The sequence below is a fragment of the Lycium barbarum genome, chromosome 3, assembly GCF_019175385.1.
Source record: "Lycium barbarum isolate Lr01 chromosome 3, ASM1917538v2, whole genome shotgun sequence".
Lineage (NCBI taxonomy): Eukaryota > Viridiplantae > Streptophyta > Magnoliopsida > Solanales > Solanaceae > Lycium > Lycium barbarum.
In genome coordinates this window covers 56,078,663-56,150,751 of record NC_083339.1, presented here as the reverse complement: position 1 = coordinate 56,150,751, position 72,089 = coordinate 56,078,663, and the positions used below count along the sequence as shown (strand labels likewise).

General features: G+C 37.9%; 3 protein-coding genes and 1 pseudogene across 3 annotated transcripts; 3 read left to right on the top strand and 1 right to left on the bottom strand.

Annotated features, from left to right (window-relative positions):
* The first annotated feature begins 14,547 nt into the window (after window positions 1–14,547).
* On the top strand, window positions 14,548–17,931 carry LOC132631238 (uncharacterized). Its single transcript, XM_060346838.1, has 9 exons — window positions 14,548–14,727; window positions 14,810–14,852; window positions 15,078–15,138; window positions 15,271–15,316; window positions 15,400–15,498; window positions 15,836–15,904; window positions 16,009–16,300; window positions 16,445–16,575; window positions 16,735–17,931. The coding sequence occupies exons 1-9, from the start codon at window positions 14,563–14,565 to the stop codon at window positions 17,902–17,904; spliced, it is 2,076 nt and encodes a 691-aa protein (XP_060202821.1). The 5' UTR covers window positions 14,548–14,562; the 3' UTR covers window positions 17,905–17,931.
* A 1,632-nt stretch (window positions 17,932–19,563) lies between these two features.
* On the top strand, window positions 19,564–24,453 carry LOC132631240 (uncharacterized). Its single transcript, XM_060346841.1, has 5 exons — window positions 19,564–19,951; window positions 22,457–22,615; window positions 22,796–22,921; window positions 23,426–23,605; window positions 24,043–24,453. Exons 1-5 carry the CDS (start codon window positions 19,739–19,741, stop codon window positions 24,082–24,084), a joined length of 720 nt encoding a protein of 239 aa, XP_060202824.1. The 5' UTR covers window positions 19,564–19,738; the 3' UTR covers window positions 24,085–24,453.
* A 2,405-nt stretch (window positions 24,454–26,858) lies between these two features.
* Window positions 26,859–32,692, bottom strand: LOC132631239 (uncharacterized). The gene is made up of 8 exons (XM_060346840.1): window positions 31,689–32,692; window positions 30,657–30,733; window positions 30,326–30,494; window positions 30,122–30,210; window positions 29,836–30,000; window positions 29,632–29,709; window positions 28,040–28,143; window positions 26,859–27,308 (listed from the first exon to the last, which is right to left on the bottom strand). The coding sequence occupies exons 1-8, from the start codon at window positions 32,185–32,187 to the stop codon at window positions 27,203–27,205; spliced, it is 1,287 nt and encodes a 428-aa protein (XP_060202823.1). The 5' UTR covers window positions 32,188–32,692; the 3' UTR covers window positions 26,859–27,202.
* Window positions 32,693–35,374: 2,682 nt separating this feature from the next.
* LOC132630847 (probable E3 ubiquitin-protein ligase ATL45) lies at window positions 35,375–36,312 on the top strand (annotated as a pseudogene).
* Window positions 36,313–72,089: the final 35,777 nt, after the last annotated feature.

Genomic DNA, 72,089 nt, shown 5'->3' with positions numbered 1-72,089 from the left:
CTCATTTACTATGATTCCTTCCGACTTCATCGGATCGGTTTGTCTTTGATATGCCTCATTGAGTCTCTGGAAACATTTATGATATTTTACTTGCATTAGTTTCTCACGACTCTATTCGTGGATGCCCCAATGTTTCCCACACTGAGCCCGGGCCAGGATATGTTGTCAAGTGTAATCCCCTGCATTGTTCGCCGTGCCTCGATGTGAGGGGGCAGGTATATGCGTACATGGGTTTGTGGAGTATGTTGTGCCATGTACGTTTGTTCTGATAGGATTTACTATGGCCATCTGATATGACATATTATGTTACGGGGTTATGCCCCTATTCTGATTCTTCTGTGTTGTGGCACCAGCGTCGGGAGGGTGGCCACGTTCTGTCTGCCGAGTCCCTTGGCAGGGGCCGGATTTGATATGACATATGTTCTGTACACACTCTGCATGTTTTGGAAATATGTATCTGATACTTTGGATTTTCCGTTTACTTTCTGTATGTTCTGCACCAGTTATGATTTTGTTTCTGCAGCTCAGGCTTTACATATTCAGTACATATTTCGTACTGACCCCCTTTCTTCGGGGGCTGCGTTTTCATGCCGCGCAGGTACCGACGACAGGTTTGCTGATCCGTCTGCTTAGGATCTCATTCTGCTATTCTTGGGGCGCTCTTTTATTCAGAGCCATCTTTTGGTATAGTCTGTCACTTCGATATATGTATATTCTCGTTCATGGGTACGGCGGGGCCCTGTCCCGTCATATGATTCTGTCGGTTTGTTAGAGGTCTGTGGACATGTTGTGGGTCGGGATCTTTCTGTACAGTTGGGTGCTTATGTTGTGTTTGGGCGATCCCATTCGCCGCGACGGCCGGTCCGCATATATTTAAATGTTGCTTTGTTGGCCCTGTGTGGCCTTTGTTGGTATTTTCTGCGTGCAGGATATATGGGATAGTCCGTAAAACAAAGGAAACTCTGCCGAAAGTTTTCTAAAAATTAGCCAAATTTGAAATACAGCCTTGTCGGCTTCTGCCATATACTAGAATGCGTTTGAGTGCCCAGATCGGGCACTAGTCGTGGCCTACGGGGTTGGGTCGTGACAAAAGTGGTATCAAAGCGGTTCGTCCTCGGAATGTCTACAGAACGTGTCTAGTAGAGTCTTGTTTATCGGTGTGTTGTGCACCACACCTATAAACAGGAGGCTACAGGGCATTTAGGATACTACCCTTCTTTCTGTCTTAGATCGTGCGATAGAGCTGTGTTATCAGGATGATTCCTCCCTAACGAATTGTTACATTTGCAGTTATGCCTCCAAAGAAGGCGATAGCGGCCCAAAAGGCCAAGGCAGCAGCTGTGGGAGAGACTAGTCGGGCCCAGAGGGTTACCAGGGCCCATGCTCATATTGCTCCTGATATTTTGCCCCCGGATGAGGGCTCTTCCACACCGCCACATGTAGAGAATATTGGAGCAGCAGCAGCTGCAGGTCGAGGGGCGGCTCCACCGCCAGCTCCCGAGATTCCAGTACCTGAGCCTCCAGCTCCACGGCCAGGGACTGAGGATCAGACTATGAGAGAGGCAGTCCAGCTATTGACTAGACTTGTGGCAGGACAGGTTCAGGGGCACGGACTGGGAGGTGACCGGGCTTACAGGCGTGACAGTTCGAGAGCCCGTGAGTTCTTGACTTGTGGCCCTCCAGAGTTCTTCGGGACAAAGCCCGAAGAGGATCCCGAGGAGTTCATCAGGAAGATGCGGCGCACCTTACAGTTTATTAATGCTTCTGAGACAGAGTCAGTTGCATTGGCTTCGTACCGGTTATATGATGTAGCGGCAAATTGGTACGAGTCATGGGAGTTATCCAGAGGCGACGGCGCTCCCCCAGCAGTTTAGGATGATTTTTCTCAGGCTTTTCTTAGCCACTTTCTGCCTCCGGAGCTACGGCGAGCCAAGGCTGACAGATTCTTATTGCTGAGACAGAAGGGTCGCAGTGTTCGAGAGTACCGTATGGAGTTCGACTCATTGGCCCGATACGCACCTGCTGTGGTAGCTACTATGGCTGACAGGATGCACAGGTATATTAAGGGGCTGGACCGTTATTTTGTCGACAGCTGTTTGGTATTGGCTGCTCAGCCCGGCATGGATATTGCCCGGATTCAGGCCCACGCCCAGGGCATGGAGGACCGGCATAGGGAGCGTCCGCCTGATAGGGGCCAGGATCGGAGACAGCCCAAGAGGGCCAGATCATCTGGGTATTCTGGAGATTTTCGGGGCAGGCAGCCTCAGCAGCCGCAGCAGCCTAGCAGACATCTATCCCAGCCGGCACAGAGCGCACCTCCACAGCCTACAGGTCGCAGATTTGATAGCCCAGGTTATTCAGGAGCAGGTTAGAGCTCCAGGGCTTCAGGTTCGCGGACAGACAGGGGTTCTGGTCAGACGAGGCCACCTAGGCCTCAATGTTCTTATTGTGGCAGATACCATCCTGGGGAGTGCTACAGAGCCACCGGTGCATGTTTTTCTTGTGGCCGTCAGGGCCATTCTGTGAGATATTGCCCGTATAAGGGTAGTTCGGGTGGTGCAGCGCAGCCTACCGGATCAGCCGCCGGGTCTTCATCTTCATCAGTGGCTATGCGCCCTACGGGGCCAGGTACTTCAGCACCAGCGGGTCGTGGCAGAGGCCGTGGTGGAGCTTCTAGTACTAGCGGTCCTTCGAACCGCATTTATGCTCTGTCCAGCCGCCAGGATCAGGAGGCATCGCCTAATGTCGTTACAGGTACATTATTGGTTTTCTCTCGGTCTGTGTATGCATTGATTGATCCAGGGTCGACTTTGTCATACATTTCGCCTCTGGTTGCTTGTAAAATTGGTATAACATCTGAACCTATAGATCCGTTTGAGGTAGCCACACCGATTGGGGACTTTATTGTAGCAAAACAGGTATATAAGAACTGTTCTGTAATTGTATGTGGCCGTGACACTAAGGCAGATCTGATGGAGTTAGATATGGTCGAGTTCGATGTTATTATGGGAATGGACTGGCTAGCCTCCTGTTATGCTAATGTTGATTGCCAAAATAAGGTAGTTCGTTTCCAGTTTCCTGGGGAGCCAGTTATAGAATGGGCCGGTAATACAGCATCGCCGAAAGGTAAGTTTATTTCATACCTTAAGGCAAAGAAAATGATCAGAAAGGGTTATTTTTATCATCTGGTTCGGGTACAAGACTTGACAGCAGAAATGCCGACTCTTCAGTCAGTTCCCGTGGTTAATGAATTTCCCGATGTGTTCCCAGAAGAGCTTCCAGGCCTTCCTCCAGAGCGGGAGATAGATTTTACTATTGATTTGCTTCCAGATACTCAGCCGATATCTATTCCCCCGTACAGAATGGCACCGGCAGAATTGAAAGAACTGAAAGAGCAGTTGAAGGATCTGTTAGAAAAAGGCTTCATTAGACCCAGTACTTCGCCTTGGGGAGCCCCGGTATTATTTGTGCGTAAGAAATACGGGTCGTTGCGTATGTGTATTGATTATCGACAGCTGAATAAGGTAACCATAAAGAATAAATACCCCCTCCCCAGAATTGACGATTTGTTTGATCAGTTGCAGGGCGCCAAGTATTTTTCGAAGATAGATCTTCGGTCTGGCTATCATCAGGTACGGGTACGGGAGGCCGATATTCCTAAGACAGCATTCCGGACCAGATATGGGCATTATGAATTCAGAGTTATGTCTTTTGGGCTGACTAATGCTCCTGCGGTATTCATGGATCTAATGAACCGGGTATTCAGGCCATTCTTGGATATGTTCGTAATTGTATTTATCGATGACATTCTGGTCTATTCTCGGTCCGAGGCAGAGCACGCAGATCATCTGAGAGCGGTATTAGGGGTACTTCGGCATCAGAAATTATAAGCAAAATTTTCTAAATGTGAATTTTGGCTGGCTTCAGTGGCATTTCTGGGCCATATTATTGCAGCTGATGGTGTCCGGGTGGATACACAAAAGATTGATGCCGTGAAAAATTGGCCCAGACCTACGACGCCCACAGAGGTACGTAGTTTCCTGGGGTTAGCAGGCTATTACAGAAGGTTTGTGGAAAAATTTGCTTCGATTTCAGCGCCTTTGACAAGGCTAACTCAGAAGGGAGCCAAGTTCCAGTGGACTGATGCTTGTGAACGAAGCTTCCAGTTGCTGAAAGAGAAGCTGACCACAGCCCCAGTTCTGACTCTTCCAGAGGGACCCGACGGATATGTTATTTATTGTGACGCTTCTGGCGTGGGATTGGGCTGTGTATTGATGCAGCACGGCAGAGTTATAGCTTATGCTTCTCGGCAATTGAAAAAGCATGAAAAGAATTACCCTACTCACGATCTGGAGCTTGCAGCAGTGATCCATGCCCTGAGGATATGGAGACATTATTTATATGGCGTTCATGTTGATATCTATACAGATCATAAGAGTCTCCAGTATATTTTCAGGCAGAAAGAGCTTAATTTGCGGCAGCGGAGGTGGCTGGAGCTCCTGAAAGACTATGATGTGGATATTCTGTATCATCCGGGCAAGGCTAATGTTGTTGCAGATGCGCTTAGCCGGAAATCTATGGGCAGCTTGGTAGATTTACAGCCAAACAGGAGAGAGATAGTACGTGACATTTATCAGTTCGCTAATCTTGGGGTTCGTCTGGCCGATTCTGGAGGTACACGGATTTCTGTCCGAGGGGTTTCTGAATCATCTATTAAGGAAGATATCAAGCGGCATCAATATGAAGATCCTGTTTTGGCACGATACAGAGACACAGCCTATGATAAGGAGAAGACTCCGTTCGAGTTCACTCCGGACGGGACTTTATTATTTAAAGGCAGGTTGTGTGTACCTGATATTGCAGGCCTTCGGCAGCAGGTTATGAGCGAGGCACATTATGCTCGCTATTCGGTCCATCCTGGGTCTACGAAGATGTACCATGATCTCCGATGCTTATACTGGTGGGATGGCATGAAACGGGACATCGCAGAGTTCGTCGCCCAGTGTCCCAATTGTCAGCAGGTCAAGATTGAACACCAGAAACTGGGTGGACTGTTGCAGGAAATGGAAATTCCGACGTGGAAGTGGGAGATCATTAATATGGACTTCATTACAGGGTTGCCTCGCACTCCACGGAAGTATGATTCCATCTGGGTTATTGTTGATAGGCTGACAAAATCAGCCCATTTTCTCCCCGTCAGGACTACTTATTCCGCCGAGGATTATGCCAGGCTTTATATTAAAGAAATAGTGAACCTTCATGGAGTTCCTATATCTATTATCACTGACAGAGGTGCTCAGTTCACGGCGAACTTCTGGAGATCTTTTCAGGAAGGATTAGGGACTCAGCTGAGCCTGAGCACAGCTTTCCATCCTCAGAGTGACGGACAGGCCGAGCGCACTATCCAGACGCTTGAAGATATGTTGCGAGCCTGTGTTATTGATTTCAGAGGTAGCTGGGAGGATCACTTGCCATTGATTGAATTTTCTTATAATAACAGCTACCATTCCAGCATCCAGATGGCTCCGTACGAGGCTTTATATGGTAGGAAATGCAGGTCACCTATTGGCTGGTTTGATATTGGCGAGACAGAATTAATCGGCCCAGATATGGTCCAGCAGGCAGTTGATAAGGTGAAACTTATCCGGGAGCGACTATTGGCAGCCCAGAGTCGACAGAAATCATACGCTGATAAACGGCGTCGTCCTTTGGAATTCCAGGTTGGTGATTGGGTATTTCTGAAGGTATCGCCTATGAAAGGCGTAATGCGGTCCGCGATATATTGGGCCTTATCTGATCGTGCGGAAAATTGGAAATGTCGCCTATGAGTTAGATTTGCCATCTGATTTGGAAGCGGTACATCCGGTGTTTCGCGTCTCTATGCTTCGTAAGTGCATCGGTGACCCTTCCAGAATATTCCCTGCAGATGATATTCAAGTGACGGAGCAACTATCGTACAAGGAGCAGCCTGTATCTATTTTGGATCGTCAGGTACGGAGGCTCCGTAATAAGGATGTAGCCTCTGTTAAGGTACTGTGGCGGAACGAGAATAGGGAGGAAATGACCTGGGAGGCCAAAGAGGAAATGAAGAAGAAATACCCTCATCTGTTCCCTGTGCCCACAGGTAACCTTGAATCCCTACTTAATTTCATTTCAATACCAATCGTATGTCATATGTGTTGTTTGTAACCATGAACTCCCCTAAAGTGTTTTCAAACCCTATAAGATTAGTTTTACATTCGGGGACGAATGTTCTAAAGGGGGGGAGGATGTTATATCCTGTGTTTTCACACCTTTGGAAAATTGGAAATAATTTGGACTTGTATGAAATAAGGTCATAATTGAATTTATGTAACCCTTGAGTTGTTATGAAAGAATATTAATATGGAAGTGTCGAGGAACGCTAAGGGCAAATTTGGGATTTCGAAAATTAGTTTCGGGAATTACAAAACGGGAATTATAATCAATTGGGCCCAAATAATTGAAGGAAAAATTTGGGCCCAACTCAAATGGGGTGGCCGGCCAACATACTTGGCCCAAACCCAAGTCACATGGTAACCATGTGACAAATTAATTAAGGGACCATTATATGCATTAGAAAGTCAAGAAAAATTAGAAGAGAAAGAACAAGCAAAGAGAGAGCAAGAAAAAAAAAAGGGGTTTCGGGTTTGGTATTGGAAAATCACCATCAAAAATCTCCCTCTAAAAATTAATCTCTTGTTGAATTCCTACTAATTCAAGGTCCCTTTTCAACTTGGTGTGGTTGGTTTGGAAGAAAGAGCCCTTGGTTCATCATCTTGATCATATAGCCAAGTGAAGAAGATTGAGTGAGAAGGTAAGAATTCATCCCTTATTATTGTGTTTTGGAGTCTTATTTGTGTTGTAGTATGTAGAAATGTGTTGAGTGTATGGAGAATTGGAAGTTTGCAAAGTGGGTATGTGTTATTAGTGTATGGCCGTGTGAATGTATATGTTGTATAGCCATAATGTGTTGAATTTGTGTTATATTCTAGTTGTGATTGTGGTGAAATGCATATTGGAAATGAAAGTGGAATGAATTGAGTTGGAGTGATAAAAAGAGCACATGGTCGTGTGGTGTGTTGGAGTTGGAATGGAAATGAATTAAGTTTGCTTAGTGTGTTAGTGTGTTATTGTGATGTTTGCAATGTAAATGAAAGTAAAACAATATGAGTTTGCTTTGAAATGGGATGTAGAAACTTATGTCGTTTTAGTATGATTTTCCGACATTAGGAAAATGAAGTTATTTGGTTGTTAGTTGTGTTAATCATTAATGAATTTGGGAGTTGGAAACATGTTATTAAAATGTATGGCAAAGATTTGATGTTTTGAACAAGTTATGACTTTGGCGGAAAGTTGTATATTGTGTATATCGTGTGTATAACTTGAGGAAAGGATATGAAATGTTTCTAAATCTATATTGTGATAACCTTGATTGATAATGAGTGTGAAATCATTGATATTAGTTTGAAAGTTAAGGTTAAAGTAAAGGTTATGACATTATGTCGGCAAGTAGAACTAGTGTTGCCATATTGTGTTTCTAATATTTGTTGTTGATGTTGATGTTGTTGCTTGGGTTGTTGTTGATGATTGTAAGCCGAGTTAAGTTCTCGGGGGTGCTATATGTATAGGGGAAGTGCTGCCGAAATTTCGGTAGACAAATAAGAGTTGAATTGAATTTGTAGCATCTATAACTTACAATTGGCAAACTTGACCACTTGCAGATTTTTGACGAAACGGGAAGTGAGTTTGGAAAGGCGTAAGGAGCTTGAAAGGTATGTAAAGCTACCCCGATCCTTCTTTTGGCATGTCTAAGTGTTTTAGGATCGGATTCGGGCCTCAAAAGACCTTCTTGGCCATCGGAATCCGTAAGAGAAAATCTCAGTTTTTCCTTCAGTAGAATTGAACCATTTTGATATGCTTTTCCTGAAATTATGCAAACTTTCTCTAAACTCCTTGAAAAGCTATAGAATGTCCGTAGAACCTTTATAGGTGACCCCATAAGCTTAAAGGGCATAATTTGAGCCCACCGCCTTGCTTGTTCCGAGGTGGGCCCGCTATTCCCGGTTTTGCCCTTAATGTACTAAAGTCCCCTTTTTGAACGATTTTTGAAAGGAATGTTTCGACTACCCTTTTAATTACCTAACTAATATGGTTTTAAATATTTCATTAAGTCTGATAAATTGTTTTGATACTCGCAACTCATTTACTATGATTCCTTCCGACTTCATCGGATCGGTTTGTCTTTGATATGCCTCATTGAGTCTCTGGAAACATTTATGATATTTTACTTGCATTAGTTTCTCACGACTCTATTCGTGGATGCCCCAATGTTTCCCACACTGAGCCCGGGCCAGGATATGTTGTCAAGCGTAATCCCCTGCATTGTTCGCCGTGCCTCGATGTGAGGGGGCAGGTATATGCGTACATGGGTTTGTGGAGTATGCTGTGCCATGTACGTTTGTTCTGATAGGATTTACTATGGCCATCTGATATGACATATTATGTTACGGGGTTATGCCCCTATTCTGATTTTTCTGTGTTGTGGCACCAGCGTCAGAAGGGTGGCCACGTTCTGTCTGCCGAGTCCCTTGGCAAGGGCCGGATTTGATATGACATATGTTCTGTACACACTCTGCATGTTTTGGAAATATGTATCTGATACTTTGGATTTTCCGTTTACTTTCTGTATGTTCTGCACCAGTTATGATTTTGTTTCTGCAGCTCAGGCTTTACATATTCAGTACATATTTCGTACTGACCCCCTTTCTTCGGGGGCTGCGTTTTCATGCCGCGCAGGTACCGACGACAGGTTTGCTGATCCGTCTGCTTAGGATCTCATTCTGCTATTCTTGGGGCGCTCTTTTATTCAGAGCCATCTTTTGGTATAGTCTGTCACTTCGATATATGTATATTCTCGTTCATGGGTACGGCGGGGCCCTGTCCCGTCATATGATTCTGTCGGTTTGTTAGAGGTCTGTGGACATGTTGTGGGTCGGGATCTTTCTGTACAGTTAGGTGCTTATGTTGTGTTTGGGCGATCCCATTCGCCGCGGCGGCCGGTCCGCATATATTTAAATGTTGCTTTGTTGGCCCTGTGTGGCCTTTGTTGGTATTTTCTGCGTGCAGGATATATGGGATAGTCCGTAAAACAAAGGAAACTCTGCCGAAATTTTTCTAAAAATTAGCCAAATTTGAAATACAGCCTTGTCGGCTTCTGCCATATACTAGAATGCGTTTGAGTGCCCAGATCGGGCACTAGTCGTGGCCTACGGGGTTGGGTCGTGACAGGAACCCCTACTGCATGAGCTGGTTCACCTAGAGGTCGCGGATGACTCTACACAGGAGTTACCTGCTACTACTGCCCTTATTACTGAGACTGCCCAAGCTGCAGATTCTGAGATTCCAGCTACTGATATTGGTGATGATTCCGTTGAGACTCAGACTGCTATTACTGAGCTGCAGACTTCGGCTCCACAGCCAGCGGGCCCAGCTGCACAGCCCCAGGGTACAGCCAGAGTTAATCCCTATGCCTTCTCAATGGACAACTTTAGAACATTTGCAAAACAGGCAGCTACAGCGGACCAGCAGTCAAAGATCATAGTGAACCAGCTCAATGATTATGTGAGAATGAGAGTGGATGAGGCATTCGATCCTGTGAGGATGACACTGTCTTCTCGGCTGGATGGATTTGAGATGAGATTGACCACATTGGAGATGGCTCGCCCGACCACTTCCACTGATACTTTGAGGGAAGAGTTGGAGCAGCTTAAGGCTAATATTTTATTGTTCAAGGCTCGTGATCCGAGCCTAGTAGTAGCACCACCGTCTGTTGCCGAGGAGATTGAGGAGGAGCTTCCAGTGGTACAGTTAGTTACGCCTACCGCAGCAGGTGGTCGGGGAAAGAAGAAGAGAGTGGCCCGTAATGAGGAGGGGTTGCGAGAGAGCGCTCGCCCTAGGGGTCCGAGTTTAGAGGAGCAGCAGATGGCAGAGGTCATTCAGAGATCGCTCATGGAGAAAGTCCAGTTTGGGACTAGAGGAGCCACCTCGAGCAGTGCTCCCATTGGCGAGACATTACCACCATCCCTTCCTACTCCAGTGCCAGTGCCTACGGGCACCACTACTGATGCTACTGTTGACGCTGCGACAGAGACTGTTGTTGGTGCGGTTGCACCACCTGATGCCTCGCAGACCGGTGAGTCGCGAGATGAGCAGCGCGCCTAGTGCGCCACAGGTATTCCTACTCCCTGATTTTACTTTTACCGCATTAGGGACATTGCAGAATTTTTTAGTTGGGGGTGGGAGTATTTGATTTGTATATATGTGTTTAGGACCCCCTCGGCTTTTCATTCCCATTGTTCTTTTCCTGAGGGGTTTATTTCTTGTTGAACCTGGAATGTTTAGGTCGTGTTTGAGTAATGTTGACTTATGTGGTGGTGGTTTGATTAACTAGGGCTGTCTTGTTTTGATTTGAGAAAAAAGTACTCCCCTCTGAAAATTTTAAAAAAAATGGACTTAGTTGATTAATGGGCATGCATGTTTCTTTGTGTGACATTTAGATTATTGGGTTACCTTGTGTGTGGAATTATAGCAGGGAGACTAGTATGTTGACAATTCTGATGTCATGTGTTGTGAGGTCTTGTAGATATATTCTCTAGTTGTGTATGTCATCTAGAACTTGTCTCGTTAGTCGTGCCTGCATTCTGAAGATAAGTGAAGCTGTGAAATGATCTTAGGCCTTGTTTGTGTTAGGAACCCCTATTTAGCCTAAATATAAGGCTACCCATAGATTAATATCCCTTGTTAGCCATTTTGAGCCTTAAAACCTATTCTTTGACTAGCCATGATAAGCCGATACCCGTTCTGAATATCCATCTCTTTTGCACCAGGTCCCTCCTTGGCACTAAAATAATAAGATTGAGGCTAAAAGCCTAAGTTAGGGGTGATGGTAGAATAAGGGGAACATGAGGCGTAAGCCTAAAGTGGGGTAGAAGTGAATTGCCTAGTAAAAGATATCGGTGTGGTAAGTGTAAAGGAGAAAAACAGAAAACAAAAAGGAAAAAAAATTATATAGAAGTAGAATAGCAATAAAACTGCACCGAGGCAATAAAAAAAAAGGGAAGAAAACAGAAGGCGAAAAGGGTAAAAGAAAAGAATAAGATATAGTGTTCAAGGAGGGTGAGTCACAGTTATCCAAATATATCTATCATACCCATCCCCTAGCCTACATTACAACTTTGAAAAGTCCTAGTGTGATCACAGCCGAACTGTCCAAAGTCGAGGGCACTGAAAATAAGGGCAAGCTTATGGTATTTGCATACTTAGCCAGAGAATTTCGTTGTGAGTGTGAGTGTTTCTCTTCTCCTTTGTCTTTTGTCCCATTCTGTGTGTACATATATGTTGGGACATTCTTTGGTCTTTGTGAGGGCATGAGAATTTGTTAAGTGACTGGTTTCCCGTGAGTCTTGATTCGTGTGCGCTATGATTTCTTTGATAACTAGATGTCATAAATTGAAACCTCATTGTTAGTTGCAACGAGTCCTTGATTGGTTTGTCTTTAGTGGGGGGAGAGTCATTGTAATACACATGATATGCCAGAAGTTAATTGTCACAACCACTGTAGACAGTTTTACTTTGTAATATCGAGACATTTGTAGATTGAGTCTGTTAGTTGACTTGCTTGAGGACAAGCAAAGACTTTAATTGGGGGTGTTGATGTGCCGTGAAATTATGGCACATCTAATGCTTTTTAACTCTAAGTTTTACTTGTTTTCGATCAAGTTTGTGTAGTTTGATGTGTTTTGTGTGTTGTGCAGGTATTTCGAAGTTAGACTACTCGGGAAGCGAAAAAATGAGGAAAGTAAGCAATCTGATCTGATAAGCATAAGGACGGACCGTCAACATGCTCAACGGTCCGTCAAGTTGCCTCGACGATAAGTTTCTGCAAAGTGACAAATCATTAGATCATCATCAGATCGTCGACTTGCACCATCGATATGATCGACGGTCCGTCGAAGTGCTTCGACGGTGGAGTTCCTACAGAGTGAAAAAGAATGTTCAGATCGTCATTATGGTCGTCGAACATGTCGACGACCGTCGAAGTGCAACGACGACCCATCGAAGTGCAAGTCGAGCTGGAACAGGACTGGATTGATTATTCCGAGTTTGACTTGTATAAATACCTGTTTAGGTTTTATTTTTCAGACATCTGGAGTTTTAGACTTGTAGTAATTACTTTTGAGTTGTTATTGCTTTTGAAGATTTTCCAGACAATTACATTCATTACTTTCAAGTTTTATTCGTAAGTTCAATACAAAATTCAATTATGCAATCTTCAATCTTTTATTGTTTTCTTGTTGCCATGAGTAGCTAAACACTTTTACTAAGGTCGTGAACCCAAGGATGGATGTGTTGTGATTGGGGATCGTGAAAGATATATGCATAATGGATTGTTAGGGTTTATTTGTTCTTCGTTTTCATCATATAGTTAGTGGTTGCAAACATTAGCTAACGTCATAAACTTTAGTTTATTTGGGAAAATGGCTAGGGTTAGGTAAAAACAAATAACAAGAACTCAAGGCTTTAAACCTTGTTTAATAAATTCACTTAGGAATAAGAGGAATTTACTTGGCATAATTAACCGTTCTTCATGCATACTTTCTTATCTTTGGAAAAAGCATAGAAAGAAATAATTTTTTCTTATTGGGAAATAGTTCAGATTCACATAGAGGTTTAGTGCATCCATACATACGATCCATTAGAAGTATATCAAGATCGATACCTATGATCATACATTTTATCTGACGGGGACACAACCTTGATTCTTTTTACCCATATATTTACAACCTTAAAATTCTAGTCACTTTAAATTAGTCCACACACCAAAACAACTATAAAACCCTTTTTCTGGAATACATCAGGACCGCAAGATTAGTATAATACTTGTTTAGTAAACTTTCATACCATATTCTCTGTGGGATTCGACCTCAACCTCGTTGGGTTACTATATTTGACATCGTCCGCTTTACGCTATTAAAAGTGTAAATTTGAGCATATCAAGAGGTCGGGCACTCGTCACGACTCCTCAGTTTGGGGCGTGACAAGAATCAGCTGCCTTGATCCTTCCTTAGCCAAAAGATGTGCAACTTTGTTCCCTTCTCTAAAATTGTGTCGAACCACTGGGTTCCCCATCATTTGCATTAACAACTCGCAGTCATATAAAATAGAGTTGTAAATGAGGATATTCTTTTCAAGGAGCTGAAGAACCTCCATCGAGTCAATTTCAATTTCCACCGGTAACAAGTCTTGATCCAGTGTCAGTTGTAGGCCAAATTTGTAAAGTTCAACTTTCTATTCCTTTTTAAGTGCTACATTGGGTTTTTAATGTATTCCCAAAATTTGTGTATAATTTTAAGGTTAGCTATATAACACCCAATAATCCTCGGAACTCTTCAAGTTATCAAGAAATTACAACCACAAATTTAAAAAAAAAAAAAAGTTGATATAAGTAGATAATGTTGATTCACAAAAAGAAAAAAGAAAAAAGTAAAAGAGGAGATTTTGGTCGAATAATTGTGAAACGAACGGATTGATTGATGGAAGAGGGTCGGATCGATTTGGGTCTGAGAGCATAAAATAAAATAATGAACAAAAGACCCCTCTTTTTTGGTCTTGTATAGGAGTGTTATAACACATGCCAAGTTCTAACTTGTTTATTTTACCAATTGAAGATAAAAATATTCGGAAAAAATAAGTTTCGGGGGTCATAGGACCAGTTAATAGGTCAGGTGTGATCTTATGCCTTATCCCACGATGTAACTAATAAAAAGAACCCCAACGTAAAGCTGCATAACTGACATACATTGACAAAGATTGGAACAAGAATGACTAGTTTATTAGGAGGCCACTTTTATAGACTTACAAAAGATTTGCAATTAATTAAGGAAACGCTCCTTGCTTATTTATTTCGGCTCATCACCTCACCATTTCTGCAATTTGGAAAGTAATTAGCAGCATTTGTATAGAATTGCTGAGTTATTGCTGATTTGGTCCTACTTAGGAGTCCAATCCCACAAATATAATAAATTTATTCAACTATAGTAATGCATCATTAAGAAAAATAAATGTAAATGATCTCTCCAACTATGGTAATGCATTATGAAGAAATTGACATATTTCAGATTTACTTTTATATTTCACCTGATTTTCATGCTGGACTGGCTGTGTTTCTGTTTCACCTCCTTAAAGCCTTTCTCCTTTCAGAGATCCTAATATTAGTAATAAATGCTGCTGGTTATTATAACTTGTGACACCTGTGGTCCATCAGTCTGAATCCTTTTTATCCTGATTTAGAGTAATATCCATTTTATCTCTAAAAATTTCCTGATTTGCATGTAGTGCTAATAGTATTTCTTTTGCAAGATATATATATCGAATAGTCAGGTCTTTTTCTTCAAAGCATCAGAACATCTGAGTCATGTCCAGGTAAGTTTTGATAACTAACAAGTATCATTTTGTCAAATGATATGGTATACAGTAGTAATAATGATGAATGCATTTAGGAAAATGCAAAGGTGGAAAAAGGGAGAGAGCAATAAGGATCATGCTGAGGGACCACCTTCCAGCACAAGGGCAAGTATCAAGAGAAAGTTCAATGAAGTTGGAGATAATTGTAATTCTGTTTCAACTAAACTTGGGGGTGTTGCGAAGGTTAGGTTTTGTACTAGTCACTATTATGTTGCTGTTTCTTTGGGCAATTAAACTTGACTTCCTTTTGCTAAATGTTTTGCAGGACAAGGACAGCGCACCCCACGAAAATTCATCCAAGTGCAAAAGTAAGTCTATTTTCCAAAGAGCAGATATGTTATGCATTTAACATCTCAATTTGGAGGAGCAACAATGTTTCACGTTAAAATTGCGTTTATGGATGGTTTTGTTTGTCAACAACCACTGTATTGAAAAGTTTGAAATAGTCCGATGTGATCTTGCTTGTTAGTTTTTATTTAAAAGCATCAACTTCAAGTTTTAATTCATACTTGGGATTCTACCAATTCTATCAGGTAAACCGACCAAGTTGCCAGAAAAACGTTTACTAGAACTTATTCTCGACGTGCTGCAAAGGTCAGCATGCCTCCTCAAATATGATTTTCTTCAGTATTCTCCTCTCAATATTAAGTTTACAATAAGGAATACAGTAAACGAATATTTCACATCTTACTACTCCGTTGGTGTGTTTTTCAATTTTGATGTTAGGAGGGACACCCATGAAATATTTGCAGAACCAGTTGATCCCTTTGAGGTTTGGTCTTATGATTGACTTCACTTCTTGAAGGTCATTTCTTCATCCGACTAAAATTTGATACATCTCCTGTTTCTTATAAGGTCGAAGACTATTATGAAATCATTAAAGAGCCTATGGATTTTGGTACAATGAGGGCTAAGCTTCATGAAGGAATGTATCAAAATCTTGAACAGTTTGAGGTCTGCTTTTCCCCTAAATTGACATTTCTCTCGTTACATCACTTTTTTAATCATCTTTTGTTCTTTTACACTTGATTGGCATTTATGTTTACTTTCTTATCTGAGTATTAGGATAATCTTTTACACCTTTTCTTGTTCTTTTTCTCTTCCTTTCTCTTGCTATTTCCAGATGTACTCTGATCAACTATATGTGTTATTTTGATGATCATGGATTAAGAAATAAGACCTTTGGTCTGAATAATCTGAGAGTACTTGAAGATGTGCAGCTCTCAGTTCTAAAGTCAGAACTCTATTGTGCTTGTAGCTTAATCATCTTTTGAAACTCATGATTCTGCAGCATGATGCATTTCTGATTCCAAAAAATGCGATGCATTTCAACGCCTCCGGTACTGTCTATTTCAGACAGGTATATTGATACAATCCTTAAAGCATTTGCCTAAGTCTCAACAATTTGATTTCTAAAAGTATCACGAGGACCAACAATTTCTAACAAATTCTAATGATTTACAGGCTCGTGCTATATATGAACTAGCTAAGAATGTATTTCATGTCCTAAAAACTAATCCCGGAAACTTAGAAGTGGAATTTCCGGTGACTAGACGAAGATCGATGAGGAGATTGCAGAATGAGGCCACGGATATAAGACACTCTCGAGATGTTGTACCAGATGGTTCCCGTAATGTTTCTTCCAAAAACATCAGACTTGGTCCAAGTGTTCCATCAACATTTAGGAGAAGCAGCAAAGAAACACCTTCATTAACCACCAATGCTACTGCTCCTATTGACAGTGCATTCTTGTTAGGTAAGACACTTGTGCTGTCTGACATTTATGTATGCGTCTCTTTGATTATCAGTTAGCCGCAAAAGTTATACTCTTGAGAAGTATTCAGATTGGAAAAGTAGGTAGTATAATTCTGATTCCTTGTTATTCACTGAATTTAAACAGGTAATAGACATGGTCAAAGGTTGTCTTCTCTTGATGCTGGTCATCGTTCTACATATGAATCTTTCAGGCCTTCGCCTTACCATGAGACTAGCTCATTTATGTGTAACAAGAATCCCCAGTTACTAATTCTTGTAAGTTATTCTCTCCAGCCCAAATCACAGAAATTCGTCCCCTTTGACGTGCAGTTTATTAGGAAAGTATTTTTTCTGTCATGTATTTTGTACTAAGCTACAGCATACAAGAAAAAAATATAAGTGCATTACAAAAATATTTGATTTTGTCATTTGCAGAACAGGAATGCTAGTTACAGAGAGAGCTTGATGTCATTTGCAAAAGATTTAGGACCAATAGCACAAATGGTTGCCAACCGGAAACTGCAAGTGAACCATTCATTTCTTCCCTATCACATAACTACAAGTCTAAACAATGCAGTTGATCAGCCTCCAACGTGCTTGGGATTCGCTGCCTTTGCTACAGTACAAAGTCAATCTAATACTGAAGTATCAACCTCATCCCAGAAACCGTCTAGTCCTGTTCGAGGATTTGGCTCATTGCTCAAAAGCACCAGTGATAAGATTGATCTGACTAATGCTGCAAAGGGAGATGAGACTTGCAAAATAGCTGGCATGAGCAGTCAGAAAGACCCCCTTCCTCGTACAGAAAATTCAGAGAAGAAAAGTACATCAATTTTGTGGTACAAAAGGAATGTTCATAAAGTAACAGAAGTAGCGGCCAAGAAAACTCAAAATGGTAGCGAGAGAAGAGAGAATAAGTTGGGCACTCAGATCTCTACTAATGGGACATCTGGAGATATAAAGAAACTTGGCAAAAAAAGTGCTAAGGTGGAAGCAATCAAAGCTCTGCCAGTTGTACTAGCTCTAGAGCAACCTCGTTCAAGTCTATCTGAGTTGAAGTGGAGAAACAAGAAGAGTTCCAATCCCACATCACGTATCACACGATCACAAAACAAGATTGTAGAGTCCAATGTCACTGGGACTATTCCAGATCAAACCAAAAATAACGGCTTTGGATCAAAGCACAAAAACAAAGAAGCTATTTGTGATCAAAACAACAATGTTGGTAGCAGCAGCAACAGAAGTTTTGTTGAGCCAATGAGCCAATCTTTGGAGTTGAAACTGAACAACACGATTCCTGTAGTGCCATCTCCAGCAAGAGCTAGCTCCAGGTTCATTTTTGATATGCCATTCTTGAAAGCTCAGCTAAATAAAATGAATCCAGTAGGGAAAAATGACATGTCACAGGTATCAAGAGATAACATGGAGAGGTCCTTGTATGGTCGGGGAAGTTATAATAAGATGGGAAGGGAAGTAAATCCATCAGTGTCTCTACAGGACAAACCAAACACTCCGCAGACCATGCCGTCTTTTATTTACAATAATCAATCATCATACTGTTCATTATTAGCTCCATTAGACACTGACTTGGCCCTTCAGCTCTGAGTTAGCCTGAACAAATGCTGTTAATTTCTCCGAAATAGATTGGTTGCTGGATGCTCTTCTATCATATAAAACTTATACATTGAATTTAAAATATCCTCTGAGCAAGCTGATTGAGTTGATCCTTATAACAACTTAAAATTATTGGATACTTTATAAGCCAAGCCTCTCTACTTTCCTGTTTCAGTTAGTATCATTTAGTGTTTTGTTGGTCTTTAATGTGCAAGGTGAAGGATCGAAAGACAAAGTGACACATATCATATGATTGATCAGTCTTCATGAATAAGTGAAGTTAACTTCAGAAAAGATGGGATGGCTAAAGAAAAGAAGGGTCATCAATTCATGACAAACTAGTAGCGCATTTTTACACAAGGAACGTGACCTTTTAAGTTAAAAGCTAAAAACAATAGTACATTCAAATGAGCGTGAGTACAGAAATGAAAACAAAACAAAGGTAGATTCAGAATACCATTTTGATTGTATACTAACAAGAACAGATTTATAAGTCTCTGCAGAAAAAGAAATTATTCCTGAAACATAGAATTTTTTTTAGGACAACATGAAATAAAAATAAGAAAGTTAGTTGGAATAAAAAGTACTCTAAATAGCGTGGAATGAACATCAGTAATACTTTCACCAACTTTCATTCATGGTCTTGTCTCCTGGAACGTAAAGTTTGACATCATTGCTCCAGCAAGTTCGGGAAATCATACCAATATACCATAATAATAGTTGCTAACACAAGTGAATATATGAAGAATACGTAAATCTATATAGTTAAATAATGAAAATTCTAATTGAAGGTTATATGTGTGGTCTGCACTTTAACGACATTTATATCTAAAAAATACTAAAAGAAATAAAGGAAAATGGTTAAATTTGTCCAATACTATCTGAAATTAAGCAACTTTTCCCTCTATAATATTTTGGGTCTAATCTTACCAGCTTTCCGCTATGAAAACATTTCATTTTTGCAATTGACCCTAGTGGAGCTCCAATTTGCGGGGAATTTTAAACCATACTCAAACGTAAAATGGCAAATTTTTCTCGAAGTATTTTGACCCGTGGAATTCATCCATTTCAGGTTGAAGCTCTATTAATGCCAAGACAAAAAACGAGATAATTTGCTTAAAACAAGAGTAAAAATGGATCCAAAATATAGCGAAGCGTAAAATTGAGCAATTTCGAATTTTAACAACAAAATTGAACCTTTCACCTAAATAAAGCTGACAACCAGAGACGGAGCCAGGATTTGAAGCTTGTGGGTTCGAGATGCTAATTCGTTTAAGTTACTGGGTTCGAAAGTAACAATTTATACCTATTCAATGAATTTTTTAAGACAAATACAGGATTTGAACCAAAGTTACTGGGTTCGGCCGAACCCGCAAGCCGTATGCTGGCTGGCTCCGCCCCTGCTGACAACTCTAATTTTGTAAGCATAAATTTCATATTTCTATAAAATTCAGAAACAAAATTGTTTAATCAACAAGTAACGTCAAAGTATAATTCGCTGAATTAAAAATATGTGCTGACAAATCATCAAATGGGGCCTATTTTGTGCTGTACTGTCAATTTAGGCAAACTGAAAAGAAAGAAAAAACAGAAAAAAAGACTTCCAGTTATGAGACGGTGGATTTAATAATAAAATAAAGGGGCATTAAATAATGTCAACTTAAAAAGAGGAGTTGGTTACAACTTTAGACTCCTTTTCCCGCACATTCCAATTTTCCATCACCCTCTTCCCTCACATTTCTGTTCAGCAAAATCAAATCAAATCCAAATAATAATAATAATAATACATCCAATTCAGTGGTTGTGTACGTGGTGGTCCTGTTGAATGGCGTATAGAAGGAGGCAAGGGATCACAAAGTCGTCAACTATCAAGGAGGAGAACGTTTTTCGTCCTCCTCCTGATGATGATGATGAAGGAAGAGATACAATTTCTTCGTCAAGTCTGGCTGCTCAGGCGATTAGAGCCTCTGCCGCTCATCGTGACTCTTCTCTCTCCTCTGCTTATGCCGATTCCGCTTTTCCACATCCTAATTCTCAGGTCAGATCCCCTCACTCTTCATTTCCAGATTGATGGTTATTCAACTAATAGTTATTATGTCAGTAAGTCACTTTCTTTGTTGAAGAAAATTCTAATCAAGAATGAATGATGACTTTCTGAGATAATAACTATTAGTCAGAGCGAGAGAAATTTACTTCCTTGAAAATTACAGTACTCCCTCCGTCCCATTTTAAATGTTTCTTTATCATAAGAAATTTATTCCAAAATAAGTGTTACTTTAGGAATTCAAGACCAGAGTTAGCAACTATTTCCAACATTAAAGAAATACTCCCTCCATCTCAAAATATTTATCGCTTTTTTGGTTTACGCGCCCCTTAAAAAACAGTGATTGAAAGGGATTTTTTTACTACTTTAACCTTATTTATTTCTAAGCTATTATCTCTCTACATTAAATGTTCAAATCAATTTATGTGTTAATGAAGGGGTTTGTAGTCTTCAAGAAAAATTCTACCAAGGGTGAAATAGGAAAAAGATGATTAATTTTGCCTTGAACTCCGAAAATGACAAATAATTTGAGACAACTATTTTTAGTAACCACAACAAATATTTTGAGACGGAGGGAGTATTCCTTTTTAATATTTACTCAATTCTCAAAAAACATTTATAATAAATAGGGATAACTTAGTAAATTACACCTTGTATTAATTGTTTTTCTTAATGGGCTTGAAAAGAGTTAAAGCGACGATTAAAATAGGACGGAGGGAGTACCTATTTTGGAGTATTGCATATCCTTCTACTGCTGTTAAAATGAAATCACCTGTATCTGTGAGCATTAAATGCAAGGGCGGATCCACCTTTAGGGTAGGGGTGGCATGGCACTCCCTAGATTGATAAATATTTTATATACCTATATTGCAATTTGCTTAAACTAGATTAAATATTTGATCCTACCACCCCCAGTTGCAAATTACACAAAGGTGTCATGGCTGGTAGACACAAGTTTGAATCTATCTTGAACATTTTCCGACTCCCGTCTTTCTTCGTGCTTTTTAGTTCCTTCGTACCAGTCATTTCCCTTTTTGGCTCTCCTAATTTTCTATTTATCTTTTTATTATTTATATTGTCTTTCATTTATTCTATTATTTTATCTGTGATCTCTAGCGAGAACACACAAAATAGAAACTTCAAAATCCCTAAAATTAAATCTGTGAATATTTAAATCGAAAAACTTGGGTCGCAATGAGAATTTTGGGTTGAGATCAAAATTCAATTTTTTTATAATTTTTCTTGTTGATTACTCCCTCCGTCCATGTTTACTTGTCTATATTTGACTTGGACACTCTTAATAAGTAATAAATAAAATGAGAAATGAATGGGAGTACTTAATAATAAGTGTAAGATAGGTATAAAATGGTAAATTATGTCTTGGGTTTTCAAACTATGCAACTTACAAGTAAAAGTGGACATCTATCTTAGTATAGTGAATAAATAAAAATGGACGGAGGGAATGTATTATAAAAATTCGTGCTTTTCTATAATTGTTAAATTCAATCTATTTACTACTTAAATTGTGATGGAAATTTCGTAAGCGTTGCTTAGAAAATACATGGAATTTATGATATATTTTTGAGAACTTGTAGTTTACCTAATTCTACATTTACCTATGGGGTGTAATTTACCTATTGAAGAGTTTTTCTATTATTTTTCTTAGTTTGATTGGTGTAATTCCCTTATTGAAGATGTTATTTTACTTGTGCAAGTTCATTTTTTAATATACATAAAAGATGTAAGTTCCTTGGTGAAAATGTTGATTTTACTTCTGTTGTTAATGGGTGTGATTCCTTGTTTAAAATGCTAATTATGTTCGTTTCTTAATTTTTGAGATGTAATTTTATATTTGCAAATAAAAAACGGCCTATTAAGTTGACCCGAATAAACTCAAAAGTGATGGACCCGACCCAAATACACGTTCCTAACAAAATGTACATTGAAGAAAATTGTGGCACCCGCCACCTTCAAATCCTAGATCAGCCTCTGATTAAATGCTTATAAATGTTGAAGAAAGTAAAAGTTTCAGTTTATTGAACAAGTGTTTCTCCCCTGCTTATCTAGTATTGGAATGAAATGAACCTGATTGGACTGGAAATACAGAGGATTAATACAACAGATCCCAACTAATATTTGATTGAGGCCTAGTTAATTAGTTCATTAACTAGTCTTGGTGGATCTTACCTGGTACTTTTTGCGGGTGGGAAGTGGCAGGTATCCTGGACATCACGTTTATCAAATATAAAAAAAAAAAAAAAAAAAAAAAAGTTAATGTTTAACTATTTAAACTGCTAATTCTTACCAGTGCACATTCTGATTTTTAATTTTGAACTTGATATGTAATCCGAATAGTCGGTGCGGACTTCGTTGTGCCCCATATTTTTGTGTTTTTTCGTGAATTTCCATAAGAAAGGTTTCCACAGCTAGCACTTGCCATCATATTTTACAACTACTTTCTCGGTTCTGATATTCACGTGCAATTTGCTTGGAAATCAGGCTGCTCCTCCTTCCTATGAATATACATCATTGTCAAGTTCCAATGAAACAGGTGGTTTTTGGGGAGTTCTGGCAAAGAAGGCTAAAGCAATTCTTGAAGATGACAACATTTCACCGCAATTTGAAGCTCCGGGCAGCAGCTCCCTAAAAGAAACCCAGGTGATCATTGACCCCATAAAACATGAATAACCTCAAGCAGGAATATAACTACAACTATTTTCTCATTTTATCCCCATTTATAGAACTTCGTCTCTTCTGTTTATCCAAAGGAATGCTTCAGTAAACACTTCATGCTTATGTTATGAGCTTCTGATCTAACTTTCCAATATCAATATCCAGTTTTATCAGCAATATCAGAACCCTAATGTGTCCAGAAAAATGGATAATCCAAAACTGCGGAAAGGCCTGGATGCACTCACATCTTCTTTGAACCACATTGGTGACACCATTGGAAATGCATTGGAGGTATAATAAGTACCATTTCTTTGCAAAGAAGCTCATATGCTAGCTTTTGAAGTTTGTTAATTATGGTACTTCCTATGTTCATTAATTTTCTGACATGATTTCTACACTAATTTATAATTTCCTATTTTCCTGAAAATCTTTTATCTGTTTCAAATGATTGTTTAGTTGATACAGTGTTTTATGACATAAGCTGAAGTTATAAGCTTGTAATAGTATATTTGCATTGAATGACCAATTCAAATAGATTTATGAAAGTGCAAGGCTCTTCTCTAATTTCATATTCATGATTCCTCATGTCCACCATGTATGTGTTTAATATATAAATGAACTGTTTATTTGGAAATTATCTATCTCATCTTTTTCTATTCTATTGTGCCTAAGAATGAGGATCATGGCTCAATTTGTCATCTAATGCAAGTTGATTTTCAGAAGAATAGCTTATAGTGTATGTGATTTCCTAATCAGGTAAGTGCTGCTTCAACATAAGTTTTTCTTGAATCTCAGGAGGGGCGTACAATTGTTGAGAACAAGACCGCTAACATTATTCAAGAGACGCACAAACTGCAGATCAGGAGAAAAGGTGCCAACTCTGAGGAACAAAATCCTGTCTCTGGTCTACATAGCCAATGGCAGCAATCCTCAAGACAAACCAATCATGAGGATCAACTAAAGGCATCTCGTGAAGTAAGTTGGCAACTTGTTATAATGTATTTCTTGCTCATCTAGAACTAAGGCAATAAAATATCCAGAGAGAACGCTTTTCCAGATTTCAGGTCTACTTCACAACTGTAGTTCAAAATCTGAACTGTGACATTGTGTTGTACTTTTGGCAAGTGGAAGTGTCCTATCACTAACTAAATAATCCATTAGTAAGATTATTTGAGAAAAGTACACAAATGGATGACATAATTTTGCATTCATATATTAGCAGTAGTTCACCTGATTACCCTCAATACCAATATTAACTTAACAGAATGAAATCCCATGAGTTCTCTAAATGGTAGGTTTACGTAGCTCCCTTATTGTTCTGAATTCTTGTGTGGGGTTTTACTATGAACTTCCTTTGGTAATATATCTCCTTACTGGTGAAGTGCATCATTGGCATGTATTTTGGGTTTCAGGTGGCGATGGCAACTGCTGCCAAAGCCAAGCTTCTTCTATGAGAACTAAAAACTGTTAAAGCAGATCTTGCTTTTGCAAAACTAAGGTGTTCTCAGCTTGAAGAAGAAAATAAGATCCTTCGGGAGTCTTGTGAAAAGGGAGACAATCCTGAAGATGATGACATGGTAATTCCTCCACCTACTTGTACAAATGTAATATGCGTTTTCATGTAATAAGCATTCCTTTGACATTATATCTTCTTCTTCCTTCGTAAGTCATCTGGAAGCAGCAAGAAGCAGATCTTACAATCTTGAAAAGTTGTCTTAGATTTAGTGTTTTTTCCCCTTCAGTTGCCACTTTGAAGAGTGAGACAGTGCATAAGAATCTAAACATTATCTTCAACAAACTTAAGAAGAGCATTACCTCTGCGAGATTTGATATTCATTATAATAAGCAAATCGTGGCATAAATCTATCTCACGGACACTTCTTCTGTGATTGGCCAATGTGATGGTTATAATTTCTAGTGACTTCAATTTGTTAGGTGTGGAATTGGCCAAACAAGTCAATTCTTTTGTTCACATAGTCGTGATGTAAGCGCTTACCTCATAATAGTCGTGATGTAAGCGCTTACCTCATCACAGGAAATTCATTCCTATAAATAGGTAGCTTATGGTTCATTTGTAAGATATCATTAAGATCATTTGCTATACACATCTCAAGAGAGAAAAAATCTAAGAGAAATACTCTTAGTGAAAGGCCTAAGTAAGAGAAGGTCTTTGAGAGAATTTTCTGTGGTAAAATTCTTGAGTGTAATTGGGATTGGGGTTGTGAGGTTGAGTGTTGTAAACACTTGTAATATTTCTTCTTTAATAAGATCTGCAGCAGCAACGTGGACGTAGCTCTCACATTGAGGGTGAACCACTATAAATTTGTGTGTGCTATTTATTCTTCGCTTACATCACGGCGTAAGTAGGTTCTGTCTAAGGAGGTTGGTATTTAAGTGGTCCAGCTGTGACCCTCCAATCTTTCCTGGGAACCTGCTTACAAAGGTCGGATTTGGGATTTAAATCCTAACAACTGGTATCAGAGCAACAGGTTGTGTTGTGATTTAGAAACGATGGGAGGCGAAGATGGTACGACGCACGGCATCGGTAAATTCGATGGTACAGACTTTGCGTTCTGGAGAATGCAAATTGAAGATTATTTATATGGCAGAAAGCTTCATGAACCTCTGAGTCCGAAACCAGAGGAGATGAAGCAAGCAGATTGGAATCTCCTCGACAGACAAGTTCTGGGAGTCATTCGGCTGACGCTGTCGAAGAACGTTGCTCACAACGTGGCAAAAGAGAAGACCACCGCAGATATGATGAAGGTATTGTCTGACATGTATGAGAAACCTTCGGCAAATAATAAGGTATTTCTCATGAAGAAACTATTTCATCTAAAGATGATGGAAAATGTTCATGTTGTTGCACACGTAAATGAATTCAATACCATTGTAAATCAATTGTCATCGGTAAAAATTGATTTCGATGATGAAGTGCAAGCTCTAATTTTGTTGGCATCCCTACCAAATAGCTGGGAGCCAATGAGAGCAGCAGTTAGTAATTCTGTCGGCAGTGACAAACTAAAGTTCAACGATGTTAGGGATCGTATCCTTGCTGAGGAGGTGCGCAGGACAGATTCTGGAGAGGCATCGACGAGTTCTACTTTTAATGTTGAAAACAGAAGCAAAAATTTTGACAGAAACTACAACCAAAATAGGGGCAGATCGAAGTCAAGGAATGGCAGGGGTCAATCCAAACCAGGACGAACACATGAGTGTTGGAACTATGGAAAACCAGGTCACTTCAAGAAGAACTGCAGGGCGCCAAAGAAGGAGGACAATAAGGGGGCTGGAATCAACGCTGCTACGGAAGACATTGGCGATGCGTTGTTGCTATCGGTTGACAGCCCGATAGACTCTTGGGTGCTTGACTCAGGAGCGTCCTTTCATACCACCCCACATCATGATATAATGACAAACTACGTGGCTGGGAATCTCGGCAAAGTTTATTTAGCCGATGGAGAGCCGCTAGACGTTGTTGGCACGGGAGACATTAATTTGAAGATGTCAAATGGATCCTCGTGGAAGATTACAAAAGTTAGACATGTTCCAAAGCTAATGCGAAACCTGAGGTTGGCATAGAATATAGAGATTCGGATGTCGAAATGGTTTTCTTTCTATCCTAAGGAGGTGAGGTGTATTGAAGAGAATTTGAATAGTCAAGTGTGGTGACACGACGGTCACAATGTATGAGTTATCTGATGGGAGCACGGGGTGTGCTAAGTTTGATAATGCATGGGGTATGAGAGGCTAAGTGAACTTTCGACAGGATGGGATTATGGTGGTGGAGTAAGAATAAGTGGTTTGGGGGTTCTTTTGAGGAAATGGATATCGGCTTTATGTCAAGTGGGGGAAGTTAACTATGACGAGTGAATCTTATGGAAATAGGCGGTTGTAATCCTTCAGTAAAGAAAGGGATCATTTTGACCAAGAGCTTGTTGAATTTGTGAAATATACTACGGTTGTTTGTTGTGCAAGAATGATGAGCGACACTAGCATGGCGTCTTCTAAAGGTTATGATGTCAGAAGTGAGATGAATCTACTAGGTTGTCATGGAACGAGGCTATCCTGTTTATGACTTGGATGTCCTCTTGCGGCATTATAGAGCTCCCAGGAACTGAACTTTTCCCCAAAAGATGGTTTACCTATTTAACGATCTCACATAAATTACTACACAAATGAGAATGCAGATTACGCGCTTGGTTATGCCTTACAAAACCCCTCCAAATAATCAGTTAATCATAACTCCTATTGGGACATAAAGTACATATAGTATATGAAAAATGAGCTACACTATGAGTTTTAAAACTGCTAGTTTTGTTGACTAGTGGACCAATACATACAGTTTTCATTTATAAACATATGAACAACAGCTGCTGCTCCTATGGATCAGCAAATAAACAATGGCCTCAAAAATCGTGACAAGCCACTCCAATTTCTGGAAGGGGAAAATCAGAGTCCTACGGAATGGAATGTCAATTTCTCTTTCTGCTGATGGAGATCCGACATAGCTGGTCTAAGCAGAGCTGGCCGCTTTAAATTAGAAACTCCCTCACATTAACAAATATCCCTTCAGAATAACTGGTAAAAGAGACTAGTTGAACCATCAGCAAATGATTTAAGATCGGCAGATTTTACCAAAGCCCTGCATAAAGGGCATGTTCTCTCCCTCTCAAACCTGACAGCAGAACATAGTGAGTAATCAAGCATCAAGCATGGCATACAAAAACTTAAGAGGAAATCTTCAAGATTGTCTTTCCACTATGGAAATAGTCTACTAGGTCTCTTCGCACCAAAAAAAGGAAGAGGAATGAGAAGATATTCACAATGAGGAGGAACGCATAATTGACAAAATTAATTTCAATATTGAAACTAAGTTAATCTTCTCAGAAAGAGGAAATACGTGAATAGATTTTTTTTTCTTTGGTCAATCTCTTTTGATTGGGGGAGGAATGCCTTCTGTGACTGATTGGAGGAAAAAAATGGAGACAAATGAAAGGATATTTCTATGTTTGTTTTCTGGAGCACCAAAAGAGGAAGAGACAAATATTCAGAACTCAAGATATGTATAATTAAATCATAGATTTTTTTGGGATCCATCTGTCTGAGGTAAAGCAAACACAAGCAAAAATGAAATAATAAACTTCCAAACAAATTTTATGAGATTTACATCAGATACCCAATCTAATATAGATATCAAACAAACTGAAGAAAGAACATCACATCACATATTCAATGTGCTTGGTCGACATGTTATGTACAATCTTAGCTTATTTCGCTTATTCCTACCACAATCATTAAAAGCTGCTAGAGAAAGAGCTTATTCCACTAAAGAACATAGCATCATAAAGTGGCCATGCTCAAGGTGAGTCCTAGCACAACATGCAGGAGAAGATGCAGAAAACTAACCATTCAGATACACAATCTTCGCAAAATATGTGTTTACAACGTAATAAGATTGGGGCATGCATTTTCTCCTGGCAAATAGCGCATAGATCCTCAGCTGCATTGACCTGCAATGAATCCAATTATTTTATAACTTCAGGAAACACTTAAAAAAAAAACAGTTTAGTAGAGTTCCTATGAAATACTTTTTTGGTGTTACAGGTTTCAAAAGGCTGCAGTATATAAGAAGTCCAGAATTTTAAAGGTGTAAAATGATAACAGCAGACAGCTTCTTGTCTTCCAAAGACTGCAGAAGTTCACAGGAACCCCTTATAGAGAAAGCATGCAATTCAATTTGGCTCCCTGAAAAGCCGTTCTTAAAATATTCATTGGAAAATGTCCACATCGTTACCAAAATTAATGTCTGTTATTCCGTCAAAAATGCTGAATTCCAAATAAGAAATATAAGACCTAACAATGAAATTGTATAACATCTAACAATCGACATTTTTAGTTTGGTGATAAGCTGTTCAATCCACTCAAATTTTCTAAATATTTTTTGTCAGCATTTAATTTGGATTGTTTTATGTCATTTAATCAATTACATCAGATCCCTTAATTACAATCGATGGAGGCTATTAAAAAAAATATCAACTTCTAGAGCTAATAACTAATTGTTACTTAATGAAGACAATTAGTTTATCAAAACTAAAACTGATTATTCAAAATTCTCCAAAAATACTTTTTAAAATGATCAATAACAATGTAGTAATCCATTTAAATAGGTCTTTGATGAATTTACTTATCATTCATTTCTGTTATTAAAAAAACCAAGATTTAATCCTGGGGGGTCGTTTGATTGATGAACAAGTAATATCGGGATTATAATACGGGGATTTAATAATGAACGGAATTATTTAGGGGTCATACTTTTATCAATAGATGATTGGTTAATTGGAATATAAATGCGATATACAGGGTATAATATAAAACATGTGCTCGGTTTACACTAGATAAACTGGGATAAACTTTTATTTCAAATTTTAACCTTAACTTTTTTGAACGACTTTGGGGAAGAGCTTTGGAGAGGTGCAGCTTTGTCATATTGGTGTTTTATCCCTGGATTAAGATTGTCATCCCACATTGAGTGGTATAAAAATAATACCCTAATTATGGTATAAATAATCTCAGGATTGCTAATCCCGAAATCAAAACCTCAACCAAACGCGGGATAAAATAATCCCATCATTTGTCTTGGGATTATTACCCCTTGTCCCACAAACCAAACGACCCCTTAATGTATTCAGCTTTAAGTGGTGAATCAAGTCATCAAACACCCATACATTCCCATGTAAATATCACCAACTAGATCGACTGACTAATGAACTATAAGAGGTGTTCTCTAATCACTATGATGAGGCTAGTCCCTCTTTTGCTAGACTTAATTATGAGTCTATCAATATTCATAATGAAGTGAATGCTGGTAATTGTTTATGGCTATTTATTTAAGCATGCAGGTAAAACCACTAGAGTTTCAACAAGGTTAAATTTCTCGTATTCTGCTAAAGGAAACAGCTTCATACTAGGTACTCAAAACGCAAAACAAACCCCATTACCTGTTCGGAAGTCGCATATGCTCCATAGTGAATCTCTTTACGTGACAGGGTCTTCAATGCCGTGAAGAAGGATTGGACCTAAGGAATATACAGATAGGGTCAGTAGACCAGTATGTTAGAGAAATGATGATACCAGCCCTCAAAATTAGAAAGATAATGTGAAGGAATGCATGGATGAAAATACTGATCCTTCAACTATTTTACCTTCTCGATGACAGAAGTGAGCTTGAAAGTTAGATACAACCCAGTCATCAATGATGAAAAGAGGCCACCATATTCCTTGTTCAAAAAGAAACGATACCAAACAGGAGCTGGCAGCAAAGCACGATATAGCAGTAGAAGATACTCAATCAAAGTTAGCATTTGTCCCTGTAAAAGCAAATAGCTCTTCTCAGAAGGTTCCTGTTTCATTGTACATATACCACAGGGCATGAGAGCTCTCAAGCCTGTTTTCCACTGCGGTTGTCAAATATCTCTACACTATCGCTACCTGTTTACGGTAGTTATGGCCCCTGCTGTTCTTGTAATACATTAGCAGAAAACATTTAAAGACCATTGCTGCCTGGCGAACCAAAGTGTCTATCACAGAAAAGCAAAGTAACAGAAATTAACTCAATGATACAGTCAGTTCATAAAGTTCCGAACACCAAAGCAATAGGTTCAGTCTAAAAACAACAAATTTTAAAGAACGCACCATTCACCATTATTATAAAGATCGCATGCCAAAAGAGGGGTATCGTCTTCGGCGGAAGCATCAGCAATGGATATAAAAGATCATCTTTTCGGTACCACCAATAAATCCCAATTACATGAACAGTGAAGAAAAGAGATATGCACACCAGAACTGATATTTTCCTCTCGCCCTGCAAGGAAGAAGATCAATAACAATTTCATTATGAAGTAGTATGAATCAATGATCAGGGTGAAAGCAGTAAGGAAAAGATGAATAATTTTATAATCAGCTAATTAGTTCCTTTTTTTTTTCACCCTATATTTTCTGTTGTGTACCAGTGGTTGTACATCACCTTAAGTGCTGTCTGCTTTTTTACAATATCATTTGACTTGAACATGACAGCGGCGAGCAATATTGTAACAAAAAAACCTGTATAATTCGCCAACAAGTCCGAAAGCAATATTTAGAGGTACAACCCACAAAATATATGATAATCACAATGAACATGCTCAACCTCAAGCACACAGAGAAACTTGATACTTGATACGCATCACATCTCTCAACAGAGGAAAAAATAGAACCTAGATTACCTCCCCCTCCCCCAGACAAAAGGTGAGCTAAGACAGCGAAAGGATGAAAAGTGGAAAACAAAATGAGAGGACAATGAACAAAGAGAGGAGGGAAAGTGAGCTATTCGATCCAGCGAGTAAAAATAAAACAAGAGAAGACAATGACATTATCATAGAGCATTCACAAGAGCAAAAAAACATGCCACGCAGGCCAAGGATAACAGTTAGGACAAATTGCTGGGAAATGCTGGTATCTGATCCAAATAAAAATTATAGTCCTTACCTAACAACAAAAAGAATGATGTATAAATGCAATACCCTTATATCAAACACACGACCTGGCCAATCTAGGAGGCACGTATGAAAGACAAAAATCCGTATAGTCATGAGAACACAACAACCTACTAATGTAGAAGAACTCAATTAGCACCTAAATCACAAACCAGCCCTCCTCATTAACTGAGGAGACAGTACCATGGGTACAAAGAAGTTAAAAGTTCTGGGATTGCTCTACCAGAAAAAAAAAGCCCCGTGCAGTCCAAAATATGCTGAAATCAAGCAAACAAACTAAACTATAACAACAAACATACCCAGTGTAATCCCACAAAGTGGGGTCTGAGGAGGTTTGTGGGGTCTGAGGAGGTAGGATGTACGCAGACCTTACCCCTACCTTTGTGGGGTAGAGAGGTTGTTTTCAATAGACCCTCGGCTCAAAAGAAATGTAAGCAACACAGGAAGCAAACAAACTAAACTGTGTACAAACAATAATTGGTTCAAATGATTTAGTTAGCACAAGGAAAATAATAGTGCAGTACCTTGCAAATGCTGGCGAACGAAAACAACCAACAAAAGCAAAGCGAAGGGGAGAACTTGCTCGATCCACCTAGCGGCTTGTTGTATATCATATCTTTGGTAAGAAGAATCCCTATTACTATTATTACTCTCAGTGGGCCCCACATCGGCCTGCGATGCTACCTCTCCCTCCCCCACTGACACTGCAGACCCGGTCGGTTGCACAACTGCTTCATTTTGCCCACCGACTGTGTTATGTTCTTGATCAGTAGCACCAATAATCCTAATGGCAACCTCGCCAGTAGTAGTCGATAATGCCCCCGAATCATCTCGGTAGGTCACATTATCGGATTCATCAGAATTAGTGGATTGCAGCCTACTAAGAAACCCGGAATATTCTAAGAGTGTAGACAATGGCCAACATAACAAGTTGGAAGCAGATAACTGGACTCCATATCTTCTACCAGACGAAGATGTAGCTCTGTGAGGGTCTGCATTTGTACCGGATGCTTCCATACGCATCCCCCTAACCCTAATTATGGATACTAGTAGTATTTGCTTGGGACAAGAATACCCGGTGGGGAGGAAAATGAGGATATTGAAGGTAAAAGGTAACCTTGGAGATTGAAAATCCGTTAGGTGATCATATTCCTGAAAAAACCCTACCTCTCTCTGGTGGTGTATAAGGCGAAATGAAAAGGTGAAATGCAATGAATGGGTATAAAAATTAGGAGGCTGTGGCTATGGTGTCATCTACAGAATTCCTTGTGAGTTAGCTCTCTTTCGTGTCTCCTTATTTGCCAGATAGAATCGAGAGCGCGTTAAACAAACAACATCATCGTACTCTCTTTTTTCTCACCACTTGTAATTTACTCTATAAAGTGGTGGATTATTTTTTAGAACATTTCGTAAATAGCTATATAGCTTGGAGAGTAATTACGAAAAATAGCTGCAATTTGTGAATTTACAAAACATAACTATAATTATTGTATCAGGCAGAAGAATTGTATCAGTTATATCAGCGAGATGTATATTAGCTATGTCAGTTCATTTGTATCGGCTAAAATTTCACGAAAGAGCTACAACAACACATACCGATAGCTACATTTCGTAAATACAGTAGCTATGTTTCATATTTTTTAAAAATGATAGCTACATTTCATAAATACAATCTAAATGTTTGTCGCGTCGCATAATTTTTTCATTATTTTTTCCTCATATCTAGAGGTTGTTATTATGAAATCAAAGATTATAGATTAAAATTACGGTATCAAACCGATGGGAGCTTATTTGCTTTAATTTTTCTAAAATTACGGACCTCTCAACAAAATGAAAAAAGGGATATTTTCAATATTATACAATCCAACATAAAATATTACATCATCGTAATCATATTTTTAATTTACATCTGCATAGCCAATTTCTTTTGCGATAGTGGTTATACACATGATATACAATATTATACAACGTTAAACACTTACCGTAGACAATGTATCAATCTTTTATAAAAGGATATAATAATGTATAGAGGTATTTATACACACTTCTACACTGTTATACAAACTTATACAAAGATTAGGCTTCGTCTCCTACGAACTTAAACCACAAAACTCCATCCGAAATAGGCCAAATCTTCATCGAATAGCTTCAAATTTTAACCACATCTTCCAAATGACACCCCAACGAACCACAATCATTAATTTATTAAAAAATCTCAATAAATCACATAACCCATCGGCAACTTCAACCATATCGACTTACTCGATTGTTTTTGTTATGACCGGATCAAATCAAACTCAAGAATAATGACGGGGAAAATTGAAATGGAGATGAAGATTGGTGGTTTATGGGTGGAGATCCGGTGGTACGGGGGTGGTTCGATGGTGTAATGACGTATCTGGAGAGCTCAATGACAAAGCTGAAAAACGAGCTTCTCTTATGGTGCTTTAATGGTGGTGGGTTTGATTGCAGTAGTGATAGGTTCGAGCAGTTTAACATTACAACTCTATAACCAAAGGGACTAACAACTTAGCACCAACCCCTACAATTCTTTCTAATTGTAGCTACCCCTTTCAAGATTCTTCCCTAGTCTTGAAAGTCTTTACACTCAATCACTCAACACCTATTATAAACTTCTAGTAAAGTAAATAGGTTAGAATTCAAGAACAAAGAATCAACCTAACAACTTGAGAACTAAGCAGTAGCTTCCTTGGGAACATGTTCTCTTCATTGACAGTTTGGCTCTCATAGTGCAATATTTTCAGGATAGAACACATTTCCTTAATCCACACGTCCGGGGGCGAATTTATAGGCTAAATTATGGGCACTTGACCCAAGGTCTTTTCGTAAAATTAGGTATTTTATGTACATATATTTTTAAAAATTGGTATAATAGCGGCACTCATGCTACAAGAAGATTAAATGGTGCACGTGATTGAATGTTTAGTTATTTACCTAGAAGACTAGGGATCAATTCCCACTTAATTCATGTTTTTCGTTCTTTTTTATAGTGGTGCACCCATGTTCTAGAAATCCTAAATTCGCTTCTGCATGTTTTTATACCATCAAGGAATTTTTCGTGCATTTGGAATCTGCTTCCTACTATTGATCAACAATCATGTCCAGATGTCTGCGAAGGATTTTGTATACATTTTGAAACAAAACTCCTACTATATTTGGTAAACAAAAAAATACCGCTACACTTGATAAATATGGGTCTAATTTCATATATATAGAAAATTTTATGTACATTGGTATTTGGGACCCGTTTGACTTAGCTTAAAAAAGGTAGCTTATAAGCTAAGCCAAAAAAATAAGTTGGGTTATCCCAACTTATTTTTTTAAGCTGGCCAATCATCCAAACGGGCTCTAGATAGGTGAATTTAATAATCCCGTAACATGTCTTTGAACGGAAAAAGTCTTGTTCCATAAAAAACACACTTAAATGAAAAGTAAAATAGGAAAAAAAGTTGAGTAATTGTATTTACTGATAGAATCACTTGGAATTTAAAAAATGAGATATTTCGTGCCACATCACGTAGGACCACAATTATATAGATAAATAAACGTATGGTAATAGAGAGATTGATCAAAGCTTTAAATTTAATTGGTTCAATCTTTTTATTTTTATCATCAAAACCATTACATTATTTCAGACTATGGAGGGCTAGAATTTATTTAATTTTTGGTAATCCATTACATATATATCTAAGCTTTGTGTCAAAAATATTGGGTTCAAATGTGCGCGTAATTTCTTAATCAAAGTCGTCATTGTATATAATAGAAATTCAAAAGTGTCTGATATGACGGATTCATTTTTTGTGAAAGATATTTTTGAAACAATATACTCCTATGTTATATTGATTAATAATAGGACAACAAATTAAAAAGTGTTTTGATTAAATTAATAAGTACTAAAAGTTAATAATAATAATAATAATAATAATAATTAAGTGTTAATTGAAGCAAGAATAATAAAATCAAAAGTTTAAGATAATTATGAAGAACTAATTTCGCCTATAAATGATAAAAAATAAAATTTTCTTCTTTTTTGATGATTTTTTTTCTTTAAAGTAACATATTTTAACTATATTAGAAGCATGAGTTTGGACGTGATATCATCGTTCACCTCCTACTCATGTTTATAAAATAAAAATAAAAAAAATAAAAAAAGTGGATCCACCTCCTACTCATGTAAAAAAAAATTAAGATGGGGATCCACATGTGTGCTGTGGGTGAAAAAATATTTATCCGAAATTACTCATATTTTTAGTATAAAAAAGGGCCAAATATACTCCTATACTATTGAAAAAGGGCCAAATATACCCTTCCTTAAATTTTTGGGTCAATTATATTCCTATTATTATACTATAAGTTTAAATATATCCTTCTTTCATTAAAATTATCTAAAGTGTATTAACATTTAATGAAATGAATGGCACGTCAACGTGACATAGATTTCTCTTAGCACCTACTCCTTTTCAGCTTCCCTTTCACCGCCAGCGACGTTGGAGCCGCCGTCGCCAGTGATAGTGGAGTCCAATTTCGTTGTAATACTAGCTGCTCTTCTCTGTGCCCTAATTTGCGTGGTAGGTCTCATCTCCATAGCGAGGTGCGCGTGGCTCGTCGTTCCCTCCGGCGGTGGTCAACCGTCGGCGGGGAATAAAGGATTGAAGAATAAATTCCTGCAGTCGTTGCCCTTGTTGTCGTCAAATTCTCGTTGTTGCTCGGTGCAGGAAGTGCGGTGAGTTCCCTGCTGTTTCCGGCAAATCAAGCTGTGCACTGACAACAACTCCGGCGGAGTCTCGTCCATGTGCTACATCTACTAGCTCAAGAAGTTTCTTAGTCTAGGAATAGAAGAAAAGAAATTAGCTATAAATCATATAGTATATGCTGATAATATAAATTATCAATAGTACTATAATTTAAGATCTCGGTGAAGTTTCACCTGTAGTAACAAGCCAGCTATTGTGCTATGCAGGTTAGGACTCATCTAGGGAATTACATGTAATTAATCTTTATCACTACATCTTTGATGTGAGACTCCGGTAGTACCGCAAATGATTGACTATCAACATCAAGTCCGTTGAGATTTATGGCCATGTTAATTTTACAGCCTCTTTACCTAATAAACCAGTGGCGACACTATCTTCGTTCGAATGGATGTCCAAAAAAAGTCTGGACAGCTATGACATTAAAGTCGGCAACATGGTCGTGTTCGCAGTAATAGTGGTAATGGAGGGAAAAGAAATTTTAGTGATGAAGAACAAATAGTGAGGAGGGGCAAAATGAGTTGTGGGTGCTGAGGTGACATGCACGTGACATCTACCTCATTAAATGTCAATGTCATGTAAGATTAGTTGTCCAGTTTAGATAACTTTAATGGAGGAGGGGTATATTTGAACTCATAGTATAACAGGCGAGGCATAATTGGCCCAAAAGTTTAACGAAGGATATATTTGACCATTTTTCAGTAGTACAGGGGCATATTTGGCCCTTTTTCGTTTTTAGTATTACCCAAAATGACCCTTTTATACATTATCATACACTTTTATCTAAGATCGACACATTATTTAAAGTAAGTGTATAATGTTGTATATCGTGTGTATAAACACTATTGTAAAAAAAAGTTGGCTATACAGATGTAAATTAAAAATATAACTACGTGGATGTAATATTTTATGCTGGAAGAAGTAGGAGATAATTGCAAAAAAAAAAAAGGACATTTAAATAATGATATCAAACTCACTCTTCTAATATAGTAGAAATAATATAAAATAAAATAAAATAAAATAAGGTGGGGCCCACTCTTGTACAATAGTAGAAATAAAAAATAAAAAAAAATTAAGGTGAGGTTCACGTGAACAATTAGGAGACAATTGCAAAACAAAAGGTGGGGTCTACGCGAAAAAGTAGGAGACAATTATAAAAAAAAAAATAAGGTGGGGTCCACCTTAGGCCTGTGCACGAATCGGTTCGGTTCGGTTTTGGCCATCATCGAGTTGAAATTTTGAATTTCGATTTTCTAAAATTCTCAACCAAACTCGATCCATTCTAGGTCCAATTCGATTTGTTTTTATTATTTCGGTTCGGTTACACAAATTGATTTGTTCGTTTGTTCGAAATTTAAACAAGTAACTATTTTCATTTCGGTTATAGAGTAAACATAACAAAAAAATAATGAGATCGTAAATTTGCAGCCTTATAACCAAGACATTAACCAAGAAAAAAACATAAACTTGCAAGCATAATAGCATATAAATAGCAAAACAAGAGCTTGACAACTTGTGCAAGCATACAAATCCGCCAACACCACATTACATATACCATATTCATAATCCAGCATCTTGCAACTTTCAAGCAGACAAGCATAATAACTCAGTTTGCATCCTCAAAAAAATCAAAAAAACAAAAAAACTCTAATTTGTATAGGCTAAGATCAAAGAACAAACAAAGTCATGGGTGGAGGCAATGGCCAAAAGGCAAAGATGGCTCGTGAGAAGACAGCTGAAAAGACGAAAGACCAAAAGGGAAGTTAGCCAACAAGAAGACTATGAATATTTAGTGTAAGGTGTGCATGCAGACATTCATTTGCACCACTTCTGAAGTTAAATAAATATTACTTCACTATAAGTATTAAGCGCATATATAGTTAGACTATTAGAGTATTAGTCATATTAGTCATTAGTCGCATATAAATTCGGTTTGTTCGGATCGGTTCGGTTGATAATTGAAGCCAACCGTATCCGAACCGTTAAACCGTAATATTTTACAATTGCATTTGTAAATTGAAATCGAATTGTATTATTCAAATTAAATTATTAGAATTGTTTCGAATCGGTTCGGAAATTCGGGTTGAACCGATTTGTGCACAGGCCTAGTCCACCTGAAGAAATAGGGGACAATTGCAAAAAAAAAAAAAAAAAAAAAAAATTAAATAATGATAATAAGTTCAGAAAATGGTAAAGGTACGCTTAGAGAAAATTTAAAGAAGAGAAATTCAGGAAAAAAGAAATAACGATTTAAATTGAACACAAAAACCGCTAAAGAAGTCATAAAATCAAAAGATTTAAAACTTATACCTTTAGGTAAAGATAAAAATGCACTAATTTTAGATACATACGTCTCACACAAATAATGAGGAATAACATCAAAAAGACGAAATATAAACGGTCAACAAACCTATACAAATATTTTCTTAAAATGATGAAGTTGGTCTATACTTAAAAATTTAAGACTGCAATAGATGTTAACGCATGAAAGCGATTTTAAGTGTTGTTGAGTAGAAAGAGATGATGACATGAAACTTGGTATGAAAAGGTGTATTTCAAATCTTTCAATTGGAGAACCAAACCAGAAAAGTCATATATGGAAGAAGCGGATTAAGTAAAATAATTTATTGATATTTTCAATTAGTTGAATTATAATACTTTCTAGAATAAAAATTCCATAATTATATTATTAAAATGTACTATCTTTGTCCTAATTTCTGTGACATAGTTTGATTAGGCACGAAATTTAAAAAAAGAAAGGAAAGATCTTTAAAACTTGTGGTCTAAAACAAGTCATGGATATTTGTGTGGATTTAAATTATTTTATTAAAGATAAAGGGGAAGTTTTAAGTTAAATGATTTCTAAACATAAAAATATATCATTTTTTTTTAGACTGACTAAAAAGAAAAGTGTGGTACTATTATTTGTGTTGGGCCCGTGCTAGCACGGGCTTTGTGTATATGTATTAATGTTCATCTATATATACGCATAGACAGTGCAAACCTATGTATGTTTATTAACAATATAAAATATATATACTATCACTATTCAATATATAAATCTTTATAATTATACATAATTACATACACATAAATACATTATATAATCTAAAGTATTAATCCCGTACACACGGGCATATGCCATCTAGTCAATATCAGAAATGGCTTTATATCATTTTCATCGAGAGTGGTTCTCGTAGTACCAAACATACTCTCAATTAGTCGACACGGAGGAAGCACCTTTTTTATTGTTACTATACTACCCTATTCTTTAATTAAAATAATCGCTGATTTTGATATATTCACAAAACTGTACTCCTGACTAAAGTGAGCTCATCTTTGACTTGATTCTCCAATTGGACTTTTTTGTTTTTGTTTTTGGTAATCAAAGCAGCATTGTTGTATTAATAGATCCATTTGGACATTCGCATTGCATTGTGATTGTACAGCTGTATAAAGTTGGTGTGTACAAATATTAATATTAAAATTAAAAAAAACACAAATAAGTGAATTAGTACTAGTAGGAGTAATTATTAAAGTGTGTATTCACATTTTAGCCCGAAAAAAGGCCCACTAAATTTTTTCTCAATCTGTCATCTAGCATTCATTCACTTTTCTTCTCTTCTCCTCTTTCCATTTCCACTGCACTCTCCACCATTTCATCTCCAAAGCTTATCTTCTCTATACGACGCGGTATTTGCTAACTAAACGATGTATTGTGCTACTCAATTGTATAATGCAGAATTAGCATTTTCTCCTCACTGAATCATTACATTTTCCCAAACACTTTATTTCATAGTGTGAGAGTTTCAATTGGATTATTCCAGTGCGGGCGAATTAAGCTTAGATTAGGGTTTTGGAAGTAGCGTCATTTCAGGTAATTTGTTAAATCAACTCACACATAGTAGAAAATATTTGGTGGGTCTAAACGAATCTACATTGCTCTATTTCCATAAAATGCTCAAATCTGAGCATTAAATCAGCCAAAATTTGAGTGATTTGAAGCTTTTTACTTTTATTCCAAAAGGTAAAAAGATGTTTTGGAGGTTGTGACTTTTTTAACGGGTGGAAGTGCCAACTCTGCTTGCTTAATCATCCCTGTTTGGATCTTTTTCGTACAGTTGTCGTTGCATTTCATATTCAGTGCTAGATTACTTGTGGATGTGAAGTTGGAGACACGTCTAGTCATTAAAACAGATGACGAAGTCAGTCTTTAGTTTAGTTGCTTATTTTGGATCTGAAGACTCATTCTTATATAATAAGTAGTACTGTCTTTTTGGGGTTGACCATTTCTTGGTGGTTAGTAGCCTGCAGTGTGAGGGCTAAGGAAGATTGTACTGGTTATTCGATATTGTGAAGCATCGATGGGGCTTATTGAAAGTCTCTCGATGCTTCTTTTACTAATGTGGCTATGTATCTTGCCACGGTTAGTGAGTTCTCAGCTCTATGGTTCTTCCTTGGGGGATGCACCGGCGTTAGATGCGCTCCTCCAGGCTTATGCTTATCGTGCATTTGCTCGTCCAAGGACGGGTGTTGTTTATAAGGGAGACTTGCCATTGAATTTGACGGGGATTAAGGTGTCGGCTATGAGGTTAAGGAGTGACAGTTTATATACCCGAGGTGTTCCGATGTATAAAGAGTTTCAGATACCGGTTGGCGTTGTTGAGCAGCCTTATGCTGAGAGGCTTGTTTTGGTCTACCAAAATTTGGGTAATTGGTCTGCGAAATATTATAGTATACCTGGTTATATGTACTTGACTCCTGTTGTGGGTCTTCTTGCTTATGATGCATTAAACCTTTCAGCAACTAACTTGCCTGAGTTGGATATCAGGGCTTCTGGTCAGCCCATCTCGATAAGGTTTTCAGATGTCAAGTCGGTGCCTGTTGGATCATCTGCTAGGTGCATTTCGTTTGATTTAAAAGGATCGGTGAATTTCAGCAGTGTATTGTCGGACAACATATGCACGACATTTCAACAGGGGCATTTCTCTATTGTTGTCGAATCAATCGCTCCTTCTCCAGCTCCACCAGGAGGCCCTCCAAAGGAAGCACCACCCGTACCAGCTGGTAAGGGAAAGAAAAACAAGTCAAAGATCTGGATAATTGTTGGTTCGGTGGTAGGAGGACTTGTATTGTTGTTTTTGTTAGGCCTTCTGATAGCGTGGGTGGCCAAGTACAAGAAGAGGAAGAAAATGCAACAGATGGAGAGGGCTGCGGAGGCTGGAGAAGCATTGCATATGACTAGAATTGGGAGCACAAAAGCACCAGCTGCTACTGTGACACGAACACAACCTACCCTAGAGAGTGAATACGTGCCTTAGTCAATTCATTCTGTACAAGCCGCCTTACACATTCTCATTCATGTTTCATTTGTTGCAGTTAGATATTCTTCCAACACGCCTCTCTTTCTTGGTGTTCTAGTTTCAAATTTGTTGCCTTATTGAATTTTTTGCTTGGCTTCTGCTAGCAGCGTGGGTAGATACAGGGTTGTCGTGTAAATCATGATCTGTTACTCTCACAGAAACCATTCCTATTTGTCATGATAAATTGTGGTGTGAATTGTAGCATTAGGTGAGTTCAATTGTGATGATATTGATAGTGAATAAAAGTTTAGCATTCTTCTTCGTATGTTATTGAATTCTTTCAGCAACAAAGTTTACTCTGCTGCTCAGCCTAAATATCAGATGAATGTGATGGCCTTGTGTTCTGGTTTCAAACTGTCTTTTCATTTGAAAGGATCAGTGAATTTCAGCAGTGTATTGTCGGAAAACATATGCATGACATTTCAACGGGGGCATTTCTCCATTGTTGTCGAATCAATCGCTCCTTCTCCAGCTCCACCAGTAGGCCCTCCGAAGGAAGCACCACCCGTACCAGCTGGTAAGGGTAAGAAAAACAAGTCAAAGATCTGGATAATTGTTGGTTCGGTGGTAGGAGGACTAGTATTGTTGTTTTTGTTAGGCCTTCTGATAGCGTGGGTGGGCAAGTACAAGAAGAGGAAAAAAATGCAACAGATGGAGAGGGCTGCGGAGGCTGGAGAAGCATTGCATATGACTAGAATTGGGAGCACAAAAGCACCAGCTGCTACTGTGACACGAGCACAGCCAACCCTAGAGAGTGAATACGTGCCTTAGTCAATTCATTCTGTACAAGCCGCCTCACAGATTCTCATTCATGTTTCATTTGTTGCAGTTAGATATTCTTCCAACACGCCTCTCTTTCTTGGTGTTCTAGTTTCAAATTTGTTGCCTTATTGATTTTTTTACTTGGCTTCTGCTAGCAGCGTGGGTAGATACCGGGTTGTCGTGTAAATCATGATCTGTTACTCTCACATAAACCATTCGTATTTGTCATGATAAATTGTGGTGTGAATTATAGCATAAAGTGAGTTCAATTGTGATGATATTGGCAGTGAATAAAAGTTTTCTGATAGCACTCTTCTTCGTATGTTATTGAGTTCTTTCAGCAACAAAGTTTACTCTGCTGATCAGCCTAATATATCAGATGAATGTGATGGCCTTGTTGCTCTGGTTTCAAACTGTTCATTGTTAATATGAATGTCCTTTTGCTTTTGGCAGTTAATGGTGTTTACCCCGAAATTGGGAAACCAATTGAATTTGTACGCGGGTATAGGATATGTGCTTGGATCTTGATGTATATTTGATAGCGGAAAATAAGCGTGTGAGTATTTGGTAATAAAACGGCTAATAACGGTGATTTGCTTAATTTGCTACGGACATGAACGTTTAGAAGCCATGTTGAATACTTAATGGAAGAAACACAACGTAAATGGAAACAAACGGCCTTGACTGGATCAGATATTGAGAGAGAGATTGTATATATGAACTCTTTTAAATTATAAATGTTCTTGAAAAGTAAAGGAGCCAACCCCCTAAAAAGGAAGGGGATGTGCTCTATTTATAACCTGACCTCCATGGGTTTCATACAATGTGAATTAATAAAATAATAGTGACAAGGACAACTCTGAACGGATTTGGTGGGATTAGACTGACGGCGCCGTCTGATACACGCATGGTGGGTAGTTGACCATGACAGGACGCTACTGGCGCGTGGCTCGCATGTAACGGCCACACGGACCAACGGCTATGCGAGCCACCAGCTATACGGACCAATGGCCACGGATGCTCGAATCACCGGACTAACGGCCACGATCAATTCGGACCAACGACCCCGGTCAAACGGACCAACGACCCCGGTCAAACGGACCAACGTCCACGATCAATTCGGCTATGGAGAAATCGGACCGGACGATGATCTTTCCTCTTTTCCTTCGACCCCTGGTCTTACCAGTCCTAACTTATGTCCGATTTTTACCGTATACAAATGGGAAAATCAGTTTACAAGGATATCTTAGCGAAAAGGAACAGAATCGTGTGGATATCTTAGCTTTTTTCGTTTTGCTTCAGGTCAAAAGTAGTGTACCTGAGAATTATTCAGGTATTCAGACGCTAATGGGCAGAGGAATCCAATACTCATGAAATTGTTTGATAAAGATTAGTTTTCGTAGCCGCGCGATGCGCAGTCGGTAGCAAAAGAAATTAATCATAGAAATTATTATCTTATTTGTTTGATATAATAAAAGTTTTATATATCCCATTTAAAAGTTTAAAATCAATAACTTTATAAGCTATACAAAATTAAGAAAATTAATGATGCTAAGGATCTTATTTGTTTGATATAATAAAAGTTTTATATATCCCATTTAAAAGTTTAAAATCAATAACTTTATAAGCTATACAAAATTAAGTATTAATATGCTAAACTTAGCATCATTAATTTTCTTAATCTGTTAAAATGTGAACACGCATTTCTGTCTCTCCATTCAAAATTAAAAAGATTATCTTTCAACCCAAATTTCTAAGCAACCCGTAATTTTAAAACTTTATCGTTTAATTACAATAAAAAAAACTAATTTACTTAATTTTATTATATTGCTTATTAATATTGTCACAAATTGCGATGTCGCTTTTTATTGCCAGTTTGTCACTTGGCTAAATATCCTTTGATCACTACTCCTCTTTCAACATTAAGATATTTTCAGAGACTCCACTCTCCAATTTTGTTTTAGTAATACTAATCTCCCTTGAAGTTTGTGATATTATATTCTGATTCTTATGACAATTATTTTAACATATTTATCATCCATATAAATAATATATCAATCATAGAAATATAGACATATAAAAGAAATTCTTTTATGTTTAATCTTCTATTTATTGCAAAAGATTATTTCATTATTTAAATTTATTATTAAAATATTTAAGTATTTTACTTATTTTATTCATTTCAAAATATAGATACCTCATATCACCTCTATGTTATTTTCATGATTACATAGTTTTTTGTTCCGTATTTAATTTTTCACATTATCGATTACTTAATATCATCACACTGCTAGTATGACTTCTATTTGCGGTCAAGTTTTTGAGAGGCGAAAAGTGGTTATTTTAAAAAATAAGGTGTTTGATCAAAGCTTTTGGGAGAAAATAAGCGTTTCTGAGAAGTAACAGAAGCTGTTTTTCAAAAGCTAAAGAAAATTATTTTCTCCCAAAAACACTTTTTTGAAAGACACTTTGATAAAACACACTTAGAACACTTTTTAAAAGCTCGTCAAGCAGTAATTGCTGCTAAAAAATGTTTTTAAATTAATTGATCAAACACAAATTACTTCTCACCAAAAATACTTTTGAAAAAAGCACTTATCAAAGTAAGCTAACTTTAGAAACAGATTATTAGTATCCTTATCCACTACTTTCCTTTAACATAAACTAAATTATGGGTAATCTAACTTTTTAATAGCTTGTCAGTTGGTATAATTCTCATATGATGTTTATAGATGTTAAACTATAATCCTTTTATATCATCAAATATAATCTTTCTCCATGTCCTCTAACACAAAGAACTATGCAATCATTTTTTTTTATCTGATTTATGCAATATTTCCCTGTTCTCTAACTTGTTCTCCCTCCCCATTTTACCTATTTTATCAAAAAAAAAAAATCAATCTCTTTTTCCGTTTCCTTTTGCTTCAAATTTAGAAAGTTCGTAGTGGATCACCAATATATTTATGGTAAAAGAACATTAAAATGTTAATTTGGGGCAATGCCTCGATAGCAAACAATTTTCTCAATAACTTTATTTATGCTCTAGATAAATTGTGTCATGTCTTTTCCTCCTTTTTAATAAGACACAGTTCTTCATTCATATCTGAAATCTACATCTAAAATATTAATAGATTACTCAACAATTACCATCACAATAATATATGAAGAAAATATGTATTGGTTAATTATATTTTCCATATACATGAAAAGAAAATATCCTTGTATCTTACTTGAAAGTGACATTCTAAAATTCTTAACCAAAATTAAATTTCAAATAAACTAAAAAATTGCATAAAAGAGTAAGACACTGAGCTTCCATTGTTCTTATACAATAGTCAATATGATATGTCTCTCCATTTCATCTTCGGGTTATACTCTAGTCCTTAGAGGGTGTTTAGATTGAATTTTTTCAAATAGCTTATAAGCTAAAAGCCAAAAGCCATAAGTTGGGATATCCAATGTTTAACTTTTAGTTTATTTTTATGCTTTTTTAACCTAAAAATAAGAGCTTAAAAATATTTTTTTATATTTCTCAAACACCACAAAAAATCTTAAAAGCTGTTGTAGCCAAAAAAACACTTAAACCAATCCAAATACCCTCCTACTCTTCACGTAACACACATAAAAAGAAACAAAAGCACTTTATTAGAGAAATAAAAAAATTAGTCAAAAAATATGAGGTAAGAAAATTTACATAATTTCTTTCATTCATCACACTTGTTAAAAGGTGTGGTTTTATCGTTAATAGAACAAATATAAAACTTTAGTTTGTGCGCATGTAGGCTTTGAACTGTTTAACCTTCATATTCATATACTTTACCAAATGCCGCATAAATATGAAATTTTTTGCTGTATCCCACTATTACTCTTATTCTCTTTTTGATTTCTCATTTATCTTGTATCTTACAAATTTGAAAATCTGCACAAAAAAAAAAAAAAAAAAAGGAGAGAGATATGAATACAGAAAATAACATGCATAAGTGGAACAATCTCTAATAAACCTGACGAATTGCACGAGTAGTGGAAATACGATCAGGAGAAGTAAGGTCAACAATTGGGAGTTGAATTGATTCTTTCATCATAACACTTTAACATGATGATTCATTATCAAAAATGACCAAAAGCTAATACACTGGGGTTTCACATATATAATTTCTGCTTTCGATATGTCTTATCTTTTTCCATTCTGGCCTCTCTTTATCCTCTCCACCGTAATAGCATCTCAAAAATTTAATCATATTAGATTCAAACCTAATAATAATACACTATTAATAACTTTTTCCTCACTAAAATTTACAAAATTATAATAAATAATTTATTTTTAACACCCAAATTAACACGTCTACAAACAACAGGGAATAAAGGAAGAAAACAATAAGCTTTTTATTGAGAAAAAAGCAAATATCTGCTTTCAATATGTTGCATCTTTTCCGTTTCTGACCTCCATTTATCCTCTCCACCGTAATAGCATCCCGAGAATTTATGCTTTCGATATGTCGTATCTTTTCCAGTTCTGGCCTCTCTTTATCCTCTCCACCGTAAAGCATCCCGAAAATTAAGCATATCAGATTCAAACCTGTTAACAACACACTATTAACAACTTTTTCCTCACTAAAATTTACAAAACTATGATAAATAATTTTCTTAACACTCAAAATTAACATGTCTACAAACAACAGAGAATGAAGAAGGAAAACAATAAGCTTTTTATTGAGAATATAAATAAATGAAGAGCTTGTTATAACAAAGTTTTAGAGAGTATGCGATGTGCAGATATAAAAGAATCCGACTTTAGTCAGATAATAGTAGAAAGAGAACGACAAAGCCTAATATTGATTTATGTTTTGCTAAAAAGGTATATATAAGAGGTTAAGAAATTAGAACTTCATGCCAACTCCAATTTCATTTAAATTCAAATTCAAATATTAAGAAGTTGTAATCGGTTCAAATTCAAAAACCTCAATTAGTTAGGATGTGGATTTAAATTAAAAAAAAAAAAGGATCCAAAAACGTATTAGTATCTACGGTTTTAATTATTGAATAATATTGCAAAATTGATTAATTAATAAATTTTTGAGATATTATAAATCTTATTGGTAATATAGTCTCGTGCATTTAAAATAAATAAAAAAAACCTCAATTTTTCAAGTTAGATAGGGATCAACTCAAATTTAAAAAGATAAAGTAGGTTTCAATATAAGGTTATCTTTGGTAAATTAGCAACTAACATAGGTTTATTTTCCAATTCAAATTCTTTATCTTCCAATTATCAATTCAATATTTCCGTACAATTTAAAATAACATCTCCTACATAATCTGCCCTACTTCCCCTCAAATAAAGATTCAAAATATTTTTATCACTGCATCCATTTCACTACATGGTTTGATCTTTATAAAAAATAAAAAATATTTTGCAGATTATTTTGGAGTATCATCATCATCAGCAGCATCATTACTACTACTACTATAATGGTATACCAATAGCCGTGCATTCTCATGAATTAATGTGCAGTGTATATCACACTTTTTGTTAATCTTTTTACTTTTTACGTTATTTATAAGTAATTTTTTTATGTGAATTAAGTGTGATATTGAAATTTAACTATTCAAGATCGTTATGAGAGAGAGAGATTATTTACTACTTTATTTTACTTGTTAAATGGATCAATGCATAAATAGCCATAGTTATCTCAATCCACCGTTTTTTTTCCTCTTTCTATTATAATATATCAATCTTGTAATTGATAAGGATAAAGATGAGATGTTGTAACCACCTTTAGAAAAATTAGGCTGACTTTGAATTCAAAAGTTCAATGAAAATTTATTTTCTAGTTTTAAAAATTAATATATCAATTATTATGGAATATTTTTTGGTTATTAAAAAACTTTGTCTTAATTCTTATTATTGTTGTCTTAAATTTGCCAAGTGGCTTGTTATTAGCTTGCCACTTGGCTTAGCCACATTGCTTATACCTCTCCTATTTTATATACTAGTATTCATACCCGTGCGATGCGCGGAGGATATCAATAGACCAAATCTTAAATAGTTGTGATTTTGCTTGCTTATTAGTTTTAGTATAAGAAAAACTAATTCCAGCAAATAAATTAATACTTGTATCTAATTTAATATCATGTCAAATTTAATTGCTTCAATTTTTAGGATTTCATTCTTGTGGAGATCATTTATTAATTTTTTCTAAGTCAATTGCTAATGTCTTTCTATACGTAAAAAATAAAGTAAAGACTGTTAAAATGTTTTTCCACGCTTTTTAAGTTAGAAAAAGAAGGAAATTTTGCTATCTAATTTTTATAACCACTATATTGCACAAATATTATTTTCAATTCCATGCACCCATTAATTAAATATTATGTTAATATTTAAGTTTTTCAAAATTATTAATTTATATTTACTAATTTTTTTTATCTTTCAATTAAATAAAAAACATACTACACTCAATTAAAATAGCTTGTATGTCATTAATAAGAAGTATATGTTCTGTATTTATACAGATATCCTTGCGTTTCTTGTTGAAAATCTAAGATCTACTTCAACTTATTTATTATCTCCTTTTTTAAGCTGGTGATGTTAGTGTTAAATTTATGAAGAGATGAAGAGACTTAAGGATCGACTCATTAAATAGTGTACTGAGAACGTTTTCTGAATTATATTTTTTCAACAGCTCCTTGAAAATCTAAAAACAAACAAAAACGAAAGTTCAAAAACACATTAAAAGAAAAATTATGTAGGGAATACATGAGTACAAAGAAAGCTTTAAAAATAATAAACAATAAAAAATAAAGGTAAAAAAAAGAGCGTAACCTTGGAGGTTGATTGGTATTTATCAACTTGTGTCGACATAAATTTATAATAGAATTCGAATGACAAACCAACTTGAAGAGCATAAATAGAAATTGCAAGTATTGTAATTTAAAAAACATATATATCAAATATACATATTTTATCCAATATAAAGATCTTCGAATTTACACACATGTTTTCATTAAGAGCGGAATTTAGAGCATCACACTTGCCATCGACATATACTTGAATACTGATTGGATGTAGACAAAATAAAGCATCAAACATAAATAGTCAAGTGCAAAATGGAAGAGACAAAATCACTTTTTTAATTAATTGCTGAAGAAAAAATTCGAGATGCAAATAATCCTATCTTTTGTAGCCATATTTTTATAATTGTGTTTGATCTATCGTTTGTATTAACTTTTTGGAATTGTAAACTATTATAATAGAGAGAGGAAGGAGCCAAAGGATGTGTTTATCATTCATGATACAAAATTATGATAATGATTCAAATTTAAAAATCATATCTGAAAATCTTTTCAAAAAACTTTCGATTGGGTGTTCATTAGCGGACTTCCTCTTTTAAAAAATCGGACTCCAACTCTAACTTTAAATAATGAACATTATCTCATTGATATATGTAATATCATAGCTGTAATTACTTTAGAAGTATTAATTCAATAAAGCTAACATGTTTTTCATATACCATTAAAATATTTATAAATAATCAATTTATAAAATATTAACAATAACTACATTTTAATTGAATAGAACTATTTTTTTCATCATAGCTGATCTAATTGACATATTTTAAATAATAAAAAGAACTATTTTTAAAAAACAAAGCTTTCAACGTAATCAACAATCTTATGGTAAATTACACCGAGGAAATTGAACTGAAACCGTAAATGAAATAATTGTTGTAATATTCTTTCCACAGTATCACTAATGGTAATGCATATATTTATTCAAAAACTCATGCAAATTAACTAATGAGAAGACCACATAGACAATATAAATGGGAGAAAATATTTTTTTTTCTTAAATGAAAATAAAAATGTGCATTGTTATAAAAAATAATTCTACATATAAAAAGACTAGACCATCTTCTTTACCTGTCTCATCTCCTTCTGTTAGATCTTCTATCCTGAAAGAGAAGAGTACCTTTAGCTGCCTCTTATTGTGTTCTTGTGCCTTTACTTCAATATAATTATCTTTTTTAACAGGCTATAAGAAATAGACCATCATTCAAATTTATGAAAACAATAAAAAGAAGGGTACATTTGTTTACCGTGGGAGAGAGAACAACATATTAATATACATATGGTCATAAATAATTGACAATTTCCTAATCATATGAATTTACCATTGCTGCATATAGGAGGAGTGAGAAAAAGATTAACGGAAGAAGTTTCTTTGAATTTGAGACTATGACAATCCACCTGCGCAGAAGAAGCTAAACAAAGGTCAATCAATTGTAAGCAAATAATTCTTCAACTCAATTCAAATAAAAAATATGATGTTGAAAAATTTGTGGGGATTGACATTAAATAAGAGAAGGGAGAATAATAGATTTTATTTTTTAAACTAATTCAATTTTTTTTTATCTCTCAATTCAAAATTCAAATTCATAAGCCTTTATCTCAATTCAAATCCACTTACAATACTATATGTATATCCAACGCTAGTATCCATCTCGAACAACTTGCCGGTTTGTTTATTTTATTGGCTAAGATATTTTGAAATTGATTTTTTCCTAATTAGATAAGATAAGTACAATATATAGATAAAATCATAAGAGGAGTAAGTAAGTGGTTAAGGGAAAAAAATGATTTTAGACGGATAAGGAGAAAGACCAAAAGAAAATATAATGGTTTGCTGATACAATTAAAATATTATCTAGTGGATTTGGTTTAATTTTGAATTAAAAATATTTCATTAGTTTTATGTAAATTTTTAGTGAATCTTATTGATAATAGTTCATTGTTATAAGATCTTTAGCTTTACATTCAAATTTGAAAACTCTATATTTTTGGTATTTAAGGTGCTTTTAATATTTGTTCTATCACGACAAATTTACATGATTATGCACACTAATCCACTAATTAAATAATAGATATTAGTCCTATAAAATCGTAAAGAAATGTCGATTTTGCTTCTGCTAGTTAACTATGCTCAAAGGAAAAAATAAAATAAAAAAGAAGTTGCTAAACATGAAGAATCATATTCAGATTCCAATTTATCTTTATATTAGTTAGAAGCAAGAGTAGGAGTAGTGTCACGCCCCAAAACCCACCCTAGACGTGACCGGCATCCGACGTCATGAACAACATCGGAAGAACCTAAACAACACAATAATGATACTTGAACCCGCCAAGTTCAACATTCGCCTCCAACAGTTTATAAATGTAACAAATCATGAATACATGAATTAAATCAGCGGAAGTCTTTATAAGTAATAGTCATAAACGTGGCAAACACCCATTAGGTCGTACGAGACTTTTGATAATCTACCCACAATTCTGACAACTATCTATGGAGCTTCTAAGAGACACAACAATCGTCTAACTTCGGGACGCAGCCCGGAAATCTAGAATAATACTTGAAACAGGAAGTGTCCCACTAACAAGGATGTGGGCTCACCAAATCAACAACAGCAGCAAGTTCTCCTAAGCGTCGAGAGTATCACGAACCTGCTCTTCTCCGTTACCTAACATACCATAAAAAACAACAATGCTATGCCTGAGTACTGTTGTACTCAGTGAGTGCCTCGGGGACAACAAGTATTATAAAAATAAAATATAATAATACATAAAGAAATCAGTTCTGAAAGGATAGTATAAAAACAGTCATTCCACCTGGTGATTCTTAATATCATTTGTTAAACAGTTTACAAAACCATTAACCAATATAAAAACAGGTATTCAGCATGTGTATCTCAATAAGAATTATCAAAACCGATTATAAAGTCTTTTGTCAAGTTACAACTTTCAATTATGCCTTTCAAATTGATCATGATTGTCAACAACAGCTCCATGAGAGATTACGAATATCACACATGTCGATACAGACCCAAGAATCAATCACATCGAGGGGATGACCGTACGGTTCCCTTGTCACAACGCACCACACCGGCTTATAAAATCCTCAGTGACCACTCATCCTCCCGAATGGCTAGGCATAAACACACCGGAATATGAAAACCTCGGTGACCACTCATCCTCCCGAATGGCTAGGCGTAAGCACGCCGGAATATGAAAACCTCAGTGACCACTCATCCTCCTGAATGGCTAGGCGTAAGCACACCGGAATATGAAAACCTCGGTGACCACTCATCCTCCCGAATGGCTAGGCGTAAGCACACCGGAATATGAAAACCTCGGTGACCACTCATCCTCCCGATTGGCTAGGCGTAAGTACACCGGAATATGAAAACCTCGGTGACCACTCATCCTCCTGAATGGCTAGGCGTAAGTACACCGGAATATGAAAACCCCGGTGACCACTCATCCTCCCGAATGGCTAGGCAAAATCACATCCACAGAGTTCATAGCATAAAAGCCGAATTACAATTCATCCCAAGGTAATCACATCACCATTTACCATTAAGGTTCATTATGCCATATCGTAAAGATAAATCATTTCAAAGAATGTTTTGAAAACGTATAACTTCTTTACGAAGATTCCACGTCCTAATTCATCAATGAGAATATCATTACCAACCCTTAACCATCATTATTAAGCATCTCCTATAGAGGAAAACATTCATAATATCACATACATATGTAGGGTTTGTTACAATCTAGGTTTAACGTGGGTTTGTCCCCTCACACACATTAACCATTAATCAAACCTATAATAGATTTCAAGAGTGTAAAACTAATTCATCATATCATTCAAAACATGCTTTTATAAAGAATCGATCTTTCAAGAGAGTTTGCAAAAGAGACATACAAATTACCTTTATATTCAAAAAGGATTTTATATATTTTTAGAGACATACATTAGGGTTTTGTATGAGAAGTTCACCCTTTTTATTCAATAAAGAACTTTCGAGAAAAAGACATATATCCATAATAAGGTTTTTAACAGAGAGACATACAAATCACCTTAATGGTCAAAAATGATTTTTAAAAGAGACATACAAATTACCTTCATAGTCAAAAGGGTTTCCAAAATAGACATACATCCAAAATAAGGTTTTTTTTTTTTTTAAAAGGGAGACATACATTAGGGTTTTGTATGAGAAGTTCACCCTTTTTATTCAATAAAGAACTTTCAAGAAAAGAAGTCATGCATTCCAAAATAAGATTTTCAAAAGAGACATACATCCATAATATGGTTTTTAAAAGAGAGACATACCTTAATTTGTTAAACAAGGTTTAACAAATCACTTTTCTAATGAAGAACACCCAAACCCTAGCTTGAATCACTTTGAGAAGACTTATGTTGCAAACCCTAGGTTTTGGTCACAAAAATCATGTTAGGAATCATGGGTTTGATGTTAGAATGATTTAGTAATGTTAAAGATGCCCTTACCTTTGATTTGAAGACTTGGGGGAATGATTTTCGTCCTTAGGGTTGTTTAGGAAGTGGAGGAATAAACAAAACAAGGGTCTTATTTATATTTTTCTGGTGAAAACGGGCCAAAGGAAGCCTCTGAAGGACGGACCGTCCCTTAGTGGAAATTTCCAGAGAGTTCTGGAAATTTTTGAGACGTTACGGCTCCACGTTACGGCCCGTAACACGTGTTACGGTCCGTAACGTCTCACCGTAACACATGCCAAATTTCCAGCGAAGACAGGCTTCAGTAAAACGGGTATAACTTTTTGTACGTAGCTTTGTTTGGGCTGAGCAACCTACCGTTGGAAAGATATTTCAAAGATCTACAACTTTCATCAAGGAAGTGTTTACAAATTCGCAACACATATTCATGAAAATCTCCCAGAAGAGAGACCTACCAAAACTTAGGCGAATTTAAGAGGCCTTAAGAACTTCACTAGTTGGTTTGACTTCAAAACGACCATCTTTCACCCGAATCCATCAAGAATGGATTCATATATATATATAATATCATCTAAATACTAGATTTTTACAAATTCACACCTAGTTCAAGTTTACGGGGTGTTACAAGTAGGCATAGTATATATCTACGGAAAATATCTCCGTCTTTATCTTAATTTCCATTCATTATTTTTTATTTTCTTTTTTGTCTTGAAAAATTAATATAACTTGTTTTAATCATGTCTATGTTCTAAATTTTAGGTTTAAACATTAGAATATATTTATCTTCAACTATATTTCAGGTTTAGGCGTTAGAATATATTTATCTTCAAATGCAAAGATTAATCTTCTAATTCAAATTTAAAAGTTCTATCCAAAAATTCAAAAGCTTTATTGTGCAATTCAAACTCAATCCGGTTTCAGATTTTGAGTAGATTTGAAAACTACTCTAATCTTGAAATTGAATTTTATCTTTTTACAAAAAATCCTTTATAAAATTCTTATTTACTTTGTCCTAATTCTCATTAACTTTGTCTTAAAATTGCCAAGTGGCTTGTTATTAGCTTGCCACTTGGCTTAACCACATTGCTTTTACCTCTCCTATTATATATATATATAGATATAGATATAGATTTGAGGATATACTCCCTCCGTTTCAATTTAAGTGTTTTAGTTTGACTAGACACAGAGTTTAAGAAATAAAAAAAAACTTTTTGAATCTTATGGTTTTAAATTAAAGATGCGTAGTTCTTTAAATCTTGTGATCTTAAATTTGTTACGGGGAACATAAGACACTTAAATTGGAATGGAGGGAGTATATTTTAATAATTTAGACTAGCTTAGCTTTCTTGCTGTTTGATACCTATGATATTGCCCGGTCTGTAGTGCCACCCACAAAGTGGAGTCAAAACATCACTACGTGGTTGCAACCACTAATAAAGAATTAAGAATGATTTTCGGAACATGGAGGTTATTATTGAAGGGTACCTACTGACCTTTTTGGCGTATTTGAATAAGCTATACTGCCCAGGTAACATAATAAAATTAAATGCAGGGCAAAGGTGGAAATATACCCCTCAACTTTGTAATTTAGAGCAGATATATCCACCGTTACAGAATGGTGCAAATATACCCCTGCCGTTATAAAAAAGTGCAAATATACCCTTTTTAGCTAACTTGTTTTAAAAAAAAATCATTTTGTTTTTTTTTTTAATTAAAAATATGCCACATGACTTTAAAAAAATGGCTACCTATTTTTTTTAGTACACATATTTTTCAAAAGTCACATGGTAATTTTTTTTGGTGTGTCGGGTCTGGTTTGTTTAGAAAAATATCTCCGTGACTTTAAAAAAATAAGTCTACCTATTTTTTTTAAATGAACTAGACCCGACCCACCCGGAAAATAAAATTACCATGTGCCTTTAGAAAAATATGTCTACTAAAAAAATATGTAGACTTTTTTTTAAAGTCACCTTGGCCTATTTTTAATTAAAAAATAACCAAAATGATTTTTTTAAAAAACCCCGCTAGCAAAAAAGGGTATATTTGCACCATTTTGTAACGGCAGAGGTATATTTGCACCATTTTGTAATGACAAGGGTATATATACACCACTTTTGTAACAAGAGGTATATCTGTTCTAAATCGCAAAGTTAAGGGGTATATTTGCACCTTTTTCCCTTAAATGTATTATAAAATTAGGGAAATACAAAAAGAATGTCATAAACATGACATTAAACATTTAAAATTATGGAGGAGATGAGAGTTGAAAACATAATAGAGATGAGCAATGGAAGTTATGAGTATCATTGAGATGTGTAATGGGAGTTATTCCTTTAAGAGTTATGAATATCCACCATTAGATAATTTCATTTTTTTCTAATATTATTAGGAGGTGTAGTTTTAAAAACAATAATAACACAGTTACGCTAAATGAAGAAAATAAAAAATGGAAAAATAAAAGAATACGAGCAATTACATGGAACCACAAGAGGTAAATGTCGGAAAATGAGAAGAAAGAAAATGAAAGATAAATAATGTAAACAATGTATTTTAAAAATATAAACAATTTTAAAGTAAAACAAAAAAGAAATTAAAATAATAGAAATAAATAAAAATTTAAAAGAAAAGAAATTAAACTAAAAACAAAAAGAAAAGATATTAAAAAGTTGTCATGTAATTACACGGCGTAATTAAACCCCGTTGAGAATTGGAGAGTGTAATTATATTCTCCCAATTACATCCAATTCCCCTCTAACTTGATAATACCTGGCCAAACAAACATGTCAAACTGTGTAATTGCATCCAATTCTAATTCCCTTGTGGCTTTCCAAACAGGTTCTAAGAATATTCGTACAAAGTTCATAACTCTTCTTATCTCATTTGTATAAATGGATTTTTGAGTTCCCTTTGTTATTAACAAAAGTGTTGTACAAATGAATTATTTCTATTCTGATTTTTTTTATTTTGTTCATTCCTTCATTATTCGATGTCTTTAACTTACAACCTTTTGTCACGACCCGGCTAGGGGCCGCGACGAGCACCCGGTGCTACCCCACCCGAGCACCCCCTTATCGTACATAACATAACATCTAGGTGAACCATAAGTCAATTCGTGCTTTTCTTATCGTTAATCATATTGATCCCATTAGACGACCATCATCATTTAACGTATCATAGGCATCTGTGCCACATCATAAGTACAAGGCCGACGTGGCTAACAAAAGATATACAAACATGGGCCGACATGGCTGAACATCTCTACCCACGTACACATGACTACGAGCCTCTAAGAGTATGACATATCGTATGAGCGGGACAGGACCTCGCTATGCCCATAATTATATACACAAAAGAATAAGTACCCAAAAGCTACGGCTCCGAAAGAAATGGAGCTCTGCTATGCAATCTCTGAATAAGCAGCTATGGATCAAGTCTGTGTCCCTGTGCACCTGCGGGCATGACGCAGCGTCCACAAACAAAAGGACGTCAGTACGAAGAATGTACTGAGTATGTAAAGCATGATCAACATCAATATAGAAGCATGATAGACATCATATGAAAATAGCATAGGAGGGGAGACAGTAATATCATCATCATGTCGCTTACTTGCATACATCGTCGTTCGTATCCCATAATAATACTCGTACCATACTTGTGCTCATATTCGTATACATGTCCTTATTCGTATTCCTATACATAGTCTTTTCACATTCATATTCATATTATATACATAGTCATTTCATATACATAGCCTTTACATAGCATACCCGACCTCATAGGATCGGTGTTTCATACATACTTAGCCAACCAAGGCTCAAGATCATACATACCTGGCCCTACCAAGGCATCAGGGTTATCCGTACCTTCTGCAGAAGTGCGCGCGCGTTACGTAATCATATACATACTTTATACATAGTTATATACATATAGTCTTACCCGGCATCATAAGCTCGGGGTCTTATCATAGCCCTTCATAGGCACACATATACATATATCATAGCTCGTAAGCATCTCTAGTCTCATTTTACTCTCATCGTCATTACTATCCTCATCATTATCGTTACATCTACATTATGGACTTACTCGTCATACGAGGAACATAGTATAATCATAGTACATATCAAGGGTCGTGAGCTTATGAACTCGGAATGTCAACCATGTGAAGACAACATACTCATATAGAGGAATTAGGAATTTGGCCAAGAACCATGCCTTATGAAAGAAGGGTTAGCCTTACATACCTTTCCGTCGAACTATTCTACACTTGCACGTTCCCTTCCAATGCTAGCGTTTATACCTTCATTAATATCATAACAATGGCCATTAGTCATTCACACTATCCACATTATCTAGATTCCTCAATTTGCCTCTAATTCACCCACATTCATGGTCATAACACCCAACTTCGTCCATTCGTCTAAAGTGTTTAGTTCATGATCTTAATACCATTTATAACACATTCATATCACAACACAACAACATTCATATCTCAATTCAAACTATTTCTCAAAATGTCACTATTCATCATTCATGACCTAGTTGACCACATTTTCTACAATCCATGTATTTTAATTCTCCAATACCTTAAACATCTTGTAAAAATCATGAATCTTACCTTAGAAGTTGTAGGAACAAGCTTTGGTTGGTAATACTCTTCTTTGAGCAAAACCCTAGTTTTTCTCCATTTGGATTCCTTGACTTGGATGATCCTTGATGATTCCCTTATCCTTGATTCACTTGTCTTAATGTTATTGATGGCTTATAATCCTTAAAAACTCATATAATAAATGTAGAGAGAAGTTCTAGAGAGAAGTGGTGTAATGTTGTAAATGAAATAAGACAAGTCTTGATCCTCATATTTAATGAATTGAAAAATCTGTGCTGGGTGAACAGTGTTCGTCCATGGAGATTTACGGTCCGTATTCCACTTTACGGACCGTCCCTCGTGGTCGTCTTTAAGCTTAAGCAGGACCAGAGACTTTGGCCTGCATGCATGGTGATTTACGACCATGGTTTACGGGCCGTAAATCACTTTACGGTCCGTCCACCAGGTCGTATTATACCTTTTCCTCAGCTGCCAACTTTCAATTTTTTCTCATTTCTCGACTTTTCATTCTAATCATCCACATCCCTTTACATACATTTCCCATGAAACATTATACACTCGCACTCCTCGCACACATCATTAGTTCATTTACTTGCGTACCAACCGGAAATTTTCCGAGGTGTAACAGCTTTATTCCTACTTTTTTTTTTCATTTCTTATGTTAGTCAAAAACATAAATTAAAAAAGATGAAAAACTATCATGATACTAAAAAAGTTGAGAAAGAGAGAGAGGGGGGGAGAAAGTTGGTAGTCTGGCAGTTAACATGAGGTGCATCACATTTTTGTAGTCTGGCAGAAACTCATAGCTCTACAAAAGAAGATAAGAGGACTGAATATGGAGTACTCATCTCTGGAAGGCAGAATAGCAGTTATCACGGAAGAACTCAAGCAAGTGCAAGACAATCTAAATGAAGACTTCTTCGATCAACACTTGATTGCAGAAGAAAAGAATAAGTTGTTGCAACTGGAGAAATGGGAGACAATTAATGAAGGGGTGCTTAGACAGAAATCAAGGGCCACTTGGATAACTGTAGGTGACTCAAACTCAAAGTTCTTCCATGCACACTTAAAGGCTAGACAAGCAAGAAATATAATTTCCAGCATTTATACTGAGCAAAGGGTTAAATTAACTGACCCTGCGCTCATCCAATAGGAATTCCTTTCCTTCTTCAAGAAACTACAGGGTGAAGTAGCTACTACTCTTCCTTATGTTGAAATTGAGATTGCCAGGAATGGTCCATGCCTCAACCTACAACAACAACAACTTGTTTAGGAGGTAACATAGGATGATGTGGTAAAAGCTCTGAGAGATTTTCCAAATGATAAAGTTCCTGGATGTAATGGTCTCCCTGCAGAATTCATTAAGGAGTGCTGGACTATTATTGGTGATGATTGCAGCAATACAGTAGTTCTTTCACAATGACAAGCTCCTGAAAGTTGTGAACACTGTGACCTTGGTACCTAAGGTAACTGCTCCTTCCTATATTAAAGATTTTAGACCAATTGCCTGTTTTACCACACTCTACAAATTAATTGCCAAGATTCTAACTGCAAAATTGAAGACAATAGTGGACTTTATTGTGGGTCCTTCACAATCTGCATTTATTGATGGAAGAAATATCTTGGATAATGTTATTGTAGCTCATGAAATTATCAAAGGCTATAATAAAAAGGGAGTTTCTCCTAGGTGCATTATTAAGGTGGATATCAGAAAAGCCTATGATTATGTCGAATGGCCTTGCTTAAAAATGGTTTTGTTGGAATTTGGGATACCACATAAATTGGTTTAACTGATTATGGGATGTGTGAGCACTGTCAATTACTCATTGTTGTTGAATGGAATTACACCTAGTTTCCAAGCCAAGAAGGGACTGAGGCAAGGAGATCCAATGTGTCCTTACCTTTTTATCTTGGCTATGGAATACCTGAATAGATCACTCAACATATTGAAAATGTAGCCTGATTTCAACTTCCATCCCAGATATGAAAAACTAGACCTGATACAGATCTGCTTTGCTGATGATTTACTGTTGTGTTGTAGAGCTGATAGACATTTTGTGCAAATGATGCTTGACTGCTGTGAGTATTTCTCACTAGTATCAGGTCTCAAAGAAAATATGGAGAAAAGTTGTTTGTATTTTGTTGGAGTTACACCTGACTTTACAACTAATTTGATCTCTGAATTTCACTTCTCAATGGGGTGATACCTTTCAAATACTTGGGTATGTCTTTATCTTCTAGAAAATTGATTGTTAGTCAAGGTATGCCATTGGTAGAAAAAGATTGCAGCTAGGGTCAAGTGTTGGATTTCCAGATTTCTCTCATATGAGTGTAGGTAGCAAGTAATCAAGAGTGTCCTCTTTGAAATGCAAACATATTGGGCACAAGTATTCCTACCACCTAAGAAGGTACGGTACATGCACTGGTAACTAGCATCTGCAAAAGTTTTTATGGTATGGTTCTAAAGAAAAATTCAGAAAAGCTTTGGTTTCTTGGGAAACATTGTGTAAGCCCAAGTCAGCTGGAGGGCTAAGAATTCTTGACTTTTATACCTGGAATAAAGCTTCCATCAGTAAGTTGCTATGGGCAGTAGTCATGAAGAAAGATAAACTATGGGTTCTTTAGATGCATAGCTACTACATTAAGGGCAATAACTTAGAAGATATGATCATTCCAAAACAAGCCAGTTGGATTATTAGAAAGAAACTTGCTGCTAGAGAGTGGATATTCTCTACAGGTGCAACCTCTGTCATACTTGCACTACAGCTGTACATTAAGGTGGGGAAGTTTAACATTAAAACTGTATACGGTAAAAATCGGGTATCTGCTGGACCGGTGAGACCGGTGACCGAGGGAAGAAAGAAACGAGGACATGCACGAAGGCTTTCTTTTTGGACCGGAGGAGTGTTTTGACCAAAGAGAGGGAAGATCTTCATTTGGTCCGGTTTCTTCATAGCCGAGCTGATCGTGGACGTTCCTCCGTTTGATCGTGGCCGTTGGTCCGTTTGGTCGTGGCCGTTGGTCCGTTTGGTCGTAGCCGTTGGTCCGGGAGATCCGTTACGCGATTGCCACTCGTCGATAGCATCCTGCCATGTTCAATTGCCAATCGTACGGGTGTCAGACCGTACGACCAACCTAACCCAACCTAATCCATTTAAGAGTTTTTCTTTATTTTTTAGTTTCTCTTGTTGTATGAAGCCCATGAGGCAACACTATAAATAAGGGCCATTGACCACTTTTGAGGGGTTGGCTTTCTCATATCAAGAACTCGTGTAATAGCAAAAAATATATAAACTCTCTCTTTCTCTCCCAAATATCTGATTTTCGGTCCAAAGTTATTGTGTTCATCTTTTAAATTTATTCAATCAAGTGATACTCATATTAGTAGACATATAAATCTATAGCAAACCTCTGATTATCAGTTGCTTCTCCATAGCATACTTATACATTTCTTTTTCTATCAAATAGATTAAGGCACAACTACATATCCTATACCTCACTCACAAATTTAATTGATTATCCAAATTCGGGGTAAACAGTTTGGCGCCCACCGTGGGGCTAGGATAATAGTGGTCTTTGATCTTGATCCCTATCTTACCCATAAAAACAAAAATATCTTCTGTTCGTCTCTGAAAAAATGGACCAAATAGCTGACAGTGGGCAATCTGGTCACGTCAACAACAACGAGATCGTGGCCGAAAATGAAAGAAGCGGGCCACGAGGATTACCAAACCCCGCTGACCCTAACCCCGTTAATTCGAGAGAGGGCCTCAACCGTGAAAACACCGTGGACCAGGAGAATGCCGCCCAGCCGACCACTGACCCTTTAAATACACACAATTCGGTTACTTTGTCCCAGACTCAGGGCCGGAAAGAACCGGATACCCCGAATGACAATATTGACTTACGTTTAATTTTTGAAATGTTGCAGGAACAGAGAGAGGCGATTGCCGAGCAGGAAATCGCAATAGACCGGTTGCAAAACGGAAGGGATAAAATGACCTCGGAGGAGGCGAAGGGTGTTGCTGAACCCAGAAGAGATGAGGCTCGGATGGTTGAGAGCGATGGGTCCGGAGCTGGTTCCTCTACCAAGGTTCTGAGAATGCTTGAAACTTTGGCAAAACGGGTAGACTCGATCGAGAAGAGGGTGGAAATATACAACTCTCGGGTGGACCAAATCCCGGGGGCTCCGCCTTTACTGAAGGGGTCGGATTCGAAGAGGTACATCCAAAGGCCTTTTCCTCCGAGTGCAGCTCCGAAATTAATCCCGAAGAGGTTCAAAATGCCGGATATCAAGAAATATGACGGCACAACGGACCCACAAGAACACGTGACCTCATACACCTGCGCTATAAAAGGCAATGACATGGAAGAAGACGAAATTGAATCGGTACTGCTGAAAATTTTTGGGGAAACTCTGTCAAAAGGAGCATTGACGTGGTACGACCATCTGCCCGAGCATTCAATCACTTCTTTCAAAATGCTCGCTGATGCCTTCATAAAAGCTCACGCCGGTGCCAAGAAGGTGCAGGCCCGTAAGGCAGACATTTTCCGTATAACTCAGAGAGACGATGAATTACTGCGTGAGTTTGTCAACCGATTCCAAAGGGAACGAATGGACCTCCCCCCAGTTCCGGAGGAATGGGCTGCACAAGCTTTCACAAAGGGGCTCAATGTTCGGAGCTCAACGACTTCGTTCAAATTAAAGGAAAGCTTACTGGAGTACGAGGCTGTGACGTGGGCTGTTGTCCATAATCGATACGAGTAGAAGATTCGGGTGGAGGATGATCAACTCGAGCTTTCCCCGGGACCAATAAATGTGAACAAAAGTTTTGAGAGACCAAGGAAAGGTTACGAAATGGAGGCCGGATCGTCGAGGGAAAGGTATCGGCCATACTCCCATTCGGAGAAGCCAAGCTTTAGGTCGGAGAAATCCAGGGTTGGCCCGAGCCATTTCTCCAGTCGGGGTTGTCACGACCCAACCCCGTGGGCCGTAACTAGTGCCCGAGCTGGGCACCCGTACACACTCACTAACCAGAATCGGCATACAAATGGCTTGTCCAGATACGAAGGTCAGACATCGTCTCAAGCGGTCGCATATAAACAAATGTACCATACAGAAGCCGGCAAGGCTATCGTAAAACACATCACCTCCGAAAATATATACATACAGGAATACTTATAAGCCGTTAAGGCTGTCACAACAAATGGGACCGCTTAAGACATAGATCACACAGACATAACCGAACAGTAACATTTCACAACCCACATGTATGTCTACAGGCCTCTAATACAGACAACAGAATCATATGACGGGACAGGGCCCCGCCGTACCCCTGAATATATACATATACATATACAACGGAAGAGTCTATACCAGAATGTGGGCTCCAGAACAAAATGAGCACTCCAAACAGCAGAATAGGTGTCCTAAGCTGGAAGGTCACCAGAACGAGCGTCTGTACCTGCGGGCATGAAACGCAACCCCCGAAGAAAGGGGGTCAGTACGAAATAGGTACTGAGTATATAAAGCATGAGAAACAATAATCAGAATCATAACTGAAATAAGAAGTATGGAAAACGAGTACAGAGATCAGTATACCAAAAGCTTGTTTTTGAAACACAAATAATGCATATAAAAATCATGCATAGGGCTCAGGAACGTGGTCGCCACTCCGACGCTGGCGCCACAACACATCATACTCCAGAAGATTTCATATCTCCGTACAACCCCGAAACACATCATAACATCATAGCACATCATACGCCATAACACATCATAACGCCGTATATAAGCGGTAGCCGGCCCTGTAGCGAGGGACTCAGGAAACCGTAACACATCATACTGCCGAATATAACATAGTGCGCACGATGACAAACCGGCCCGGGACTCGGCGAAAGATGTAAATACAGTATGCACAAGCAGAGTAGTGAGAAACTATATGCAATTTAAAAACATTATTATTTTAGACTCAGCAAATAAGTAAACTAACCGACGCTCGAGGGTTAAGACGATAATCATGTGAAATCTTTTCAAAAGTCGTTAGAGTTATACAAAGGTAAGTCTCGGGGACCACTGATGAGTAGCAACCCAATCCGAGCCCGCCTACGAAAGTTACAACCATAATTCGCTTTAGAACTCCCTAAGAATGTTTTTGAGCGATCCGAGCTCGTCTAAGAAAGTTACGGACATTTTTCGACATAAAGCTGTTAGGAATAAAAATCCTTTACACATATTTGTTTTCTAATCATACAAAAGCCACAAAGACCATAGTTTGACTACATTAGGAATGCTAACGCCAAGAAGTGAATAAAAATCGTCGACATGCTCGGATCTTATGAATGGAGTTACCCCGAGGCTCGTTTCATAGCTTACTTGCAACTAGGACATGTCAAAAGAAGGAAAAGGTAAGCTTTACATACCTTGTCCACTCCTTAAGCTAACCTGAACTTAAGCCTCGGGTTTCCCAAAATCTACAACAATACCAATGAATATCAAGCATTAGCTATAGATCTTAAGAGTCTAATTCTAAACTAATCCCTTTGTTTATAAAAATTTCGACAGCATCTCCCCTGTAAATACAACCACCCTGAGAATTCAACTCGGCCAAATTTATCAACAACCATACCAACAGTCATTCCAACAATACCAACAATCAATTTAAAACGCATTCTAACATTAGTAACCCGCTTTAACATAATTCGACGACATTCCGTTTACATTCACTTTAACTACATACAATCAAACCAACACCAATGCTCGCATACTCAAATACTAATCCGAAGTCGTTCAAACAAAATTCAAGAACATTTCAAACAATCCGCACAATATTCAAAACCATCCAATCAAAACTCCATTCCACCCGAAGCCTTCCAAATGCAACAAGAACAACAACAACACATTTCCTTCTTTTAAATTCATGAGCTATACCAACAATTCACATGCTAGCAACATTATTTTCCATAAATACAAGAAGTGGTTTTAAAATCACATTAGCTTCTAAAACAACTCTCCAACACTTACAACTTCAACTAGAATTATTAAGCTTTCATTTTCAACATAGATTCCATTACAACCACAACCAAAATACTAAGAAAAATTGATTCATTCTCTTCTACACCACACAATACCTACACGGCCACACACTATATATACACGGCCACAACATAACATCCATATTTTCATGAATTTCATCAATTTCTACATACTACAACATACACAACCATCCATAACATATAAAAAAAAAAGATTAAACCTTACCTTTTCACCACACTTCTCACTTGGCTAGGGTTATTTATTTGCAACAAGGAGTGATTTAATTGCTCCAACAACTATCTCACGTTAAAGAGGACCTTCCAATTAGTAGGAATGCTAGAAGAAAATAATTTGTTTTTGATCAAGATTGAGGTCTTCAATTGTTTTGTCTCTATGGCCGAATGGACTTCTTCATCTTTTTCTCTCCAAGTTTCTTCAAACTTCTATAGATGAAGATGAAAAATATGACTAATAAGTCATCTTTTATACACATGCATAATTCATCCATGTGGGCCAAGGCCCACCCCAACTTGGACGGCCACATGGCCCTTTGTTTCATGACTATTTTTTTTTGTTTTGTAATTCATGAAAAATTATTTTCCTAATTCCAAATTTGCCCTTAGCCTTCCTCAATATTACCATGAACCACCTTGTGAATTTCCCTTTTTACCCTTAGCCTTTCTTAATATTTCCACATCAAAATTTTCATAAACAACTTGTATATTAAACAAGATCAAAATATAGCCTTGCCCTTAACTTCTCGCATTTATCTTGAAATATCCGAATGTACAAAATACGGGATATAACATCCTCCCCCCCTTAGAAATTTAAATTTACCTGTAGATATCGGAAACAAGTAAGGATACTTCTTCTTTAGCTTCCCAGGTCACCTCCTCCCTGTTATTGTTCTGCCACAATACCTTAACAGAAACCACATCTTTAGTACGCAGTCTTCTCACCTGACGATCTAGTATGGCTATCGGCTGCTCTTCGTAGGATAACTCTTCTGTCACCTGAATGTCATCTATGGGAAATATCCTGGAAGGGTCACCAATACATTTGCGGAGCATTGACACGTGGAATACCGGATGCACTGCTTCCAAATCGGATGGTAAATCTAACTCGTAGGCGACCTTGCCTATCTTACGGACGATCTGGTAAGGCCCAATATATCTCGGACTGAGTTTCCCTTTCTTGCCAAATCTCATTACTCCCTTCATGGGTGATACTTTCAAAAATACCCAGTCACCAATCTGGAATTCTAAATGTCGACGTCGATTATCCGCATATGATTTCTGTCGACTCTAAGCGGCTAGTAACCGTTCCCGAATAAGTTTCACTTTATCCACTGCTTGTTGAACCACGTCCGGACCAATTAACTTAGTTTCACCAACATCGAACTAGCCGATCGGTGACCTGCACTTCCTGCCATACAGGGCTTCATATGGTGCCATCTGGATGCTGGAATGGTAGCTATTATTATAAGCGAACTCAATAAGTGGAAAATGGTCGTCCCAGCTACCCTTGAAGTCAATAACACAGGCCCGTAGCATGTCTTCTAATGTCTGAATAGTACACTCGGCCTGTCCGTCAGACTGCGGGTGAAATGCGGTACTAAGACTTACCTGGGTCCCCAATCCTTCTTGAAATGATCCCCAGAAGTTAGCTGTAAACTGAGCACCTCTGTAGGATATAATAGATGTGGGAACTCCGTGAAGTCTTACTATCTCCTTAATATATAACCGGGCATAATCCTCAGCCGAATAGGTGGTCCTGACTGGAAGAAAATGGGCTGATTTTGTCAGCCTATCAACAATGAACCATATGGAATCATACCTCTGTGGTGTGCGTGGTAAACCTGTAATGAAATCCATATTAATTGCTTTCCACTTCCAAGTCGGAATCTCCATTTCCTGTAACAACCCACCAGGCTTCTGATGCTTGATCTTGACCTGTTGGCAATTTGGGCATTGAGCAACGAACTCTGCAGTGTCTCTTTTCATACCATCCCACCAATATAAGCACCTGAGGTCATGGTTCATCTTTGTTGATCCCGGATGAACAGAATACCGAGCATAATGTGCCTCTCCCATAATCTGTCGCCGCAACCCTGCAACGTCAGGTACATATAACCTGCCTCTATATAATAATACTCCGTCAGGTGTAATCTCGAACTAGGTCCTCTCTTTATCAAGGGCTGCATCTCTGTACTGTGCCAGAACAGGATCCTTGTATTAGTGTCGCTTTACTTCTTCCATAATAGATGATTCAGCAACTTCTCGGACAGAAACCCAGTATTTCCAGAATCGGCCAAACGGACTCCAAGACTGGCTAGCTGATGAATTTCACGAACTATTTCTTTCCTTTCTGGCTGCACATCGGTCAAGCTGCCCATAGACTTGCGGCTAAGTGCATCCGCTACAACATTGGCTTTCCCAGGATGATATAAAATGTCAACATCATAATCTTTCAACAACTTGAGCCATCTTCTTTGCCGCAAATTTAGCTCCTTTTTCTTAAAGATGTATTGGAGGCTTTTGTGGTCCGTATAAATATCGACATGAACCCCATATAAGTAGTGCCGCCATATCTTCAAAGCATGAATTACCGCTGCTAATTCCAGGTCATGAGTAGGATAATTCCTTTCGTGCGGTCTGAGCTGCCGGGATGTGTAGGCTATAACTCTGCCATGCTGCATTAATACACAACCTATCCCAACACCGAAAGCATCACAATAAATAGCATAACCGTCTGGCCCCTCGGGAAGAGTTAGAACTGGAGCTGTAATAAACTTTTCCTTTAGCAACTAGAAGTTGCGTTCACAAGCATCGGTCCAGTGGAATTTTGCTGCCTTCTGAGTTAGCTTCTTTAACGGTGCTGCAATCGAAGCAAAATTCTCCACAAATCTCTTGTAATACCCTGCTAATCCCAGAAAACTTCATACCTCAGTAGGTGTCGTAGGCCTAGGCCAATTCTTTACGGCCTTGATCTTCTGTGTATCAACCCGAATACCATCTGCTCCGACGATATGCCCCAAAAATGCCACTGAAGTCAACCAGAATTCACATTTGGAGAACTTAGCATATAATTTCTGTTGCCGGAGTGTTCCGAGTACTATCCTCAGATGATCTCAATGCTCCTCTTCTGATCGTGAATAAACCAGAATATCTTCAATAAATACAATCACGAACATGTTTAGGAACGGCCTGAATACTCGATTCATCAGATCCATGAACACTTCTTGAGCGTTAGTTAGCCCAAAAGACATCACTCTAAACTCATAATGCCCATATCGGGTCCTGAATGCAGTCTTCGGAATATCTGCCTCTTTTACCCGCACCTGGTGATAGCCCGAGTGCAAATCTATCTTCGAGAAATACTTAGCACCCTGCAACTGGTCAATTAAATCATCAATCCGGGGGATGGGATATTTATTCTTTATGGACACCTTGTTCAGCTGCCTATAATCAATGCACATCCGTAGCGACCCATCTTTCTTTCTTACGAACAGTACCGGGGCTCCCCAAGGTGATGTACTGGGTCTAATGAAGCCTTTCTCTAATAAATCCTTCAGCTGCTCCTTCAATTCCTTCAGTTCTGCAGGTGCCATTCTGTAAGGAGGAATAGATATAGGCTGGGTATCTGGCAGCACATCTATCGTAAACTCTATTTCCCGTTCAGGAGGAAGGCCTGGAAGCTCATCTGGAAATACATCTAGAAATTCATTAACTACTGGAACTGACTGAAGAGTAGGTGCTTCCGCTTTAATATCATGCACGCGAACCAGATGATAAATATACCCCTTCTGAATCATCTTCCTGGCCTTGAGGTACGAAATAAACTTACCCCTTGGCGATGCTGTATTTCCTGCCCATTCTATAATTGGTTCTCCTGGAAATTGGAAGCGGACTACCTTTTTCTGACAGTCAACGTTGGCATAACAAGAGGCTAACCAATCCATGCCCATAATAACATCGAATTCTATCATATCCAGTTCTATCAAATCGGCTTTGGTGCAACGACCGCATATAATTACTGAACAATCTCTATATACCTGCATTGCTATAACAGAATCCCCGACCGGTGTAGCTACCTCGAACGGTTCTATCGGTTCAGGTTTTATCCTAATTTTACTAGCAACCAGGTGGGGGGGGGGGGATATGATAAAGTAGAGACTGGATCTATCAATGCATACACATCTCGGGAGAAGACCAATAGTATACCTGTAACCACGTTTGGTGACGCCTCCTGATCCTGTCGGCTGGCCAAGGCATATATGCGGTTCGAGGGACCGCTAGAATCAGAAACTTCGCCACGACCTCTACCGTGGCCTGTTGGTGTTGGCATACCCCGCCCCATAGGGCGCATAGCTACAGAAGTGGAAGACGAACCAGCAACTGACCCCGTAGGCTGAGCTGCACCACCGGAACTACCCACCAACGGGCAATCTCTCATAATATGGCCGTGACGGCCGCAAGAAAAATAGGCACCCGTAGCACGATAACACTCCCCAGGGTGATTTCTACCACAGTGAGAACACCGAGGCATAAGTGGCCTCGTCTGACTGGAACCTCTGCTCACCTGCGAACCCAAAGCCCTGGAACTCTAGCCTGCTCCTGAGTGCCCTGCACCATCGAATCGTTTACCCGTGGACTGTGGATGTGTACTCCGGCCTGACTGAGAAGGATATCTGCTAAACTGCTGCTGAGGCTGCCCGCCTCGAAACTCCCCTGAATAATCGGCTGATCTAGCCCTTTTGGGCTGGCCTCTATCACGATCTCTATCGGGCTGGCGCCCTCTGTGTCGATCCTCCATTCCTTGCGCATATGCCTGCTCCCGAGCAATATCCATCCCGGGCTGAGATGCCACCGCCATACAGCTATCAATCAAATAACGATCCAACCCCATCACGTATCGATGCATCCTGTCAGCCATATCAGCTACAATGGTGGGTGCATATCTGGCCAGTGAGTCAAACTCTAGGCTATACTCTCGAACACTTCTGCCCCTCTGTCTCAGCTGTAAGAATCTGTCAACCCTCGCTCGCCGCATCTCGGGAGGCAAAAAGTGGCCGAGAAAGGCTGCTGTAAACTCATCCCACACTGCTGGAGGAGCACCCTCGCCTCTATACAGCTCCCAGGACTCATACCAATTAACGTCTACATCACGCAACCGATATGAAGCCAGCTCGACAGACTCAGTCTCAGAAGCTCTGACTAACCTCAGCGTACGCTGCATCTGTCGAATAAAGTCCTGGGGATCCTCCTCGGGCTTTGACCCGTAGAACTCTGGGGGATTACAAGTCAAGAAGTCACGGACCCTCAAGCTGTCATGTCTATCTGCATAATCACCTCCCAGCCCGTGTCTGCGAGCCTGCTCCGCTACTAGTCTAGTCAACAATTGTACTGCATCTCTCATCGCCCTATCCTCTGCTCCTGGCTGAGGAGCTGGTGGCTCGGGCGCTGGAGCCTCTGGAGCTAATGGTGGAGCCGCCTCCTAATCCACAGCGGCAGCGACTGCTGCTCTAGGCTACTCTGATAATGATGGCGTAGCAGAGCCCGCTGACTGGGGAATAATCTCGGGCATAGTCTGGGCACGGGCTCGAGTAACTCTCTGAACCTGACCGGTCTCTCCTACCACTGCTTTTCCCTTCTGGGCAGCTGTCGTCTTCTTCGGAGGCATCACTGCGTGAGTTTGTCAACCGATTCCAAAGGGAACGAATGGAGCTCCCCCCGGTTCCGGAGGAATGGGCTGCACAAGCTTTCACAAAGGGGCTCAATGTTCGGAGCTCAACGGCTTCGTTCAAATTAAAGGAAAGCTTACTGGAGTATGAGGCTGTGACATGGGCAGATGTCCATAATCGATACGAGTCGAAGATTCGGGTGGAGGATGATCAACTCGAGCTTCCCCCGGGGCCAATAAATGTGAACAAAAGTTTTGAGAGACCAAGGAAAGGTTGCGAAACGGAGGCCGGATCGTCGAGGGAAAGGTATCGGCCATACTCCCATTCGGAGAAGCCAAGATTTAGGTCGGAGAAATCCAGGGTTGGCCCGAGCCATTTCTCCGGTCGGGGTTGTCATGACCCAACCCCGTGGGCCGTAACTAGTGCCCGAGCTGGGCACCCGTACACACTCACTAACCAGAATCGGCATACAAATGGCTTGTCCAGATACGAAGGTCAGACATCGTCTCAAGCGGTCGCATATAAACAAATGTACCACACAGAAGCCGGCAAGGCTGTCGTAAAACACATCACCTCCGAAAATATATACATACAGGAATACTTATAAGCCGTTAAGGCTGTCACAGCAAATGGGACCGCTTAAGACATCGATCACACAGACATAACCGAACAGTAACTATTCACAACCCACATGTATGTCTACAGGCCTCTAATACAGACAACAGAATCATATGACGGGACAGGGCCCCGCCGTACCCCTGAATATATACATATACATATACAACGGAAGTGTTTATACCAGAATGTGGGCTCCAGAACAAAAGGAGCACTCCAAACAGCAGAATAGGTGTCCTAGGCTGGCAGGTCACCAGAACGAGCGTTTGTACCTGCGGGCATGAAACGCAGCCCCCGAAGAAAGGGGGTCAGTACGAAATAGGTACTGAGTATATAAAGCATGAGAAACAATAATCAGAATCATAACTGAAATAAGAAGTATGGAAAACGAGTACAGAGATCAGTATACCAAAAACTTGTTTTTGAAACACAAATAATGCATATAAAAATCATGCATAGGGCTCAGGAACGTGGTCGCCACTCCGACGCTGGCGCCACAACATATCATACTCCAGAATATTTCATATCTCCGTACAACCCCGAAACACATCATAACATCATAGCACATCATACGCCATAACACATCATAACGCCGTATATAAGCGGTACCCGGCCCTGTAGCGAGGGACTCAGGAAACCGTAACACATCATACTGCCGAATATAACATAGTGCGCACGATGACAAACCGGCCCGGGACTCGGCGAAAGATGTAAATACAGTATACACGAGCAGAGTAGTGAGAAACTATATGCAATTTAAAAACATTATTATTTTAGACT

Coding starts and splice junctions, on each gene's coding strand:
- LOC132631238 (XM_060346838.1), top strand. CDS start 14,563: ATGATGAATGCATTTAGGAAAATGCAAAGGTGGAAAAAGGGAGAGAGC. Junction 14,853..15,077: donor AAATTCATCCAAGTGCAAAA/GTAAGTCTATTT, acceptor CAATTCTATCAG/GTAAACCGACCAAGTTGCCA. Junction 15,905..16,008: donor GTACTGTCTATTTCAGACAG/GTATATTGATAC, acceptor AATGATTTACAG/GCTCGTGCTATATATGAACT.
- LOC132631240 (XM_060346841.1), top strand. CDS start 19,739: ATGGCGTATAGAAGGAGGCAAGGGATCACAAAGTCGTCAACTATCAAG. Junction 19,952..22,456: donor TTCCACATCCTAATTCTCAG/GTCAGATCCCCT, acceptor CTTGGAAATCAG/GCTGCTCCTCCTTCCTATGA. Junction 22,616..22,795: donor GCTCCCTAAAAGAAACCCAG/GTGATCATTGAC, acceptor ATCAATATCCAG/TTTTATCAGCAATATCAGAA.
- LOC132631239 (XM_060346840.1), bottom strand. CDS start 32,187: ATGCGTATGGAAGCATCCGGTACAAATGCAGACCCTCACAGAGCTACA. Junction 30,211..30,325: donor CTTTATAATAATGGTGAATG/GTGCGTTCTTTA, acceptor TTTCTGTGATAG/ACACTTTGGTTCGCCAGGCA. Junction 28,144..29,631: donor CATATGCGACTTCCGAACAG/GTAATGGGGTTT, acceptor GATTCATTGCAG/GTCAATGCAGCTGAGGATCT.